General features: G+C 38.3%; 1 protein-coding gene, 1 non-coding gene and 2 pseudogenes across 2 annotated transcripts; 1 reads left to right on the top strand and 3 right to left on the bottom strand.

The window, feature by feature from the left end:
• The first annotated feature begins 14,668 nt into the window (after positions 1–14,668).
• Positions 14,669–16,731, top strand: LOC107625503 (uncharacterized). The gene is made up of 3 exons (XM_021116011.2): positions 14,669–14,856; positions 14,945–15,071; positions 16,438–16,731. The coding sequence occupies exons 1-3, from the start codon at positions 14,669–14,671 to the stop codon at positions 16,729–16,731; spliced, it is 609 nt and encodes a 202-aa protein (XP_020971670.2).
• A 3,621-nt stretch (positions 16,732–20,352) lies between these two features.
• LOC110268905 (uncharacterized) lies at positions 20,353–21,499 on the bottom strand (annotated as a pseudogene).
• Positions 21,500–30,383: 8,884 nt separating this feature from the next.
• On the bottom strand, positions 30,384–30,491 carry LOC148574892 (small nucleolar RNA R71). Its single transcript, XR_015905632.1, has one exon. It is a non-coding gene; the product is annotated as a small nucleolar RNA R71 (small nucleolar RNA).
• Positions 30,492–41,574: 11,083 nt separating this feature from the next.
• Positions 41,575–46,329, bottom strand: LOC148574891 (uncharacterized; annotated as a pseudogene).
• Between the last annotated feature and the right edge of the window lie 8,797 nt (positions 46,330–55,126).

Raw genomic sequence — 55,126 nt, 5'->3', positions numbered from 1 at the left:
TCTTCTTCTCCCATTTATTCTTTTTTTGGCTGCTTATGTTTTAATTTTTTTTGTTGATCGATGTGATGTTGTATATTTATTGTTGTCACTGCTATGATTTATAAAAATTTTTGTTATTTAAATTAAATTATTGACTTGAGCATGATTATCGGATGTCTACATAAATTAATATGAATTTGATAGTTTAATTATTGTTTGCAATGATGATGTTGTTGTTGTTACTGCGAATTTGAAGAAGAAGAAGAACAGGGTGAAGAAGAGAATTGGTGGAGATAATTGGGGATTATGTTTTTTTTTTTATAAATACAAAACAACGTCGTGTTGGAGATTAGGATTTTTTTTGTATAAATATAAAACGACGTTGTTTCGGTCCTTCTGACGGTAAGGATGGACGAAAATTATTTTAGGGATTACTATGAGTTCCGGAGTATAAGTTCGAGGTCGAATTTGAGTAATTATTAACTTCAGGAATCACTTTAAGACTCGAGTGCAAATTCATGGACCACTTTAAAACTTAACTCCAAATCTTCAAGTAAGATCAAAGAGTATTAGTCGTAAACGAAAAAATGCAAAGAACAAAGAGAATATAAAGAAGGAAGAAAATGTTGAAAAAAATTGAAAAAAAATGAAATTCACTTAGAAAAAGCAACTATATATAGTCACACATTAAGTCAAAATGTTGTTAGAAATAGTAGCTGAATTAAATTAGAGAAACTTAATTGATTAAATGACTTAGATATAATTATTATAAATTTTATTCTCTTATCAAATAATAATAATAAATGATAGCCTTGTCAATAAAAATGATGAGACATCAAGTTTGGCTTCTATACTCATAAAAAACTAATTATAAGAACAAAATTATGTTTATACCAACTAAACAAAACTGTCTTACTGTAGTTCAGAATATAATATTAACCTAAATTGGGATACCACTGTGTGACACTGACACACTTAGCTTCCACACCTGAAAGAGGCATGCATTTGCGAATTGCTAGAAAATCCACCCTCAATATTTTAAAGATCACCGCTTTAACTTTAATAAAGACTGTAAAATCTTACAACTTTTAACACATAAAGACTTCAACTAGTCCATACTGTAATTGAATTTTTTGTGATACTTAATTTTATTTAATAACAAAATAAATACTTACTTTTATTGTAGTGCCATTTGTAATATTTTTTTTTGTTTTGTCATAATTAATGTATTTGATATAAAATTATTCATATGTTTTTACTTAGCACTTTAATCTTTTAAAAGATATACGAATTTATAGTATATTGTTAAATTTCAGCACAAAGTACAAACCACCTTAGCACATATTATGATGAAAGAGCAGCAACTCAATTGTGCATATCACTGCATCCGTCTCCAACTTTTAATTTCTATTTATTTTTTTCAAAATTTAAAAAAGAAGAAGAAATATTATGGGTATTTGAAAATTTTCCACCACACATGGGTAAAGCAGAATTTGTAAAGCGACTGCATATGCCCCCACTTGACGCAGCTCCATTATTATGTTGTTGATCAAAGGAGAGGACCCCAACTAGAAAAGATTAAATTTTACCAATTTGAGGTTGATTCCTTTCATAATTATAAGATATTGTTTGGATAAATTGTGGCAATATGACTAAGACATTATTGTACATGTTCATTATTATTCGTAGTCGTGCATGTGAGATCAGAGAGCATGCAGTACACATTTGATTTTATTAATTAGTTCTTCGGTTATTAGGCTTAATTAGATTTTTTTTTTAATTAAAGGGAGCTCAACACAGCAGAATGGAGCAGATAGCAAAGCTATAGTAAGAATAAAACAAGATAACATACAACTCCTAGACACTGTGACCCAGCCATCAACACCCAAAGGGCTCAGCACCACTCCATTCTTCGTAGAACGTAAACGATCTGTTAATAATGCCCCCTACTCTTGAACTCTTATTTCGGAAGAGCCTGTCATTCCTTTCTAGCCAAATTGTCCAGATAACAGCAAAGAATCCAGTGAACCATCTCTTTCTATCTACCTTCCTTCCTATAAAACTCGTCCAACTCTCAAAATGTTCCTTCAAAGTACCCGGAAAGCTTCACCTTTGTTGAAAGGCCATTAGCCAAGCACACCACACCTGCCATGTAATCTCACAACTAAGAAACAGATGATACGCGGTTTCTACAGGCTTACCACAGAGAAGACACCTATTGTCCTGCTGGTCAATAACCCGTAATCTGCACAGTCGATCCTTTGTGTTGACCCTTCTGACTAACGCAAACCAAGAAAGGAGTTCAACCCTCGGGGGGACAAATCCTTTCCAAACAGCACTAGTGAAGCTATAGCTGGTAACCTCCTCCGGTAGGACTTCCTCCTGCATCACTCGCACAAAGGATTTTGTTGAGTAGTCACCTGTTTTATCAAATTTCCATACCACACTATCTTCCCTCCCATTTGTAAGCTTGAATGACTGTAAGATCTCATGAAGCTGGTGTACTAAGTCCAACTCCCACTGGAACAACTCTCTCCTCCACTGGAAACTCCAAATCCACACTAGTCCATCCCAAAAGCCACAGTCTGCTATCACAGATTCATGAAGAGTTGAGACCGAGAAAAACCTAGGAAACATATCTTTCAATACTCCAGCCGGTAACCATCTATCCTCCCAGAATCGGATTGTTCTGCCATTCCCTAACTCCATCGACAACCCACTGATCATCTGATCTCTTAGCCCCGACTTACTAACTTGTAGCTGGCATATATCCTTCCAAGGACCCCCTCGCGTGGGAGTAGGCTGTCCTCCCACCATTCTTGCAGGATGCATATTATTACAAGAGCACACCACTTTCTTCCATAAGGGACAGTCTTCTTTCGAGAACCTCCACCACCACTTAAACAGCAATGCAGTATTTCGAATCACCGCATCCCCAACTCCCAACCCACCTGCCTTCTTTGGAGCCATAACCACTTCCCACTTCACGAGCGGTACCCCGTATCTCCCATCCTCAGTACTCCACAGGAACCGTCGTTGCAGGAAAATCAGCTTCTCTGCCACTGTCTTTGGCATCTTATATAAACTGAGGTAGTAAATCGGCAAGCTACTAAGAACCGCCTTAATTAGGACAAGCTTACCTGCTTTGTTAAGAGTTTTTGCTTTCCACAAACTCAGTTTGTCTTCCACCTTATCAATCACCGGTTTTCATGTCTTAACCAGTCTCGGATTTGCTCCCAGGGGAATGCTCAGATATCTGACTGGTAATGAAGCCTCTTTACAACCCAGTAACCGACACATCCTCCGGACCCACATCCTCTCATAGCTGACCGGTATAAGGCTGGACTTTTCAAAATTAATGGCCAATCCCGACATGAGCTTGAAGCATCTGAGTAGCCGATGATAATTCCTGATGGTCCCCTCATCAGGCGGACAGAAAAGAATAGTATCATCTGCAACCTGTAAGTGAGACAACTCAATATTATCTCTACCAAGCAGTAACGGAGTTATACGGCCATTTCTCACCGCCTCACCAATCATTCGATGCAAAACATCCACAACTAACACGAACAGAAATGGGGACAACGGGTCACCTTGCCGTAGACCCCGTTCCATTTTGAAAGGCTTTGAAGGTGACCCATTGACAAGCAATGACATAGATGCAGTGGTGACACACTCCTTTATCCAACCTCTCCACCTCTGGCCAAACCCCATCTTCTGCAAGACAATATCCACAAAGCCCCACTTGACTCTATCATAAGCCTTTTGGAAGTCCAGCTTTATTATTGCGGCACTCTTTTTTCGTGTTTTTAGCCAGTGCACTGTTTCACAGGCGATCAAGGCCCCATCATGGATTTTCCTGCCCTTAACGAAGGCGCTCTGAGTCTCTCCTACCAACCCCGGCATTACCTTTCGCATCCTCCTAACCAACACCTTGGATATGACCTTATAGACACACCCCACCATACTAATCGGCCTGAGGTCCTTTATTTCTCTGGCTCCAGTAAACTTTGGCACCAGCGTAACCCACGTAACATTCGAGTCTCTAGGAAGTGTAGCCGAAAGGAAGAAGCCTAGCACCGCATCAGTGAACTCCCTTCCTAAGTCATCCCAGCATTTTTTTATGAAGTTCATGTTGTACCCATCACTACCTGGCGCCTTTGTTGACTCACAATTCCACACTGCCTCCTTTATTTCTTCAACAGTTGGCAACATCTCTAGCTCCAGTGCCTTTTCCTCGTTGATCTGCTTTACAAGCCCGTCCCTGAACCCAATCACTGGCGATGTCTCCTGGTGGTACAACCCCTTATAGAAGTCTCGAATAGCCGTCTTGATCCTCGCCTGGTTCCTTATTAACCTCCCATTAACCATTAAGGAATCAATCATATTCGACCTTCTTTGTGCTGAGGCTAGATTGTGGAAGTAGCGGGTATTTTTATCCATTTCCTTCACGTGCCGCGATCTGGACATTTGCTTCCAATGAAGCTCCTTCCTGATATACCATTTTCTACAGAAGCTTACCAACGCTCTCCTTCTTGCTTCAATAGTCCCATCAGCCGTGCCAGTACTTACCATGTCATCTACTTTCTTAATTTCATCTTCCAGCTGTGTAATCCTTTGGTCCATATTCCCAAAATTGGCTCTATGCCATTTGCTCAGTGGAGTCGTCAGAGCCTTTAGTTTATCAATGAACTGTCCCTCCCCCAAGTTCCTCAACTCCTCCTTCACCATTCTCAAGAACCCATCATGGGTAAACCATGAATCCAAGCTCCGAAACGGTCTTGGTCCCCCGCTAATTCGGGTAACCTCCAAGATCATTGGGCAATGGTCTGATAACCCTCTAGGTCCCCCTCTCAGTCTTGTATCAGGAAACTCTTCTAGCCACTCTAAACTAACCAGTCCCCTATCAATGCGACTACATGATTGCCCTCTGAACCAGGTGAATAAGCGATCAGTTATTGCCAAGTCCACTAACTCCATATCCTGTATCCACGATTTAAACTCTTCTGCGGACACTGTTAAAGAGGTAGCACCCTTTCTCTCTTCTACATGAGTTACCTCGTTAAAATCTCCCATATAACAGAACGGTACTTGGCATAACCCAGATAGGAAGCTCAACTCTTCCCACATAATGAGTTTTTCCGCCCTTTCATATGGCCCATAAACTAGACAGAAAGCACAGGGAAAGATAGTTTTTAGCAGCACACCTTCCAAGCATATCCAGCGAGCCCCTTTATAATAGTTGTTCATCTGAAACACCATGTCGTCCCACATTAATACCAGTCCCCCCGCAGCACCAACCGAACTAACTAACTCCCATTTAACTGCGCCATTTCCCCACAGTTGCGCTATATCAAAATTTGTCACCATCTCTGTCTTAGTCTCTATCAAGCCTAGCATATGCACATTAAACTTTCTCCGAAAGTTCTTAATCATACTTAGTTTACTAACCCCCTTCAACCCCCTAATATTCCAAGAACTAAAAATCATCGTATAGCACTTATACACACCTTTTTCCGATTCTTCGGTCGACTCCTTCGTGCTTTCTCCTTTCGCTTAGCCTGTTTTTTCTTCTGCGCAATTAACTCATTCTGTGCCTGTAGAATGGCCATGATGTCATCTTCCTCATCATACTGCACCGCTCCAGATTCTACTGCAAGCTTTCAGGCTTCTTGGTTTTCTTGCATATCAGCTGTCCATTTGTTCTCTGATGTTTCCGTCTCAGCTTCGCTCACTGCATCAGAAGGGGCCCCTTGCACACCCGCTGAAACTCTCCCCTGAACACCAGTATCTAACTCTCCCTGACAGCCACTGTCCCTGCCCTCTGCCAACTCATCTCCCAAGCTAGCCCCATCCCCTTCCAACGGAGAGTGCGACACTCCCTTGCCGCTGACCTCAAAAGAACCAGTGCCATCCCCTGCACGACCTGGATTCCCCCCAACGAGATCCACTGCCCCTCTTCCCTCCACCAGCCGCGGCATCATCAGCACCATCTCTCCCGCAAGAGCACTGCCTACCTCCCTCACCGGTGCCCCGCTCAACCCCCGTGCCCCCAGACTCGCCTCAGCAACCTCACCCGCGACGTCAACAGCCTTGCACACGCCACCCATCCCCATCATCATGTGCGGCGACCCCGGGTGAGCATCCGCCTCCACAGTCAGCGTCGTACTCACCAAGGCGAAGCCCTGATCTGCATCTCTTCTCCTCCCCGCATCACACCTGACCACGCCGCCATGGTCTCCTTCCCCAGCCTCATCGCCCAATGTAAACGGATCACCACTCCCATACCTACCCGATTGAGATCCTCCCTCCGCATTACCCACAACCCGCTTCGCAACAGGCCCAATCTGCATCCCCTTTATGGAACCAGCATGAGGAGTAGATGGGCCTCGGGAAGTCAAGTCCAACGTTGCCCCCTTTGGCTTAGAGTAAACAAGCTGGGCCTTAGAGCTATTAGAGCCCAAACAAATCTGGCTTGTGATTTCTCCCACAGCAACCACCCGGTCCGCATCAAAGTCCCACGACTGAGTCCTCTCTGACGCATCTTCTTCAATCTCAGCACTTCCTCCCCTGAGCTCAGCAACCGTATTCTTGGCCGTTACAGAATTTGAATTCAAAGAACCGTTGCTCCATTCATCCAAAATATCGGCCGTAATTACGCTTCTGCCCTCCGGATCCCCTTCCATCCTATGCGGCAAGGCTACCTCCTCAGCCGCCGGACCCGGCCACCCCCTCTTCATCGGATTTCGAGTACCGCTAATGCCCTCCATGCTCCCAGCAACCCCTGGCATCACATCAGTCACCACCACCCCCTCCAAAGAGCCATGTTCATCACTGTCAAGTTCCTCAGCAATTACCTCAAACTCCGTCGACCCTACAGTTAAATAAAACCTTTCAGACATAGATGCCACCCTCCAGGTATCGATCAGCATGCGACCAGCCCGGAGCGACAAACTTGGGGCTGTAACGTTAGCACAAGCCACAACCTCACCCCACTTGGCTACCAATCGCACGAAAAGTATCCTCGGACCAGGCATGTAGTGGAACGCCAGAACACTCAATCCACACTCTTCTCCTCACACTCCGTTCCTGATCATTCCAACGGCACATACTATGGAAAAACTGCCAGCGGCCAACCCCACAACCCTCCAACGCCTCCTCCGCACTCTTTGTACTCTCAAATATCAGCAATGCCTTATACCTCCCCAGCTCACAGATTTTAACAACGTGAGGCCAAGCCTTCCTGCTGAGTTCATTCAATAGTCTGAAGTCAATTGGTCTCACAGTACTCCCAATCACACTCCTTTGCAGCCATTCGAGATTGGTCTTGGCAACAGAGGCTTTCAGCAACATTGCCCCCATTTTCTTGGAATCCTCCTCTATGGCATGTGTTGCAATATCTAGAGCACTCGGCCGTACCCCCTGCACCATGTTTGGAGATGGCTGGATCCCAACTGTGTGCTCCCTTACCGCGTTATTGACCTCAGCCTGGCGGTGGTGTGGCCTTTCCTCCGCCACCACCTCTGCCACTTTTCGTCCCTTAGAAGCATCCCTCCTATACTTAGCCTCCCCTACATAAAGCTCTTTCCCCCTTAACAGCATGTGATTCATTTCAGCAATAGCCTTCAGCGCTCCTCCCTTCGTAGTATATCGTATGAAGACAAATAGGTAGATCTTCCCATTTCTCGTCTTTCTTGAGAGGTATATGTCGTTGATCCGTCCTGTCCAAGAGAATAACCTAAACAACTCGCGTTTCGAGATATCCACTGGTAAACTGTCCACGAAAACACACGAAAACACTGAATGAATCTCGTTCAAGCCGAACGTACTCCTCTCGATTCTAGACTCTGGGGTCTTTCGCTATGCTTGATCGCTCCCTCATGCTTTCTTGTTAATTAGATATAATAACATATATAATTTCTAGCTAGTCCTTATTGTTCAGTTATTGCAAACTACGTAGCATATATTTATATAGCTGTTGACGGGCCACAAAAGTAGGTGGGGTTCATACGAGATTATGTTGCTATATATATATTTGAGTGAAAGGTAATTTGAGACTTGAGATCAACTTTGCTGGAGAATATATAAAATTTTACTGGGACAATCATTTTTGTTTTTGGGAATTCTTTGAGGTTAAAGTTTTAAACAAATTTGTTCAATCTCTCAGGGGCCTGGAACTATTAACACAAGAAAAGATTTATATCAGCCATGTGACATTCATAATCATAGATAGATAGAGTGAGCTGGTTCTAAGAAACAAGCTATCTTAGCCTTCGACATGTTATGTCCTTTACAATTTGTCTCTTTTCTACTGGATCCCTTTATAACCATTAAGTCTTTCCAGTGATCTCTGAAGAATTATAATTGCCATTTCTTCATTATATATATTGTTCTTATATCGTTCTTTAAAACATATATTAAAAACAAGGTAGAAAATAATCAATAGTTAAGTGTTAAATCGTTACTTTAGCTTTAACAAAAAAGAAAAAGAAGTTACTGTTTCGAATTTTTTATAACTGAGCTAGCTATAGTTTCGTTTTAAGTCGTGCAATTAAATTCCATTCAATCCACACTAACTAGCTTATACCTTTTGACTCCGAACTCCAATCCCTCATTTGAAAAATGAGGAGTGCTAAGTAGTCAAAGAATAATTACAATATAAAAATATAGAAAAGTTTAGGGGCCAGCAACTTTGTTAAATTCTGACCAGCATGTAACTAGCAAAGAAAAGTGAATTATTGGATGAAATCTTACACCAATCTCACACCATTAAAACCATCTTGATGGCTATTTGATGGCTACAAATAACAAAAATTGCTAGTCCCCTAGCATTCCTCTAAAAATATTATGTAAAAATTCTCATTTTTTTGATAAATAAGTGATATACATCTCCTTATCACTTATTCTCCTTATCACTTACAATTTTGTTGCATGTTTGAAGTTATTAATGTTCTTTCCAAAATCAATTTCAGTTTCTCCCAAATCAAATGCTTAACATCTCTCAATCACATTATTATCCATTAAAATACAATAATTCTCTGCAAAAATTATAGAAGTTAAATTAAAAATTTTTAACAACTACTGTATAATTTATATTTTACATATAGACTATTAAAAAATAAAAAATAAAATATAAACAAAAATTAAAAAATAAATTTTTAAAAATAATTATGAACTCGTCATATTAAAATCAATAAATAAGCATACATACGAATATTAAATAAAAATATTAAAAAAATTAAAATCATGACCTATTAGTACACATATGAGATAATTTGAAGAATACAATAAGACGTATAGTTTAAAATTTATTAATTATAGACATCATATATATGTATGAAATTATGAAAATTATGAGTACAAAATTATGGATATTATTAATATGAAATTATGGATGTTATGTGTATGAATTTATAGATGTTATGAGTAAATTTATCAATTGAATAAATTAATTTAAGAATTTGACATTTTTTAAATTCAATTATGATAAAATTTAAAAATATCTGTGTTAATTTTATAGTTACTTAAGCAATAACTAAAAAATGATATGTGTATAAATGTAATATCTAATAAATATAAATTTAATTTTTAGATGTGTTAGTTGTATGTCATTATGGATGTTATGTATATAAACGTATGAATGTTATTTGTATGAACTTAGTTAGTACAATATAATTATAAATGCACATAAAAATACACAAAAAAAAATTAATCAGTTTATTACCATACCTCATCAAAACTAGTGGAGTTTTTCATATTCTCAAAAATTGATTGACTGACAACAACCTCGTCGAGTGAGTCCATCTGTTGTATGTTCAAATTCTTTAGCACTTTCTACCATAGGTACCGTATTAAGGTAGAATTCAAATGACATACTATTTGTAATGACAAAGATGATTTCTTGTAAAATTCCTTAACCTATTCTAATTGTTCTTGTAATGGTATTAGAGTTGTAAATTTTAAATGAAAATAATTGAATTAATGGAAACAAAATCATATTAGGATAGCTTTCAGATCTTGTATCTCTCCATTGAATGATGATAAATGACTTAACAAAAACAGAAAATTAATAATAATAATAATAATAATAATAATAATAATAATAATAATAATAATAATAATAATAATAATAATAATAATAATAATAATAATAATACAAAAAAGTATTTATGATAATAATCACAATTATTGAATTTATGTGATATTATCGTATCTCCATTAGGCGAAGGAGCAGAGCAAGAATCAATTACAATGATAAATCATAACCGTTATTAATTATTATTATTAATCTTTATTATATTTTTAAATATAAAAATTAAATTATAAAAAGAAATATTAAGTATTAATTACAAGAATGCCTAATAGTAAGGAATATGATATTATAATTAATATTATTAATAAATGAAATTGATAAGAATATGATAAGTGGAATGATAAGAGAGTGGGTTAAAAAATAAAACTGTTATTAAATAATATAAATAAAATATATTATAGAAAATTTTAGCTAATTATGGCTGAAACTTTTTTATTACTAAACTTTTTCCTTGAAAAATAAATATTTTGTGTACACATTATTAATTATCTTTTGTACTATGTTGATATATGTGAAATGTGTTATGAACTTATTCAACATGAACCACCCATCAATATTCTCAATTTTGTCATTATATCTTTTCTTTGGTTTTCTTTTTTTTTTTTACCCCACCTGACTACTTGTATTTGAGTACATCAAGGAAGCACTCACTATTTAGTGCATAATAAACTTATTAGCTCTAAATCTATATATATCTCTTTATTATTAAGTGAAATGTAAGACTCATACTATATGATCTTAAATTTTCACTACAAAAAAATCTATGATTACGGTAATCGTGATCATAGCTAGTAAAAAAGGTGACTATAGATTTATGGTTACGGTTTTGGACCTATGATCACGGTTTTTTACCGTAGCCTACACTACAAGAAAAAGCGTGTTTATCGATAGCAAAAATCGACGGCTATTTCTGCCGTCGATAATTTTCGATGGCCTGCTGTCGATATTACTAAAAAAAATAATTAAAAATAAAAATATTAAAATCAACGGCCTAGTCGTCGATATTTTTATAATGCATTAATTTATTTCCCTATTATCGTCATAGTATAGGCGAACCAGCAGTCGAAAATAAAATCGACGAATATGGCGTCTATTTTATTATTTTAAATATCGACAACTTTGCCGTCGATAAATTTGAACGGTCTAGACAAATGGGATGAATGGTCTAAATTTAATCTATATAATATACGCCATATGTGTTGTTTTTTTATAATAAAATCGACGAATGTGTCGTCTATTTTATTATTTTAAATATCGACAACCCTGCCGTCGATAAATTTGAACGATCTAGATTACTTTCTAAAATGGAATGAACGGTCTAAATTTAATCTATATAATAGACGCTATATGTGTTGTTTTTTTTATATTAAAATCGACAATTTTGTCGTCTATTTTATTATTTAAAATATCGACACCTTTGCCGTCGATAAATTTGAATAAAATCGACAAACAGGCTGTCGATTTTTATCACTAAAAACACATTTTCTCAACTCCTGCTTCCAAAGTTCAGAAACGCATGTCATCCCCAAATTCAAGCTAGGTATTTTTATCACTAAAAACGCTTTCTCTTCAACACCGCCTCCGTCCGACACCACCACCGGCGACCACCATCGCCTACCCTCTCTCTCTTCCTTCTTCTCTTTCTTCCCCATTTCTCCATTTCTTCGTTCCTGCGTGCGACACCCCTGTTCGTGGAGTCACCCTCTGTCCGCGTCTTCAAGCACCGACAAGCAACCACCAGCGGCGGCGACCTTCTGTGCCACCGCGACATCACCACCACCCCACCGCCTCTCCGTTCTTCTTCCTCCTTTCATCAATGCAGGTTCCTTTCTCCTGTTCCCTGTCTTTCTTTTCTTTATTTTCACTGCTTTTTAATTCTGTTTTTAGAAATTTTGGTTAGGCTTAGGTTTGTTAAAACTTGTGTTTCTGGACTGAAATTGTTGTTGGCTGTATCTTTCTGAAATTACTGGGTTGAATGTTGCTTAGATTAAACTGAAATTTACTGTTTTGAACTCTGCACACCACATGTTCGGAGAAATACCTGAATAGAATTTTTGTATGTAAGGCTTTATTATTATGATTATTATTAGGTTTATTTTTTCAATTTTATAACATTTTGATAGAGTAAAATAGTAAATAGTGAATTGTATCTAGCTAGGGAAGAATCTAATAACACATCGTTTAGGTAATGAGCTCGATGGGGTTCAATGGTTGGTACCACACTTTGGTAAAAGCTAAGGCACATTTTGTGTGGTCCGCTAGTTTTAGTTTGTACTTGAGACACACACACTTTTGGTGAAGAGTACTGTCAATAATGCACGATTGTTGATTATGCTTTGAATTTTGTACTTGCTTCTACTCCTATGAAGATTCACGATATTACTTAATTATTGGTTCTTTCTCATTCATGCACTTTATGCAATTCACTTTTCTACATCTATGTATTAGTTATGGAAATGAATAAAAAGCTTTAATGAAAGTCTCCTTTTCCATCTTTTGAGGGCTTCAATTGAATTTTGTTACCCTAGAAAAGATTATCTGATTATGTCAATAAAAGTAAAGAGCAGCTTTTTTGAAGAAGCATAAAGATGAATTTCCCTCATGATTCAGATAGACCATAGCTTATAATAAAAGATTAAGAAAAACGAATCTAGTATACGAATTGAAAGTGTAGGGCATGCTACCAATAATTGTCTTGATTCTTGAATATTCTGTTTTATTATTATTATTATTATCTTTTTGTTGCCACTTAAGTTTGAACTTTATGGAAATTATCGCAGCTAGCTAGTCACCACGACCCCAATCTAGTAGTGGTGTTGGAAAACTTGATAAATATGAGATAAAATTTATAAAGCTGTAGAAAGAGAAATCTGAATCTAATTTAGATGAGGAAAGGGTTGTTCTACAAGGAAAGTATTTGCATATTTTTTATTCTTTATAATATATATAATGCATGATAAAAAAATAACATTATCAATCATCCATTCTTTACTTTTTGTTGTTTGCTAAGGAAGAAGGCAAATTTTACTTCACGTGAAGAAAATGATGCATATAGAAGAGAGTACCCTTAGATCTAATACTTCTAATTTTTGTAGTGATATTCTATAGCTTTTTTTGCGTACTTGGACATTGATGGTGAAGAGGATGGCTTTGGAAATATAAAGGAAGACAAGGGTAGTTTGGGAAGTGAGCAGAAAAATATTAGATGCATCATTTGTTATTAGATTTATGGTACTCCTGTATATTATGGGAAAACAAATTCAATTAGCATGTACATTATTGAGAAGAAAAAATGCTATCATATCAAAATCTGTGTTATAAAACTTACATCACAAACACAATCATGCCTTATTGCCTTATGACTTAAATAATAACCAAGTCTATCCAAGATATCAATTCCCTTCAACAGAACAGAACTATGAGCGACTCAGTCGTGAAACTTGTATTAGCAATGGCTAAAGCATATTGTATCCGTGTTAATGACCTATGCATTTTGTTCTGTTTTCCTTTTGAAATCTGGCACAAATCTATTAGCTCTTTGGATTCCATCCTCATTTTTATTAATAACAGTCTCAAGACAAAAATATAAAAATATTAAAATAATTATTTTTCTATTGTTTCAATACCTTATAGTTTATATAGTATTTTAACGTGACTTCCATTTCTTCTCAAACATTTAGAGTTATATCTATAGATTGCAATGATTCCCTATTCCTAACTATATATTTTGATTTTCTAACAACAACATATACATTTGAAGCAGCTTTCTTAAAAGATTCCCTCTCTCTCTGGTGCTGCAAAGTTAGGGTTTCCTATGACCAGGTACACTATCCTTTTCATTTCTTCAATTATTGCTTGCTGTAATTTCAGCTCAGGTATTAGCAATTGCCAACTTCTGCTTATTCTTCATGTGTTGATTGCTTGCTTGATTTCTTGTTAGCTAGTTTTAAGTTTGTTGGAATTTGAAATTCGGTTACTGATTAAGCATTTTGTTACTAGCTGATTCTGTTTTCTGGTTTAGCTTCTTGGAGCTTAGTTAGTTTTCTGCTTCTTTGTGAAGTATGAAGAATCATCAATATTGAAAGAATATTCAGTTTTCTGCTACCGAACTCAAGATTCTGATATACTCGTTTGCAATATTTGATATTTCTATGCAGCATTTCACAGTGGGAATTGTAGTGGTGTGGGTCAATAGAATCTTTTGATCAAAGAAACAATAGTGGAGTATTTGGTTCTTCAGCATATACACTATTTCAAAGTATTGGTAGAGTTTAAGACTCCCAAAAAAGCTATTCAAGGTTTAACCTTCTACTTTTTTATTTATTTATTATCACTGTTAAACTATTGAGTTTTATCTTTATCTTTATCTTTATCTTTATGTTCTCTGTTAAATTATTATGCATGCTTATCTATACTTACTTATGTATGCTTGTTTGTGTAAACCATTCATAGTGAAAGTATAAATTATATTGATGATAAGATTTATTTGTTTTGGTTTCTCGTTGAATAAAAAAAATTAAAAAGTGAATATTATCCCTTTGATATGTAGGAAATTAAATTCATTAATAATGAAAAATCAGAACCGAAATTGGATGTATGATAGAACGTATGATCAGAAGCGGGGTCTTAAACCCAGCTATTGTAGCTCCCAGTCGACCAGGATCTTGTGGGGAAAGACAAACCACATCTAATAGTACCCAAGATGCTCAGGGTCAAGGAACATCCACTGCCATTGGTCACTCCAGCACAAGTACTCCAAAGCTTAGATATGATGGTGCCAAATGGTTTGTTATTTGCTTTAAATTTTATGAATAGCATGTCTCATTTTTACTAAGTAATATGTCATTATCATTTTTTTGGTTTTTGATGTAGTTGGCACCCACCTAAGCTTGGATTGAAGCGTATTTCTCAGGTTTTTAAGGAAAACTACAACAAGCCTTGGCTGAGTTTTGATGAGGCAGATGATGATATTTGGAAAATATGGTGGACTGAGTGGAGGGTAAATTTTATCTACCTTGTTTTACGTATTTTTTGTTGTAATGTTATTAACTTATTACTGTGTTAATGACTTAATTAATTCAATTGTTCTTATTATATTTTTTGTGTATTTTGGTTTCCTGAATTTAAGTTGTTCCTCTTATTAGCATTCTAATCTGTATCTGCTGTGAGATAATTGATTTCAAAGGTGTATTTTTCTGGACATCCCTGCAACTGCAAGTGTTGGTTGTTTTTGCTTCTACTTTTAAGTCTTTGCGTGAAGTAATAATGAATGAGTTAATGAAACTAACATAAGTGGAAAGGGGTGTATAGTGATATTAATGTCTCCGATGGAGGCAACCACCAGATCCTACATGTCCTGATTGAGATCACGGTGGTGGGGCCTCAATCACTAAATCTCCCAAGCAACGTTAAGGAACACCAATTTTTTAATAAACTCTCTTCTGCTTCATTTGATTATTAAAGCCTAATATTGTTGAAGTTTACCCCTGCTGCCATCCATGTGCAAACCTTTGATTTGAATTTAAATCTGCACAAACATCAAACATGACACCCATTGGATTCTTGACAATAGTACTATTAAACTTGTGACTAGCCCAATCATGTGTAGTTGTGTACAAATTTATGCATATCTATTATTATGCTTCTCTGTTTCACTTTTTTTTAATTATTTTCTGTGTGGTATGAGAGAGAGAGAGAGAGAGAGAGAGAGAGAGAGAGAGAGAGAGAGGGTGTGTTTGAGTGTGGTGTTAGTGTTGAGAGAGCGTAGATGTCTGTCTGCTTGCTTGCTTTTCCCTAATTTATGACTAAAAGTGACTTATGAGAGAGAGCAAGTGTATGTGTATATGTGCATTGTAAATTGAAATTAGTTGCAGGATAAAGCTTAAATTATCTTTAGATTTAGCTTAAATTATGATTACAAAGTAAACCAAAAGTACTATAGATTAGTCGTATTCTTGTCCTTTAAATTGATGGCTTATATATAATTGTACCATAGACCTAAAGTTGTGGCTTTTGAGCTCTGAAGGATCATGTCCACAATCTAAATTAATAGCTTTCTTTAATTTAATTATTACCTTAATTTTTTTAACATTGTCTTAGATGAAACTAGGCACTCAACTCGAACTAGAAAAAAGATCAGCATATTTAGATGATTTTCACTACATGATTGTATTATCTAAACCTCATTATTGTTTTTCGTTTTATCCTAATATTTTACATAATTTTGCTATTAGAGAGAATTCTGATATCTTTAGATTATTATTACTTGTTAAACTCAGCATTACTTGTTATTTATTTGTCAGCAAAATAAATTTGTATCTGTTCAGAGGCTAAATTTTATTCCAATGATTTTTTTTTTAAAATAGAAATGCTTTGACATTATTGATATGGAAGAGGATGATATCTATCAAGCTTGGAGGTTTAGGGCTGCCAAGCGCTTGCGAGGTATGCTCCATGCCATTCACAAAAAAGGTGCCCGTCCATATTGGATCCCACCAGAAGTTCTTGGTGAATTGATAAGACGTTGGAACACTGAGGCCTATAGACAATTACAGGTGAGAAATACAGCTGCCAGAAAATCGACTCGAGGTACTTCTCTTCACACTGCAGGAGGCACCACCTTTCCAGAAGCGAAGTTACGCTTGGTAAGTTGCTTATAGAATTTGTAATTTATATTTATATTATACAGAATTTGAATATAAATTGATAAAATAAATAATATGTATTTTCATGCACTATACATAGAAAGGACACATTAGATAGCCTGCTTTATAATTCCTACTAATTATTAGATATTAGATTTAGAAAAAAAAAAAAATAAGTGTTTCCATTGTGTCGTTTACCTGGTAATTGGTATGTGAAAATATACAACTATACAAGGAAGTGTTAATGATATTAGTGTTCACTTCAATGTGGATGATGAAAATATGATACTTTCAAATGATTGATGAAAATATGATACTTCCAAATCCCTGGTGGTGTTCAAACAAGGTTGTCCCTGATCTAGGCCTCGGTCAATTCTCGCAGCTTCCTAATAGCCAAGTTCCCGGCGAGTTCGATGCACTGGAACCAGGTAGGAGGCATCATGTGAATCTAGAGTAGTCCGGGGCCTATGATTCACTTCCTTGGTCACTTAATGCACTTAATGCACTTCATGGGAACCTGTGCTACTTGATTGCTGTTGCTATTTTTAATTCAGTTGTGAAACTTTCAGCCGCTAAATCAATCATCTAAGAGTAGACATTGTTACTGTCTTTCTACATAGGTATGGCATTACTACCACATATAGAAGTAAAGAATTTGTTCTTTAGTTCAGTTTTTGTTTAGGTACCAATTGTTTATTCAAGCTATTCCCTTGCATTTTGATTGTTTTTTCTTCCCTTCCCTTTAGTTATCAAAACTTAATACATCTCCTGAAGTTGCATTGATTTTCATGAGGTTTATCATTAGTAGTAAGGTTCTGCACGAATTTCCTTGCTTATTTTATATCCAAATTCTCTGCATATGTAGATATGATTGAATTGGTTATTTGGTTATGCTTTGGTAAGCCTTAATCAATAGAGAGTGAAATCCGTTCTTAATAATGATCTTGATCTAGTTTCTTCTTGAATTGATGCAAACTGCTGAGTTTTATTTTCTGCTTAATCAATTGCTTAGTACAATACATCCCATATTACATGATAATTTGGTTACATTATATAAAATCATTCGCTTGGAAGACAATCACGTATGGATGAGTTTTTTGAGCACACTCATACTCGCAAAGAGGATAGGACTCAATGGGTTGATGAACACTCCCGAAAGACAAAGGTAACTTACCTTTATTAATTGTAACTATTTTGTTATCTAATTGTTATACATTATTAATACTTATAGTAGTTTATCAATCATTTCTTCTCATTGTAGGATATATTTCAAGAGCGTATGTTTCAGGCTGAGCAAGAGCGGCAGGCTGCTATAGAGGCTGGTGTAATTGATCCACCGCCTGTCTCTGAGGAAAGCATATGGATTGAGACAGTGGGTGGAAAATAAAGAGGTAGGGTATATGGCATGGGTGAGGTAAGGGACTCTTCCATGGTGCGGCCTCGAGTTGATGGGCCAACCACGACCACCAGCGCTGATGTTTTGGATCTTAGAGAACGAATCATAATACTCAATAGGGAAGTTGAACAACATGCCGCTAAATATAGAGAGCTTGAAGACCGCTACCAAAGGGAGAAAAGAGAGTGGCAACAGACTTTTGAATCCTTGCGTGAGGATCTCAACACCAGTAACTCACAGATGGATCAATTTAGTCATCAGTTGAGCAGTTTGACTGAGTATGTGAGAGCCATGGGTCCTAGTAGTTCTGGATCACGTGTTCTCCCACCTCCTCCTTTTATTTTCCCAAGCTCTCAGAAAAGCACAGCCCCAGCCCCAGGTAGAAAACTCCCACCTATTCTGCAGCGACCAGGACAACCACAGAGTTCTCAAAGGGAGGATGATTCTGACGATTTTGATGACTCAGATGATTATTTAGACGAGTATGAGTAGGTTATTTAATTACTTTACTTTGAATATTTTATATTATTAGTAGATTGAAATTTAAACGAATATAACTCTAAGTTTAGTTATTTATCTTGTCTTGAGTCTTTATGTTAGAGGGTTATTTATTATTTTGATAAGTTTGTAAACTCATTATCTAATATTTAGTATAAATTTTATTTTTATATTTAAAAGTTTATTTGTCTTGTTATCTAATATTCTGTTTAAATTTTATTTTTATATTTAAAAGTTTATTTGTATTAACGGTTTACTATTTTTCAAATAGAAAAAAAAATAAAACATATAACTATTAAAATCGATGGCAAAGTTGTCGCTTTTAAAAGTTAAAATAGACAAATCTAAATAATTAAATCGACGGCAAAGATGTCGATTTTATTCAAGCACATATCGACGGCCTTGACGTCAATTTTATTAAACATATTATAGACAAAAGTGTTGTTGATTTTATTGAGTTAAATATCGACACAAAGGCTGTCGATTTTATTGAATCAATTATCGACAAAGAGGACGTCGATTTTAAATAATAATATCGACGGCAATGTTGTCGATTTTATTAAGAATGTAAAATTCTCACACCCATATTACAGACGGAACTGACGTCGATTTTATTAAATTATTATCGACGGCCATGAAAGCCGTCGATTTTATTAGCATTTTGAAAAATCGACAGGCTTTATAGCGACCAACTGCGCCGTCTATTTTGCCGTCGAATTTCAATATTATCGACGGCTAAGCCGTCGATTTGGCCGTCGATTTTAACGATGTTTCTTGTAGTGCTATTCTTTCGTGGCCATAGGTCTATGGTCACGGTTTTTTTATCTATAGTCACAGTTTCTATGGTCACGGTTTCAATTTTCAAAATCCGACTCTTTAGGCCACGTTTTTTCACCGTGACCATAGGTTAATCTATGGTCACGTGTGAAAACCGTGATCATAGCCTTATCTATGGTCACGGTTTTCACTGTGACCAAAGCCTCTATGGTCACCCCTCCTTAAAACCGTGACCATAGCCTTATCTATAGTCATGATTTTAGGTCACCCTTCCTTAAAACCGTGGCCATAGCCCTATCTACCATAGCCTATATGGTCACCCCACTTAAAATCGTGACCATAGCCCTATCTATGGTCACGGTTTGACCATAGCCTCTATGGTCACCCCTCTTTAAAATCGTGACCATAGCCTTATCTATGGTCACGGATTTTTCCGTGGCCATAGCCTTATCTATGGTCACGGTTTTTCACCGTGGCCATAGCCTCTACGGTCACCCCTCCTTAAAACCGTGATCATAGGTACTCTATGGTCACGATTTTTGCCGTGGCCATAGCCTCTATGGTCACCCCTCCTTAAAACTGTGACCATAGCCTTTTCTATGGTTACGGTTTTTACCGTGACCATAGCCTTATCTATGGTCACAGTTTTTTAAAATGGTGACTATAGCCTGTTGTTATTTATGAGATTTAATTTTTTTAAATTATAATCACATCCCAAAATGATGATAACCACAAAATAAATCTAAAAATAAGAAATTCAAGAAATCTAAATCATAAAAGTTTCATTATAAGATAGATATGTTTAATTTTTAGTCTAAACAACACAAATCAAAATAGAGTGTAATTTTTCTAATTACATGTAATACCTCAAAAAGTACACAACACATCAAAATATTACATTTACATAACTAAGGTCATTGTAAGACCCATCCCATGTGATATTTGTATGGAACATATTTTCTTCATCACATCATGTCTTCCTGCACGCAAAAGAAATAAACATGTTAGAATAGAACAAAAATGCTTTTGATGATGCAGTACATATGTAGCAAAAGAAGGAAAATATTCATCCACAACAACACTCAAAAATTATTCACAACTATTATTTTAATATGTTGAATTTTCTTATGAGTAAAACTCCTTTTTCTTTATTCGAATTCATTTTTCATTTCCCTTCCAAGTTCGAATTATGTGCTAATTAGTGATCACTAAATACTATTAATTTAATAATTAGTTGGCACATAAAAGGTGGGATTCATTTTTAAATAATGTTAAAAATCACCAGCAAATAAACCTTGGCAAAGATTCATATATAGACAGTTGTTATAATAACCGATAATTAAGTTCTTAAAAAAATACCAAGTGACAAGCAATTGAGACATCATGAGTAAAAAGCAAAGATACAACAAATATGAACTTTGTTTTTCTTAAAATATTCTTTCATTAACATAGAATAGAGAGCAACATACAACTGATTTCCATGCATAAATATAAATGATTCACAATCCTAAAACCTTAACTTTAACTCAAATTCATGATATATCATTTACCAAAAGCATATTATTAATTTAACTACTAATTTTGAACAGTACTTACTTCCATATCCTTTGATACATGGTTCGATCCAAGTGAAGGAGGAATGTTTCGCCGCGCATCATTTAGTGCACTACTCGCGTCAGGTGGAGATTGTTGGGCAGATTTTATCATTATTTGCACTTGTTCTGCACTCATACCAGGATTGACTTGTTGCAACAACGTTTTAATTAAGTTTGTTAAACCATCCAACTTGAAAGTTAAGTTATTTTGATTTTTCTCCATAGTTGAAACCACTTCATTATGTTGTTGTTGCATTTGTCGGATTTCCTTATCCTTTTTAAGAGAGGATTTTGTGACTGATCGACCATAGAAACGAACTCTACCATGTCTCTCCTTTTCGAAAACTGTTTGAACTGCTTCATCATCATTGTATTTTGCTTGTTTCAAATTTTGAAGGTGTTCCTATTACACACAAATAAAATCAAAATAAATGCATGCAGCCAAATGCTTCAGAATCATCTTTTATGTTCCCGAATCAGTCTCTCCTTTTTTGCTCGTACGAGTTACAAGAAACATCTCAGATTGTGATGGATCTTCATTGTCCTCCTTCTTTGCACACTACAAGAAACCACCAAAACGTGACTAAGTAAACACACATAACATGAAAGATGCAAAAATACTTAAAATAAAAAGCACAAAAAAATACCAATTCAGCGCGTACTAATTCAAAACTAATTGGACCCATTCGATGATTCCATTTTTGCTTGGATCTGTTTTCACAATTTTTGTTAGAAATAACCTACATTTGTTGCAATATAAAATTACATAGAGTTAGTTAAATACACCATACCATCATTAAAGCCAAGAGAGTTGTGAAAATAACTTACTTTGATGGTATCAAGCCTCCAAAATTGAACTAATTTTCGAAAATGTAGTTCAGGTACAGTCATTGGACAATTTTTCATCATCTTTCTAAATGAGTTGTACGGTGTATAGTGATATTTTTTTATGCATTTCTTAAATTGCTTCCATGCCTCTCCAATAGTATGTATCACCCAAGGCTCAGTATCACTAGGAATGTTATATTTAGACTATGAATAAATAATGAATTATGTTATTTTACCATACATGCTAAGCCTATTTGTAAACAATTTAAAAAGGAGAATGATCGACTCACCTTTGCATAATCCAACATTGGAGTTTTAATTTCACAGGACACAGCTTGCCAATTAGTATATAATAACGTGACCAAATTAGAGTTTCTTGCAAGTGTACCCAAGAACCGACTAAACAATTGAACCTGTGTCTTTGTTGGGCCTATGGGTTTGCCGTTGTACCATGTTAACTCTATTTGTGTCTCCATAGCATGAATATGCTTGAGTTGGGTGGGACCACGAACTTTTTTCTTTTTGGTACCTATTTCCAATGTCATTACTAGAAAATATTAACAAGAATACTAATCTAATGAATAAAAGAGTAATCTACTAAATACAAGAGTTAGGTTGGTGTCTTTCACTATTTGCTATTGAAAAAAGGGATAAAAGTATTACCGAGTTGACTGTCACTACTATCACTAACGGTTGGATTGTGATCATCATAATCATATTCATATTCTTCATCATTTTCATCTAATGATATCCCATATTTTTTGAAGAATTCATCTAAAGTCATAGCTGGGATAAGAGACCCAATCTTACGTTCTTCTTCGTTGGCATATTCTTCATTCGATTCCTTCATTGGCATCTTATTGGTCGGCTTCTTGCTTTGACCATCAGCGTCATTGGTATTTATCTTGACTTTATCACCCTCCACCTTTGATTTCTTCATTGGTACCTTCTTCCTAAACGGCTTCTTCCCACCTTGATCCTCATGTTCATTGGCTTTCATCTTGACTTGATTTTCTTCGTTGAAATTCTTTGTTGGATGTAAGAATCAGAGTTTTCATGAATAAAATAATTTAAATGCCTAAATTAGGTTCCAAAAAGTTAGAATGAGAATTTGGGGATTTAAATATGATTTTTGGACTTAGTAGGTCTTTCCGAGTCAGAAAATGTGTTTTCTGCGAAAAATCGTGAAAAACTGCGAACCGACAGTTGAACCGGTCGAACCGGTTTAAGTCTGCCCAGTACTATACGAGAAAAAGTGAAAACAGTCGAAAACCTTAGAAAAATATTAGAAATGGAAAACCGAACATTAGTGTTAAAGGTTTGGCCCAAAGTTGGGTCGAACGGGCTAAAAACGCTAACGGGTTGGACCGGGCCCAAGTTGGGTCCAAGCCTAACATATAAAAGCAAGTTATGAGACCATTTGGCCTCATTTTTCAGAAAAGAAAGAGAGAGGGACGGTGAGAAGAGAGAAGAGAGGTGAGGGTGGGTGACACACTGATACTATTCACATCCACCTTCCGAGAGCCATAACTTTTGATCTGGAGCTCCGATTGACGAGCCGTTTGCGGCCACGCAAAGCTCTCGATGAGCTCTTCCTTTCTATCTAAGCTTTGCTGGTAAGATCTCTTATTTCACGCCCCAGTTTCCTTCCCTAATTTTCTGCGCGTTTTTGGGTTGGGGTTTTGAGCAAGTTTTGTGGTTTTACTTGTTTAGGTGATCTCTATTAGTGGGTAATTATTGAAAATTGCCCCACTCCTATTTGGACAAGGTAAAGTGCTCATAAAACCTTGTAGTGTTATATGTTGTGGTTTTCTAGGTTTTGATTTTGGTGATATATGTGTTGTTAGTTTGAGCTTTGGTATTTGTTGGAGTTGGTTGAGGCTTTGGATCAAGTTTAGTGGCTTCATTTTGGTGTTCGGTGTGTTTGGGAATCGGCCAAAGTATGGTTTTGATTTTTTTATGTAATATGTAATGTTTCTGGACACTTAGGCTAGTTGACCCTAAGATAGGATTGAATGATATTGGTGTATGAATAATTATATGTGAATTGATGCAATTGTTGGTTATATTGGATTATTGTGGTTGATGATGATTAGTGGAGATTATTGGTATTAATGAGTATTGATGATTGGTGTTGTTGATGAGGGTTGTTGATATGGTTGTTGAGTTGTTAAATGTTGAGGTATGATGATTTATGATGAATTGATGAGTTTTGGTTATGTTGATGAAAGTGTTGCATGGTAATTAATGATTTGGAATGATTGATAAATGGTTATATTGATGTTGGTAGTTTGATATGGGAGATTGGTATTGAAATTGATGATAGAATAATGATTGGTGAATGTATTGGTGGGGAAAATTGTTTGTAATGTTATATGTTTGAGAATTGAGATTGAGAATTATGAAGTGTAATGGAAAAATAGGTGTGAATGATGAATGGTGACCCAAAAGGGTAGATTGTATTGTAATTGGAGTTTGGAATGGTTTGAATTGGTTTTGGATTGAGTGTTGGTTAAAAATGAGGTTTTGAGGTTTTTGGGTAAAAATGGATTTTTGGTGAACTTTGACGGATCATAACTTGAGCCTCAAAGCTTGAAATTGCATGAAACTTATTTTAAATTAAAGATAGATTTGAGATCTTTAAATTGATATAAAGTTTGTAAAATTTGGATTTTTGTAGAAGAAGTTATGATCATTCAAAGTTTGGTGTCAAAATCTGAAATTTTGCAAAGTTGCAGAATTTTGGGATTTCTGGTATGTGCGTACGCACAGCCTTATGCGCACGCACAACCCTACAAAATTTTAATCCTGTGCGCATGCACAGATCTGTGCGTACGCACAGGCAGGGATAGACGTGCTGTTTGCAGCGTTAGCACAGCTTGTGTGCGCACACACCAATGAGGAATTACAACCTGTGCGTACGCACAGCCCTGTGCGCACGCACACGTTGGGAAGGTCAGTCTGTTAGGGGCACTAGCACAACTTGTGCGAGTGAACAGACTTGTGAATTTTTGTACCTGTGTGTACGCACACTTTTAAAAATCTTCCTGGGCATGCACACGCACACCCCTGTGCGTACGCACACGCCCTGTTTCTCAAATTTAAAACTTATTTTCAACTATTTCACCTTCTCAGCAAGCTTGTAAGCCTCTGTGATACCATTTTAAGACTCTTGGGCTCAATTTTGGATATTGGAACATGGAAAATGGAGGTTTAGGTTTCTGGTGTAGTGAGGATGGGTTGGTTGAGAGAGAAGGAAGAGTGGTGAATACGGTGAGTGCTGACAACGAATTTGAGAAACTGATGAACTAAGGAGTTCGGAATGGAACTTATGAATTGATGATGGTTGTGATGAGTATGAGTGGAAGTGTGCTATGAGCAGTGGCCTCTAAGATTGAATACGTGATTGTGATATGTATTGTTATCCATCGTGGGGGCTGTGGCAGTCTCCCACCTACGTTCGGATGTGAGAGTTGAAGCTGGGCTTCTCACTCATATTTCTCGCAACCAGAGGAAGGTGGTAGGGTACACTCCCTCGGAATGTTTCCCTCTGAAAGGAGAAGGTGGTAGGGCACTTATCCCTTGGTATTATCCCTCCTGAAAATGCGATTTCTCTCTGATTGCAAGGTGGTAGGGCACTAACCCACGGAATCATGCGGCAACCAGAGGAAGGTGGTAGGGCACGCTCCCTCGGAATATTTTCCTCTAAAAGGAGAAGGTGGTAGGGCACTCATCCCTCAGAATTATTCCTCCTTATGCGCAATAGAGAGACTAATCCGGGAGTTGTCGATCGGATTTTCTGTCGGGTTCGGCATTATAACTGACATGTGATATCACAGCCAATAGGATAGACATTCATCATATGCATCTTCTATATGCTTGCTTGCTTTGTTTACTTAAGCTTGCCTAATTGTATAACGTGCCTACTTGCTTCTTGAATTACTTGCTGTAAATAAATACTATCTGTGTTTTACTTGCTTGCCTTTATCTCGTATTTGTCTGGTACTGAGGAGGTTAGGTAGGTGGTGGCGATGGGATCGCACGGAGGTTAGGTTGGCGAAGGCTGTGGGATACAGTGGTGTGATTAATATTAGTTAGAATCCTTTAAGTTTAGAAAACCATGTTTATTGTTTAAGGTTTATGTTAATTATATTTGTTCTAAGCTTGAATATCGGTTTGAAGTGAAGTTCTAGGATTGCCTTTGGCATCCCAGAGCCTTACATCTTACATTATTGGGCACTGTTACCATACTGAGAACCTCTGGTTCTCATACCATATTTCTGTTGTATTTTTCAGATGCAGGTCGCAACCTACCTCGGTGAGTTGCTTGGATGGTGACAGAAGCGGAGGATCCGGATACCTTTTGGAGTCTTTTTGATTTATTTTGTTTAAACATATCTCACTTTTGTATTTTGTTTTTCCTAGAGGCTTTTATTTGAGAGAACAAAACTTGTATAAGCCCTTTCGAACTACAGTCTTCTGGTTGTCTGTATATATGGCTAGCCGGCTTAAACTCCGCGAGCTGTGGCTAGATTCTTATGATACTATGCTATGATATTTTGCTATACTATATTTATTTCTTGTGCTTTAAGTTAGTAGCTTCGCTAGTATATTTTGCACTTTTCAAATCCTGTTTTTGAGCTATATCCTTCATCAGGCTTCTAGAATATATTATTTCCTTCTATATATAAATATGTATAAGCCTTAGGGTAATTGGGGTGTTACAACATCTTGATTTGATCCTCACCGTCTCTGATGTTTGTTATCTTCTTGTTTGCCATTTTGCTTTGACCTTCATCATCAACTCTTGTCATCTCCTTTTTCGGCATCTTGCCCTTTTTCCTTATCTCATGTTTACTACTATTAGCCCCACATGCAGCTAAAACATGTTCCCTTTTGATTTGAAATTTTTTTATCAATGAATAAGCACTTGTGAATTGATTTTTTCCTGAATTTTTTACTGGACTCCTCATCTTCAAGGGACTTCTTTGTGACTCTATTTGTGATAGGGTCCTTAACCTTTTTTTTAAGAATTTTCTTCATTGTTCATCCTGTATAAAAAAAAGAAGTCAAATAAAGCATCAACATAATTCATTTGCATGAAGAGATAAAAATAAAGCATCAACACTAACATTTGCCAAAATCAAAAGAAAGAAGAAAACTTTATCAGCTTCCCAATTTATCATTGATCCGATTCCTAGTTATCATTTTTTTAATAAAGAAATGGTCATATGCAATAATCATAATCATATATATATATATAAAATTAAGCACCACGCTTTTTTTGGGTAGAGGGCTAAGGTAATGTATTAGAAAATGTTAAAAAATAAAGCATCATGGACAATTTGTGTACTACCTTGATGAGCGGATAATTTATACGCTTTTTGGCATTGTTTTTACATAGTTTTTAGTATGATTTAGTTAGTTTTTAGTATATTTTTATTAGTTTTTAATTAAAATTCACATTTCTGGACTTTACTATGAGTTTGTATGTTTTTCTGTGATTTCAGGTATTTTCTGGCTGAAATTGAGGGATCTGAGCAAAAATCAGATTCAGAGGTTAAAGAAGGACTGCAGATGCTGTTGGATTCTGACCTTCCTGCACTCAAAGTGGATTTTTTGGAGCTACAGAACTCCAAATAGTGCGCTCTCAATTGCGTTCGAAAGTAGACATTCCGGGCTTTCCAGCAATATATAATAGTCCATACTTTGCCTGATTTTAGACGACACAAACTGGCATTGAACGCCAGAAACAGGTTGCAAAGTGGAGTTAAACGCCAGAAACAGGTTACAAACTGGCGTTCAACTCCAAGAGAAGCCTCTACACATGTAAAGCTCAATGCTCAGCCCAAGCACACACCAAGTGGGCCCCGGAAGTGGATTTCTGCATCATTTACTCATTTCTATAAACCATAGTAACTAGTTTAGCATAAATAGGACTTTTTACTATTGTATTTACGTCTTTTGGATATCTTTGGATTATATTTTGATCCTTTGATCACGTTTGGGGGCTGGCCATTCGGCCATGCCTGGACCTTATCACTTATGTATTTTCAACGGTAGAGTTTCTACACACCATAGATTAAGGTGTGGAGCTCTGCTGTTCCTCATGAATTAATGCAAAGTACTACTATTTTTCTATTCAATACAAACTTATTCCGCTTCTAAGATATTCATTCGCACTTCAATGTGAATGCGATGATCGTGACAATCATCATCATTCCCAACTTATGAATGCGTGCCTGATAACCACTTCCGTTCTACCTTAGATTGAATGGGTATCTCTTGGATATCTAATACAGGGGACCGAGTCCGAGATATTAGAATCTTCGTGGTATAAGTTAGAACCCATGGATGGCCTGAGATCTGGAAAGTCTAAACCTTGTCTGTGGTATTCTGAGTAGGATATGAGAAGGGATGACTGTGACGAGCTTCAAACTCGCGAGTGCTGGGCATAGTGACAGACGCAAAAGGATCAATGGATCCTATTCCAGTATGATCGAGAACCGACAGATGATTAGCCATGCAGTGACAGCGCATTGGACCATTTTCACAGAGAGGATGGGATGTAGCCATTGACAACGGTGATGCCCTACATACAGCTTGCCATGGAAAGGAGTAGGAATGATTGGATGAAGACAGCAGGAAAGCAGAGGTTCAGGAGGAACGAAAGCATCTCTATACGCTTATCTAAAATTCTCACCAATGAATTACATAAGTATCTCTATTCCAGTTTATATTTTATTTATGTTTTTATTATTAATTCACCATAACCATTTGAATCCGCCTGACTGAGATTTACAAGGTGACCATAGCTTGCTTCAGGCCGACAATCTCCGTGGGATCGACCCTTACTTACGTAAGGTTTATTACTTGGACGACCCAGTGCACTTGCTGGTTAGTTATGCGAAGTTGTGATAAAGAGTTGAGATTACAATTGTGCGTACCAAGTTTTTGGCACCATTGATGATCACAGTTTCGTGCACCAAGTTTTTGGCGCCGTTGCCAGGGATTGTTCGAGTTTGGACAACTGACGGTACATCTTGTTGCTCAGATTAGGTAATTTTATTTTAATTTTAAGCTTTTTATTTCTAATTTTCGAAAAATACAAAAAAATATTTCTTTAATTTGGAAAATATCTTTCCCGTATTCTATCATAAAATTTCGAAAATTTGGGTTGACTTTTTCAAAAATTTTTCAAAATTAGTTATTTCTTATGAGTCAAATCAAATTTTCATTTTAAAAACTCTATCTTTTTCAAATCTTTTTAAAAAAAATCAAATCTTTTTCAATTTTTCTTTCATATTTTCGAAAATTTCAAATTAATTTTCAAAATCTTTTTCTTATTTTTATTCCATATTTTCGAATTCAATGCTAACAATTAATGTGATTGATTCAAAAATATTAAGTTTGTTACTTGCCTAATAAGAAAGGTTCAGTCTTTAAATTTTAAAATCAAATCTTTTTGTTTCTTGTTAGTCAAGTAATCAACTTTAATTTTCAAAATCAAATCTTTTTAAAATTCTTTTTCAAATCTTTTTCAAATCAAATTTCAATCACATCTTCTTCAAAATTTAATTTCAAAATCTTTTCTAACTTTTTATCTTTTCAAATTTGATTTTCAAATCTTTTTCAATTAACCACTTTACTTTTTATTTGATTCTTATCTTTTTCAAAACTACCTAACTAACTCCCTCTCTAATTTTCGATCCCTTCCCTCTTTCTCAAATTTCCTTTTTAATTAACTAATTGTTTGATTTCAATTTAATTTGATTTCAAATTTAATTTTCAAATTTTAACTTTAATTTTAAAATATTTTTATTTTATTTTATTTAAATTTTCGAATTCTTCTCTTCCTCACCTCCTTCTATTTATTTATTCATCTACTAACACTTTTCCTCCACCCAAAAATTCGAACCCCATCCCCCTCTCTGTGTTCGAATTTTTCCTCTTCTCCTTCTTACATTCTTCTCTTCTTATACTTGCATAAGGAATCTCTATACTGTGACATAGAGGATTCCATATTCTCTTTTGTGTTCTCCTCTTTTTCATATGAGCAGGAACAAGGATAAGAACTTTCTTGTTGAAGCTGATCCTGAACCTGAAAGAACTCTGAAGAGGAAGCTAAAGCTCAACTCTCTGGAGAAAATCTGACAGAAATTTTCGAAAAGGAAGGAGACATGGCCGAAAATAATAACAATGCAAGGAAGATGCTTGGTGACTTTACTGCACCAAATTCCAATTTACATGGAAGAAGCATCTCAATCCCTGCCATTGGAGCAAACAATTTTGAGCTTAAACCTCAATTAGTTTCTCTGATGCAACAGAACTGCAAGTTTCATGGACTTCCATCCGAAGATCCTTTTCAGTTCTTAACTGAATTCTTGCAGATCTGTGATACTGTTAAGACCAATGGGGTTGATCCCAAGGTCTACAGGATTATGCTTTTCCTGTTTGCTATAAAAGACAGAGCTAGAGTATGGTTGGACTCTCAACCTAAAGATAGCCTGAACTCTTGGGATAAGCTGGTCACGGCTTTCTTAGCCAAGTTCTTTCCTCCTCAAAAGCTTAGCAAGCTTAGAGTGGATGTTCAAACCTTCAAACAAAAGGAAGGTGAGTCCCTCTATGAAGCTTGGGAGAGATACAAGGAACTGACCAAAAAGTGTCTTTCTGACATGCTTTCAGAATGGACCATCCTAGATATATTCTATGATGGTTTGTCTGAGCTATCAAAGATGTCATTGGACCACTCTGCAGGTGGATCCATTCACCTTAAGAAAACGCCTGTAGAAGCTCAAGAACTCATTGACATGGTTGCAAATAACCAGTTCATGTACACTTCTGAAAGGAATCCTGTGAGTAATGGGACGCCTATGAGGAAGGGAGTTCTTGAAATTGATACTCTGAATGCCATATTGGCTCAGAACAAAATATTGACTCAACAAGTCAATATGATCTCTCAGAGTCTGAATAGATTGAAGGAATCATCCAACAGTACTATAGAGGCATCTTTTGAAGAAGAAGCTTATGATCATGAGAACCCTGCAATAGCAGAGGTGAATTACATGGGTGAACCCTATAGAAACACCTATAATCCCTCATGGAGGAATCATCCAAATTTCTCATGGAAGGATCAACAAAAGCCTCAACAAGGCTTTAATAATGGTGGAAGAAACAGGTTTAGCAATAGCAAGCCTTTTCCATCATCCACTCAGCAACAGACAGAGAATTCTGAGCAGAATCCATCTAGCTTAGCAAATATAGTCTCTGATCTATCTAAGGCCACTTTAAGTTTCATGAATGAAACAAGGTCCTCCATTAGAAATTTGGAGGCACAAGTGGGCCAGCTGAGTAAAAGAGTCACTGAAACTCCTCATAGTACTCTCCCAAGCAATACAGAAGAGAATCCAAAAAGAGAGTGCAAGGCCATTGATTTAACCATCATGGCCGAACCTACAAGGGAGGGAGAGGACGTGAATCCCAGTGAGGAAAACCTCCTGGGACGTCCAGTGATCAACAAGGAGTTTTCCTTTGAGGAACCAAAAGAATCTGAGGCTCATCTAGAGACCATAGAGATTCCATTAAACCTCCTTATGCCATTCATGAGCTCTGATGAGTATTATTCTTCTGAAGAGAATGAAGATGTCACTGAAGAGCAAGTTGCCAAGTACCTTGGTGCAATCATGAAGTTGAATACCAAGTTATTTGGTAATGAGACTTGGGAAGATGAACCTCCCTTGCTCATCAATGAACTGAGTGATCTGGATCAACTGACATTGCCTCAGAAGAAATAGGATCCTAAAAAGTTCTTAATACCTTGTACCATAGGCACCATGACCTTTGAGAAGGCTCTATGTGACCTCGGGTCAGGGATAAACTTCATGCCACTGTCTGTAATGGAGAAACTAGGAATCTTTGAGGTGCAAGCTGCCAAAATCTTATTAGAGATGGCAGACAACTCAAGAAAACAGGCTTTTGGACAAGTAGAGGACGCGCTAGTAAAGGTTAAAGGCCTTTACATCCCTGCTGATTTCATAATCCTAGACACTGGGAAGGATGAGGATAAATCCATCATCCTTGGAAGACCCTTTCTAGCCACAGCAAGAGTTGTGATTGATGTGGACAGAGGAGAATTTATCCTTCAACTGAATGAGGACAACCTTGTGTTTCAAACTCAAGGATCTCCTTCTGTAACCTTGGAGAGAAAGCAGGAAAAGCTTCTCTTACTGCAGAGTCAACCAAAGCCCACAAAGTCAAACTCTAAGTTTGGTGTTGGGAAGCCACAACCAAACTCTAAGTTTGGTGTTGAACCCCTACATTCAAACTCTAAGTTTGGTGTTGGAGGTTCCAACCTTGATCTGATTATCTGTGAGGCTCCATGAGAGCTCACTGTCAAGCTATTGACATTAAAGAAACACTTGTTGGGAGACAACCCAATGTTATCTAATTATATTTATTTATTTTCTATTGTTATTTCGTGTTTTATTAGGTTGATGATCATGTGGAGTCACAAAAACTACTGAAAAATCAAAAAAAAAATGAAAAACAGCAGAAAAAAAAATAGCACACCTTGGAGGAGAGCAGTCTGGCGTTTAAACGCCAGAAACAAGCATCTGTCTGGCGTTTAACGCCAGAAACAGGTACCAAGCTGGCGTTTAACGCCAGAAACCAGCATCTACCTGGCGTTAAACGCCAGAAACAAGCTGCATTTGGGCATTTAACGCCAGAAATAGGCAGCAGTCTGGCGTTAAGCAGGAGTGCATAGCAAGGGCGTTTCACACGCCTAATTGGGGCAGGGATGTTAAGTCCTTAACCCCACTTGATCTGTGGACCCCACAGGATCCCCACTTTTTCTTCTCTCCTCTTCACACCTTTTCATAACTCTCTTCCCCAAATACCCTTCACCAATCAACTCAATCACTCTTCTCCATCACCTCTTCACCACTCACATCCATCCTCTCTTCCCCAAAAACCCCACCTACCTTCAAAATTCAAACTATTTTCCCTCCCAAACCCAACCCTAATGGCCGAATCTTAACCCTCCCCCAACTTCTATATAAACCCCTCATTCTTTCTTCATTTTCACACAACACAAACCTCTCTTCTCTCCCTTGGCCGAAACAACCTCTCTCTCCCTCTCCTCCGTTTCTCTTCTTCTCCTTCTTCTTTCTTTCTTCTTTTGCTCGGGGACGAGCAAATATTTTAAGCTTGGTGTGGTAAAAAGCATAGCTTTTTATTTTTCCATAACCATTAATGGCACCTAAGGCCAGAGAAACCTCTAGAAAGAGGAAAGGGAAAGCAATTGCTTCCACCTCTGAGTCATGGGAGATGGAGAGATTCATCTCAAAGGTCCATCAAGACCACTTCTATGAAGTTGTGGCCAAGAAGAAAGTGATCCTTGAGGTTCCTTTCAAGCTCAAAAAGAATGATTATCCAGAGATCCGACTTGAGATCCAAAGAAGAGGTTGGGAAGTTCTCACCAACCCCATTCAACAAGTCGGGATCCTAATGGTTCAAGAGTTCTATGCAAACGCATGGATCACTAGGAACCATGATCAAAGTGTGAACCCAAATCCAAAGCATTGACTTACTATGGTTTGGGGAAAATACTTAGATTTCAGTCCGGAGAATGTAAGGCTGGCGTTCAACTTGCCAATGATGGAAGAGAACGCACGCCCCTACACAAGAAGGGTCAACTTTGATCAAAGGTTGGACCAAGTCCTCATAGACATATGCGAGGAAGGAGCTCAATGGAAAATTGACTCAAGAGGCAAGCCGGTTCAACTTAGAAGGCATGACCTCAAACTAGTGGCTAGGGGATGGTTAGAGTTCATTCAATGCTCAATCATTCTTACTAGTAACCGGTCTGAAGTTACTATAGACCAGGCCATCATGATCCATAGTATCATGATTAGAGAGGAGGTGGAAGTTCATGAGATTATACCTCAATAACTCTACAAGGTGGCTGACAAGTCCTCCACTTGGGCAAGGTTAGCCTTTCCTCACCTCATATGCCACCTCTGCAATTCGGCTGGAATTGACATAGAGGGAGACATCCTCATTGAAGAGGATAAGCCCATCACTAAGAAAAGGATGGAGCAAACAAGAGATCATGGACCTCAACATGAGCATGAGGAGATTCCTCACCATGAAATCCCTGAGATGCCTCAAGGGATGCACTTTCCCCCACAGAATTATTGGGAGCAAATCAACACCTCCCTAGGAGAATTAAGTTTCAACATGGGACAACTAAGGGTGGAGCACCAAGAGCACTCCATCATCCTCCATGAAATTAGAGAAGATCAAAGAGCTAAAAGGGAGGAGCAAGAAAGACAAGGAAGAGACATAGAGGAGCTCAAGAGCACCATTGGTTCTTCAAGAAGAGGAAGACGCCACCCTCACTAAGGTGGACTCATTCCTTAATCTCCTTGTTTATTTATTTTCCTATTTTTTGATTTTTGAGCTTTATGTTTATTTATATTTGTGTCTTATTACATGATCATTAGTGTCTAAGTGTCTATGCCTTAAAGTTATGAATATGAATCCATCACCTCTCTTGAATGAAAAATGTTTTAATTACAAAAGAACAAGAAGTACATGTTTTCGAATTCATCCTTGAAACTAGTTTAATTATTTTGATGTGGTGGCAACACTTTTTGTTTTCTAAATGAATGCTTGAACAGTGCATATGTCTTTTGAAGTTGTTGTTTATGAATGTTAAATATATTGGCTCTTGAAAGAATGATGAAAAAAGAGAAATGTTATTTGATAATCTGAAAAATCATAAAAATGATTCTTGAAGCAAGAAAAAGCAGTGAATACAAAAGCTTGCAGAAAAAAAAAGAAGAAAAAAAAATGGCAAAAAAAAAAGAAAAAGAAAAAGCAAGCAGAAAAAGCCAAAAGCTCTTTAAACCGAAAGGCAAGAGCAAAAAGCCAATAGCCCTTAAAACCAAAAGGCAAGGGTAATAAAAAGGATCCAAGGCTTTGAGCATCAGTGGATAGGAGGGCCTAAAGGAATAAAATCCTGGCCTAAGCGGCTAAACCAAGCTGTCCCTAACCATGTGATTGTGGCGTGAAGGTGTCAAGTGAAAACTTGAGATTGAGCGGTTAAAGTCAAGGTCCAAAGCAAAAATAGAGTGTGTTTAAGAACCCTGGACACCTCTAATTGGGGACTTTAGCAAAGCTGAGTCACAATCTGAAAAGGTTCACCCAGTTATGTGTCTGTGGCATTTATGTATCCGGTGGTAATACTGGAAAACAAAGTGCTTAGGGCCACGGCCAAGATTCATTAAGTAACTGTGTTCAAGAATCAACATACTGAACTAGGAGAATTAATAACACTATCTAAATTCTAAGTTCCTATAGATGCCAATCATTCTGAACCTCAATGGATAAAGTGAGATGCCAAAACTATTCAAGAGGCAAAAAGCTACAAGTCCCGCTCATCTGATTGGAGCTAAGTTTCATTGATATTTTGGAATTTATAGTATATTCTCTTCTTTTTATCCTATTTGATTTTTAGTTGCTTGGGGACAAGCAACAATTTAAGTTTGGTGTTGTGATGAGCGGATAATTTATACGCTTTTTGGCATTGTTTTTACATAGTTTTTAGTATGATTTAGTTAATTTTTAGTATATTTTTAATAGTTTTTAATTAAAATTCACATTTCTAGACTTTACTATGATTTTGTGTGTTTTTCTGTGATTTCAGGTATTTTCTAGCTGAAATTGAGGGACCTGAGCAAAAATCAGATTCAGAGGTTAAAGAAGGACTGCAGATGCTATTGGATTTTGACCTCCCTGAACTCAAAGTAGATTTTCTGGAGCTACAGAACTCCAAATGGCGCGCTCTCAATTGCGTTGGAAAGTAGACATCCAGGGATTTCCAGCAATATATAATAGTCCATACTTTGCCCAAGTTTAGATGATGTAAATTGGCGTTGAACGCCAGTTCCATGCTGCATTCTGGAGTTAAACGCCAGAAACAGGTTGCAAAGTGGAGTTAAACGCCAGAAACAGGTTACAAACTGGCGTTCAACTCCAAGAGAAGCCTCTACACGTGTAAAGCTCAATGCTAAGCCCAAGCACACACCAAGTGGACCCCGGAAGTAGATTTCTGCATCATTTACTCATTTCTGTAAACCCTAGTAACTAGTTTAGCATAAATAGGACTTTTTACTATTATATTTACATCTTTTGGATATCTTTGGATTATCTTTTGATCCTTTGATCACGTTTGGGGGCTGGCCATTCGGTCATTCCTGGACCTTATCACTTATGTATTTTCAACGGTAGAGTTTCTACACACCATAGATTAAGGTGTGGAGCTCTGCTGTTCCTCATGAATTAATGCAAAGTACTACTGTTTTTCTATTCAATACAAACTTATTCCGCTTCTAAGATATTCATTCGCACTTCAATGTGAATGTGATGATCGTGACAATCATCATCATTCCCAACTTATGAACGCGTGCCTGACAACCACTTCCGTTCTACCTTAGATTGAATGTGTATCTCTTGGATATCTAATACAGGGGACCGAGTCCGAGATATTAGAATCTTCGTGGTATAAGTTAGAACCCATGGATGGCCATTCCTAAGATCCAAAAAGTCTAAACCTTGTCTGTGGTATTCCGAGTAGGATTTGGGAAGGGATGGTTGTGACGAGCTTCAAACTCGCGAGTGCTGGGCGTAGTGACGCAAAAGGATCAATGGATCCTATTCCAGTATGATCGAGAATCAACAGATGATTAGCCATGCAGTGACAGCGCATTGGACCATTTTCACAGAGAGGATGGGATGTAGCCATTGACAACGGTGATGCCTTACATACAGCTTGCCATGGAAAGGAGTAGGAATGATTGGATGAAGACAGCAGGAAAGCAGAGGTTCAGGAGGAACGAAAGCATCTCTATACGCTTATCTGAAATTCTCACCAATGAATTACATAAGTATCTCTATCCCAATTTATATTTTATTTATGTTTCTATTATCAATTTACCATAACTATTTGAATCCGCCTGGCTGAGATTTACAAGGTGACTATAGCTTGCTTCAGGCCGACAATCTCCGTGGGATCGACCCTTACTCATGTAAGGTTTATTACTTGGATGACCCAGTGCACTTGCTGGTTAGTTGTGAGAAGTTGTGATAAAGAGTTGAGATTACAATTGTGCGTACCAAGTTTTTGGCGCCATTGATGATCACAATTTCGTGCACCATACCTCAATTTCAGCATCACTGTCAAAATCATTAGACACTATTTCTTTATCTTTAGGTTTGATCTTGTTTGGTGTCACATCAACAATAGTAGGTCGCACACCCTGTCTAACCACGTTTACCTCACCAATATCACTTAAGGGTATTGGACTATTCGCCGATTCATGTGGCTCTCTTATGTTAGGGTCAAACTATAATTGGACACCAATGTTAAACAAGTCTCTTGGAACCGTTTTCATCACATAATGCTTTTGGGGAATATATGGATCTTTCACATAAAAGCACTAGTGTGCTTGGCTTGCCAACACAAATGATTTGTCTTGGTAACATCTTTTGTTGAAATGAACGTATGTCAAACCATAATCATCTTCCTTAGCTATAAACCACTCATACTTAAATAACACAACTTTAAATTGGCTATAATAGTCTAACTCGATAATATCCATGATTCTACCATAATATCTTATATTGGCCTTGATTGATTTTTTGTCCTTAACACTCGCAAAGCTTGTAGTTTCAGCCACTACAGTGACACCACTATTTTGCATTTTTTGCATCACTTCTTGCCGCTTAGTATGAAACCTGTACCCGTTGACAACATAAGCAGAAAATGATTTTGCAACTTTATTTGGACCCTTAGATAGATGTCGTATCCAACCGGGAACATCATCCTTCATGGCACGTCCTGTAAACCACTCGATAAAGTCTTCATTCTGATCTTTAACGATGTTCCACTTCTGCTTCCGCTTGTCTTACTTTTGTTGCTCACAGTGTTCTCTACAAGGAATGTATATTATTACGTAATACTACCAAAATTATTCTAAGGAATAGAACTAATGAGAAGTGCAAATTTACCTCATGTAAGGCTCCACGTTAACGCAATTGTTCAATACATATGCATTAGCTTGAAGGAGTGATTTCTCGTCCAAAATAATTAGTTGCCCTTTTTTTCCACCCAATGGACTTCCCTTGTTTGTGAACAAATTTGAATCAGGATCTTTGGTTGAAGTGCCTTTATCATTATTCCGAGATACTCTGTTGAATCTTGTTTTCACTTCCTCATGCAAATATCTTGAACAAAAAGTTAAACACTCTTCAGCCAAATAACCCTCCGCAATTGATCCTTCTGGACGACTTCTATTACGTACATACCCTTTTAGTGAGCACATGTATCTCTCAATCGGATACATCCATCGAAACTGGACGGGACCACCTAACCTTAATTCATTAGCTAAATGAATAGGCAAATGAACCATTATATCAAAAAAGGTAGGCAGAAAAATCCTATCCAACTGGCGCAAAGTCTCTACAATCTCTGATTCCAAACCATTAATCTCTTCTAAAGAGATTTCCTTTTGACATAGCCGACGAAAAAAGAACACAAGTGAACTAGAGGAATAGCAACATGATCTGGAAGAATGCTCTTGATTGGTATTTGCAACAGGTAATGTAACATGTAGTGAGCATCATGAGTCTTGTAACCGTAAAGCTTTCTCTCTTCTTATTGTACACAACGAGAAATGTTTGAAGCACTTCCATCAGGCAATTTTGTTTTCTTCAAAATACCACAAAAAATGGATTTCTCCCCTTTGGTCATGGAGAAGCATGCTCTAGCAAGTTTAGTTCTTTTGCCATCCTTAGTATTTATTGGGTGAAGATTCTTTCAAACGCCCATATCCTTAAGATCATAACGAGTTTTTGCATGATCCTTTGTCTTTCCAGGAATATCCAACAAGGTACCAATTATACTGTTAACTATGTTTTTTTATATGCATCACAACAAGGTTGTGCCTGATCATACAGTGCTGCTAATATGGTAACTCAAAAAAGATTGATATTTTTTCTGTTGTCCTTTACTTTTGCTTTGCGTCTTCCCAGAGGTATTATCTACTGACTTTAGCATATCTAGAACCTCTTCACCTGTTAACATTCGTGGTGGACCCCTGAATTCTATTTTTCCATTAAAAGATCTCTTGTTAGACCTCCATGCATGATCAACTGGCAAAAATCTCCTATGGTCCATAAACTGTCTTTTGGCTATGTTTCAAGTAACAAAAAGAAGTATCATGGTTACAACAAGGGCAAGCTAACTTTCCTTTCGTACTCCAAGTGGACAACATCGCATACGCTGGAAAATCATTGATTGTCCAAAGAAGTGCAGCATGCATTTGAAAAGTTTCATTCTTAAAAGAATCATATGTATCTATCCCTGACATCCATAGCTCCTTTAGCTCTTCGATCAATAATTGCAAAAAAATATCAATATTATTTCCTGGTGAACAAGGTCCATGTATGATTAAAGAGAGCATGCAATATTCTGACTTCATGGACATCCAAGGGGGAAAGTTGTACACCATTAAGACAACTGACCATGTGCTATGTGACACGTTCATAGTTCGAAAAGGATTAAAACCGTCACTTGCCAAACCAAGCCTCAAGTTGCGCAATTCTTTTGAAAAGTTCGGGTACCGACTGTCCAAGTTCTTCCATGCTTGGCCATCAGCAGGGTGCCTTATGCAACCGTCTTTCAAACGCTGCTCATCATGCCACCTCAACGCCTCTGCTGTGTTTGGGCACATAAAAAGCCTTTTAAGCCTTGGTATTAAAGGAAAGTATCTTAAGGTTTTCGCAGTAACCTTATGAACTTTATTCAGAAGCGCAAAGTCCTCTTTGTTGCCATCCGTAGTAGGAGTCTGATTATATTGAGACTCTCCACAGATTCGGCAAATTGAGTCATTTATGTACTCATTCTGATACAGCATGCAGTCATTAGGACATGCATCAATCTTTTCATAGTCAAGACCCATGTCTTTAACCATATTCTTAGCTTTATTAAAAGAAGTGGGAATGTTCAAACCAGGTATAGCTTCTTTCAATAACTCCAAGAGGGAGGTAAAAGATGTGTTACTCCACCCATGTAGACACTTCAAGTGGTAAAGATGAATGATGAACGATAATCTCGAAAATCCAGTTGTACAATTCGGATATAATTCTAGACCTGCTTTACCTACTAGTTTATAAAATCTCTTCGCATCTTCATTCAACCCACTGTTCCCCTCTTCAAGATTTGCCATATTTCCGAATGCATCACGCAGCAACCCGTCAATATCATCAAGGCCGCCTCGATCATCCATGTCAGTATCTACAACTGTTGGGATTACTGATTCCCCATGATTAGTCCATCGTTTATAACCTTCGACAAACCCATAGCAAATAAGATGCTCATATACGTCATCTCGTTCACGCCAATAAGTGTTTCCACACTTTGCACACAGACATTGGATTTCTTTTTCTAACCGATTTTCTAATTACGAAGGCAAACTCTAAAAAACTATTTACACCGTCTATGTACTCATTCTCAAATCTTGGTGAATCCATCCAATCTTTTGACAAAACATGATTAAACCTAATAATGCAAATATATGAAGTTACTAAACATGGTCTAATAGGTCAATTATAGTGACAATCTAGCTACCATATACACACTTACTACCTAAATAAATAGAAGATCAAATTATTTTATATAACAAGTATGATATAAACTTACTGCTTAGTTCCTTCATTTTGAGATACCATTTGAAGTTGTTATACACTGTGCCACGAAACTAGTCAACTCCTTTTGTCTTTACCAGTCCAAAAACATTATCCTGTGTACAAAACAAAACAAAAAATTCAGGAGAAGGTAAATCTATATGAAGAACTAAATTATTAAACCTCCCTTCCCTGCCTCTAAATTTTATTTGAAAAGAGAAAAATTATATTTTTTTTAACTTTTTTTTACATTGGAAAGAGTATGTTATGAACAGATCAGCTGATCAGATAATGAAAAGATAGAGCATAGAAAAGTGTTAGTAGTGTCCTACGTATATGTCAAGAAGAAAATCAAATGGTTAGCCAGCTACTGCAGTTCTGCATGGGGATTCCATAGAATACACACACAGACTACTGCAAATCAGTCCTCTAATGTATTTAGCAAATCAGTAAAAGGAAATGTAAATTTGCAAAGGAAAGTAATAAATCAGCAAATAAGCACAACATATTTAGCAAATCAAATCAAGTTGGGGAAGCAGATAAACCCAGGATATAGCAAAGTTAATACACTAACATGTAAGACAGAATGGTACAAACAAACATGGTATGTATATAAGAGGTTAAATTTCTAATGTGTCATATGTATAAGATAAAGAACAAAAATAGAGTGATAAATTTATGTGACCAATGACAACTTTAAATATTATCCTTCCACTTTTATCATTATATGTTTCTGTGGTTGACAACAACATTTGGAATACCAATGTAGAAATGAAAAACTATTATGCTAAAAGTTTGTTCTTCTACAATACACCCGCACACTTAGCTCTAGTGCAAAAAATTAAACAAATAAGTGTCAAATAGAAATGTAAGATGGATCCTTTACAAACTTCATAACAGCAACTATAGAAGTGCTTCTTCTGCTTCTCAAGGACCATGCAAAATACCCCTTTATTGTTGATTCATTCTTGCCAGAAAAAAAGTATACAACAACAACAACAAAGCCTTGTCCCACTAAGTTGGGTCGGCTGCGTGAATCAAATGACGCCGTTGTGCTCTGTCATGTATCATGTCTACAGAGATACCGTTTATATGTAGATCTTATTTGACCACCTCATGGATGGTCTTCTTAGGTCTTCCTCTGCCTTTCGCCCCTTATCCATCTTCCATCTCATCCACCTTCCTAACTGGATGTTCTATCGGTCTTCTTCTCACATGTCCAAACCACCTGAGACGCGATTCAACCATCTTTTCCACAATGGGTGCTACTCCAACTCTCTCCCTTATATCTTCATTCCTTATTTTATCCAATCGCGTATGACCACTCATCCATCTCAGCATCTTCATCTCTGCCACACTCAGCTTATGTTCATGCTCCCCTTTAGCCGTCCAACACTCCATACCATAAAGCATAGCCGTCTTATAGCGGTGCGATAGAATTTACCTTTAAGTTTTAAAGGCACTTTTTTTGTCGCATATAAAACCAGATGCACTCCGCCATTTTGACCAACCTGCTTGGATCATATGATTTACATCCTGTTCAATCTCTCCATTATCCTGTATGATGCACCCAAGATACTTAAAACTTTTAACTTTTTGTAGGATGTTTTCTCCAATCTTCACCTCTATATTAGGGTTTTCCCTTCTCAGATTGAACTTACATTCCATATATTCTATCTTGCTACGGCTTATGCGTAGACCATACACTTCTAGAGATTCTCTCCATAACTCTAACTTCTTATTTAGGTCTTCCCTTGACTCTCCCATAAGGACGATGTCATGGGAAAAAAGCATGCACCATGGCACAGGCTCTTGGATGTGCTCTGTGAGTACTCCCAAGACTAATGTGAAAAGGTGTAGATTTAAGGATGATCTCTGGTGTAATCCTATACTAACAGGAAATTCCTTTGTCACACCACCTTGAGTCTTCACACTAGTTGTGGCCCCATCATACATGTCTTTAATTGCACGAATATATGCGATCCTTACTCTCCTCTTTTCTAAAACCTTCCACAAGACCTTCCTTGGTACTCTATCATACGCTTTCTCCAAATTAATAAACACCATATGTAGATCCCTTTTATTACCACGATACCTCTCCATCATCCTTCTTAATAGGTATATCGCTTCAGTGGTAGATCTTCCTGGCATAAATCCAAATTGATTCTCTGTTACTTGTGTCTCTTTTTTCAATCTCTGTTCTATCACCCTTTCCCATAACTTCATGGTATGACTCATAAGCTTGATTCCTCTATAGTTTTCACAACTTTGTATATCCCCCTTATTCTTGTAGATAGGTACCAAGGTGCTCTTTCTCCACTCACCAGGCATCTTCTTTGACCTTAAAATCTCATTAAAAAGCTTGGTTAACCAGTTGATGTATTTTTCTCCAAGACCCTTCCAAACCTCAATCGGGATATTATCAGGTCCTACTGCGTTGCCATTTTTCATCTGCTTTAGAGCCTCTTTTACCTCGAAGTCTCGAAACCTTTGATAGTAGTCAAAGTTTTGATCTTCTTTCCTTGTGCATAACCGACCAAGGCTCGGAAGAGTCTTCAGTCCCTTATTAAATAACTCGTAGAAGTAGCTCCTCCACCTTTCATTAATCTTCTCCTCTTGAGCCAACACCTCTCCATCCTTATCCTTCATGTACTTAACCTGATTCAAATCTCTCGTTCTTCTTTCACGGCTCTTTACGATTCTATATATGCCTTTTTCTCCTTCTTTTGTGCCCAAATACTGGTAGAGACCCTCATATGCTCTTGTTCTTGCTTCACTTACAGCCACTTTTGTCTTTTTCTTAGCCGCCTTATATTTTTCCCAGTTATCTACGTTGCGGCATAAAGACCACTCTTTAAAGCACTCCCTTTTTATCTTTATCTTTTCTTGTACACTCGCATTCCACCACCAGGACTCCTTGTCTCTTGGTCCTATTCCTTTAGATTCACCAAAGCTCTGCCATCTCCCTCCACATCTCTTCTGCGCTTCCATTCCCATCCTACTTTGCCTCTTCTCCTACCTGTCTTAGGAAGGTTTTTTGCTCCTCACCTTTCATCCGCCACCACCTCATCCTTGGGTTCTTCGTATGATGTCTTTTCCTCAACTTTTTCTCAATGCGAAAATCCATGACGAGCACCCTATGTTGTGTTGTCAAACTCTCTCCTGGGATAATTTTACAATTAATACAAAATTTACGGTCGACTCTCCTCAACAAGAAGAAGTCGATTTGAGAGTTTGTCATGCCACTCTTATAGGTTATAAGATGTTCGTCTCTTTTTTTAAAACATGTATTTGCAATGAGAAGATCAAAGGTTGAGGAAAAGTCCAAAATAGTTTTACCCTCGGCATTGATCACCCCGAAACCATGGCCTCCGTGAATACTCCCATATCCAGTCACTTCTCTCCCAACATGGCCATTTGAATATCCTCCTAAGAAAATCTTATCTTCCAAAGGTATGTCTTGAACCAAACTCTCTAGATCCTCCCAAAACCTTATCTTGTGTTGTTCGTCCGACCCACTTGCGGTGTATAGGCGCTAATCACATGGAAAACACCTCCCTCCACCACAAGTTTGATAGAGATGATCTGATCTCCCACCCTCTTGACATCCACTACGTCCTTCTTCCACTGTTTATCCACAATTATTCCAACCCCATTCCTATTCTTCACCTTTCCTGTATACCAAAGTTTGAAACCAAAAGTATCCAACTCCCTAGCCTTCGCACTAACCCATTTTGTTTCTTGTAGGCACATAATGTTAATCTTCCTCCTTGTCATGGTGTCCACCACCTCCATGGACTTTCTTGTTAGAGTGCCTATGTTCCATGTCCCAAATCTCAACCTTTTGTCGCTCTGACATTTACCTTTTACTATGTGAACTGGCTTATTTACCCTCGTCCGTTCACAAAAACGCGAGAACCCTTGCTCATTTAACACTATATCCGGGTACCGATGCAGCGGCTCTTGCTCATTTGACACCGTACTTGAGCCATACAGCGCGTTGCTTCCGGGCAACAACCTAGCTTTAGCACAGTAATGTCTTTGATTCATGTCATGGGGATTCGACTATATTTTTATGTTGGTTGTCGAAGACCTAACACAACACTCCTCCTTTATTCAGGCTTGGGACTGGCTATGTACCGCAAGTGTAACATAGGCGGAGTTAGAAAAAAAATCTCAAAAGTACTAGTACGACAGTTTATTATAGTTTATGAGAACTCATGAAATGCAGCAAATAAAAATTCTAATGAAGATACTAAGTGTTACGAGGGTTACCTGAAACTGAAGGTCAATCTCGGATGAGATCTTCGGGTGTGATCGGAGCTGTTGGGTCCGACTTGTTGGATCTTGAGATGTTGCTGATCCTTGGTCACCGGTGGGTGGTGGTACCTGCAAGAGACTCCGATGCTTAAGTTAGCACGGGCTTTAGGCAGGTTTTATGTAGAATCAGAGTGTGAGTTATACCTGGGTGCTCCAGTATATTTATAGTAGTGGGGAGTGACCTTCCTTGAGATAAGTTTGTTATCTTATCTTATCTTTTTGTGGGTGAGGTCACTTATCTTTCAGCCGCCTTCAGGTAGGCTGTGGTCCTCTGCTTTGGGCCTCTATGGTGATTTGGCCAAGCTTTTTAGGAAGACGTCGGTGACAAGCCAACCTTATAAGAGGTCGGTCATTTTGGTCTTCGTCCAACCCAGATTGCATAGCTCGACCCAGGGTATGAACAGTGCCCCTGCTTGAGCTTCGATCTTCTCTTGAGGTCGTGTTTTTGAACTTCGATCCTTTCGAGAAAGTCGTGCTCGAGCATTGACTTGGTTAGCCCTGAGTAGCTCCTCCTCGTGTGGGTCAGGTATTGCCTTTTAATGCAAAGCGTTTTTAGCTTTTAATTGCGGCGTGCCTTTGGGGTGCGTTTCAACTTTCTTTGGGAACGCGTGATTGTATTAAAGCCCATTGATTTGGTTTTCAATCTTTTACTGTTTCGTTTCCCTCTTTGCTTTGAGAAAAAAAGGATTTGAACTTAGTTTTTTCTTTTTCTTTCGTTTGCTTCGTTTCCGTTCTTCTGAGAAGAACACCCTTTAGGTCAGGCAGAGCGCCCTTTTTTCTATGTCTACGACTACTTTTTTACCCAGTTAGGTATTATCCTTCCTTTCACTGATTTTGAGACCGACCTCTTGTGGACCTGTAATGTGGCTCCGTCACAGCTTCATCCGAACTCTTGGGCCTTCATGAAGATTTTTTAGTTATTGTGCCAAGAGCTGGGTGTCCGACCTACAATATCCCTTTTTCTTTACCTCTTTATGTTGACAAAACCTGGGGTGGCCAAGAAGAAAGCTTCTTGGATTTCCTTCCAAGCTACCTAGGGGAAGAAAGTGTTTTCGATGTTTGACGACTCTTTTTGAGACTTTAAAAACTACTATTTTAAAGTTCGAGCTGTTGAGAATGCTCGCCCTTTCTTTTTAGATGAGAATGACGAACCTACTTTTCCCTTATGGTGGCAAAAAGAAACTGTAGCCCCTAAGTACCTTTGGGAAAGTTTAGATGAGGTAGAACAGGCCTTTGTGGGTGTTCTAGAGGAGCATTGGGGAGAACCTCCTCATTTGGATACAAAGAGATTTTTAGGAGATCCTTCCCTCCTTCGTGCTGAGCTAGGTAGTATCCGACCACTTTCTTTACAGATAGTTTTCTTCTATGGTTTGTGTATTTATCCTTTTCCGACTGTGTTAATTGTTTTCCTGACTTCTTTTCAGAGATGGTTAAATCTCCAGACTCCATGAAGTCTTTTCGGAAGGCCAAGAAGGCGGTGACGGCCTAGAATCTAACAAATAAGACATTGGGGGAGGGGTTTTCGGCAGAGCTGCCTCTAAAAAAGCCGGCAGCTGAGTCTCAGGGTCCGAGAAAGATTATCCCGACCCCGAGAGTTCGGACAATTCCATCTGACCCGTCTCAGATGACCTTTGGTGCTGCCTCCTCTCCTACCTCTGCTGGTCCTCTTCCCAAAAAGCAAAAGACCGTTGGAACTTATAATTTAGACGACCAAGAGTTTGATGGTGTGGCCTTTGTCACTGAGTTGATTGCTCCTCATGGTAAAGTCCCTCTGGACAATGTTTCGATCCTTCACCACCTTGACTTCATAGCGAGCAATAGTATTCGGATGGCCAATCTTAGTGCGGCCTTATCCCGAGTTGTCCGGGAGTCTCCAGTTCGTGCTACGAGAGCCTTTATGGAGGATGCTAAGTTAGAGTATGATAGGATTAAGGATTTGAAGGATGAACTGGATGCTAGGATGGCCAAGTTGGAGATTGATGTAGAAAAGGAGAAAGAGCGTGCTACAGTGGCAGAGGCAGCTACTAACCTAGCCAAGGAAACTGCTAAAAAGTATAAGGAGAGCTATACTAGGACTTATAGCGAGCTACTGGAAACTAGAGAGAGACTCCAATCTGCCCGGGATGATTATGCCGAACTCCAGGGCCATATGGTGAGCAGTATGACCGAGATGTATGAAAATCTAAAGGCCCAGGTTCGGGTTCTTGCTCCCGAGCTCGACCTGTCTTTATTTAGTATAGACAATGTGGTGGAGGATGGCAAAATCATGCCTGCCCCAGATGATGAAGATGAAGGTCCTCCCCTGGTGCTATCGGCCGAGGCTTCTGCAGCTTTAGCCTCTTCAACTCCTTTTGCCGAGGTGGTCCCTCCTGAGCCCGAGCCTGACGTGGAGATTTTGAACGAGTCAGATGGAGTTGTCAATACCACCCCGATCTCGATCATGCCTCCTCCTCCTCCTAAAGATGTTGTTACTGGGGAAAACTTAGATCCCCTATAATTCACTAGTTATGTTTTTATTTTGCTTAGGTACTGGTATAGTCCGATGATGAGTCCATATTTTCCGATGTATTTTGTCTCGATTTGAATGGATTCTAGTACATGAACTCACACTTAAGCACCAAAATAGCATACTTCTGCGTTTGATCCCTGATTTGATTGTAAATGTGAAAACATGCGTTTCAATGCTTAGATTAGTGATTTTTAATTCCACTTTTTTGTCATTCGATGCCGTGATATGGTTTGTGAGTGATTTCAGGCCTTAGAGGCAAGAATGGATGGCTAAAAGTGGAAGAAAGCATGTACAAGGGAGAAAACATGAAGAAAACAAGGAAAAGCACACACAGCGAAGTATGCATGCGCACAGTCCTGCGTGCGTACGCACAGTCCTGCGTGCGTGCACTCAAGCGAGAATTTCCATGTGTGCGTACGCACAGGTCAACATTCAGCCAAGTGTACGGACGCACGTGTCTGTGCGTCTGCACAGGTCCCAACACGTGATTTCATTAATGATGCAGGTGCTTCTCAAATTCTGAGGCCTTTTGGGCCATTTTGGAAGGCTTGGATGCTGATTTTGAAGTGCTATATGAGGGGAGAATCAACACATATCAAAGGGGGGGCACACATTAGGCTTTAGCACATCTTAGTTTTAATTTTTACAAGTTTTTCATAGTATTAGGAGTAGGAGTAGTGTAGAATAGAGAGCTCTCCTAGGGTTTATCAATTTCCATTGTAGTATTTTATAGAAAGCTTTAATTTTGGATTTTTGCTTCTTCAATTGTAAGTACTCTTCAATTACATTGTCTTTATTCTCATTTCCTTTGGTTCAAGTTACGTTGTTTATAATTGCAATTTTGTGTTACTTGAAGTTTGGATCAATGAATTTTATGTTTCATACTTCCTTTATGTTTGATTGCTTGTTTATGATTGGTTTTGTTGATAGTTAGTTATAGTTTTCCATTTTCCTTTACAATTTTCCATGTTTTACTTTTATGCACACAAGATGTTTGTGAAAATCTTAGAATTTGAGTAGATTTTCACACCTTGGCTTGTGGTTTGAGTTCCTAGGATACTAGAGTCATAATGTCTGACATTTAGTGGTAATTCTTGGGTAGTTAGTTGACTCTTGTTTCCATTGACGCTAGCCTTTTATCAACTGATTTGGTAAGTTGGTTAGGACTTATGGATTAAGGTCAATTATGCTTGCTTGACTTAATCCTCGATGGTTGGGGTTAACTAGGCGAGATTGACTCATCCTAATTATCATAGTTGTGGTTATGGCGATGATAGGATTCCTTGGATTCTCATTCCCAAGTCAAGGTTCTTTCTTGCATTTTCACTAGTTTTGATCTTATCTTCTCTTTAATTGCATTAATTACAATTTTGCTCATTACTTAGTTCTTTTATTTTTTGAGTTCTTTTAATCTTTCGTTCTTTAATTCAAAAACCCTTTTTTTCCTCTTAACAACCGAAAGAGAAACATTTCATTTGCATTCCTAGAAGAACGACCCGAGGTTGAATTACTCTCGGTTTAAATTAGAAATATTAAACTTTGATGTTTGGGATTTAATTTGCCGGTTTGGTCTATACTTGCAACGTAAGTTATCTTGAGTGGAAAAATCCAAACCGGTGCAAAATGCTACTCATCATCCGACTTGTGGACTTTGTTGAACTTATTGGCTTTTGTAAGTTTCTGTGGCTAATGTTCCGAGGGTTACCTGAAACTGGAGATCGATCTCGGATGAGATCCTTGGTACTGGTCGGGGATGACGTGTCCGGCCGGAGCTGTTGTGTCCGACTTGTTGGACTTGCTGCACTGCTGATCCTTAGCCACCGGAGGGTGGGGGGTACCTGCAAGAGACTCCGATGCTTAAGTTAGCACGGGTATAAAGCAGGTTTTATGTAGAATCAAAGTATGAGTTATACCTGGGTGCTCCAGTGTATTTATAGTAGTGTGGGCTGACCTTTCTGATAAGATAAGTTAGTTATCTTATCTTATCTTATCCTATTTTGGATGAAGTCAGCTTAGCTTCAAGGTAACCGCCTTTATCTCTATAGGCTGGGATTGCCTTTGAATTTGGGTCGTGTTCCTCTATTTGGGCCCTTTATTGGGCTTTCCTGTCGATTTGGCCGAGCTCTTTTAGAAGAGGTCGGTCGCTGTGTCGCCGATCATCCTGGGTCGGATAGCTCGACTCAGGGTATGAACAGTGCCCCTGCTTGAGCTCGGTCTTCTTTTGAGGTTGAGTTCTTTGACTTCGGTCTAGTGAGGCCGAACTCAAGCATTTTGTCGATTCTTTGAAACAACTTTTGAATGTAGAACGTTTCCTCTAAAAATGCGCACTTTTATATCGGCGCTTTGGGAACGTGCAAGGGTTTAATGCTTTCATTAATTGTGTCATTAATTGCCCCATTTCCCTTTGGCTCTTTCATTTTGATTTTGAAAACCCCAAAAACGGTTTCTCTCCTTCGCCCTTTTCGTAACTTCTTTCTCTGCTCTCTTCGCTCTCTGTTTTTCATTTTGTTCTTCTGCTTCCTTGCGTTGCGGCGTTGCTTGGTGATTTTCTTGGGCAGCTTTTATTTCTGCGCTTCCGTCTTTCTCCTCGAAGTTTTTCATCGTCTCCAGGTTAGTCTCGTTTCATATATTCTCCTTGTTTTGCTTTGATTTTGACCCTTTCTTTAGAGAAAGTTTGGATCTTTTGTTTTGTTATGCCCTATTGTTGTGCGTTCTGGGAGTTTCTTCATTTTCTGCATGGTCCTTTTTTGCCTTTGCTTAATGCTTTTAGGGTTTTGCATGTTCTTTGTTGTTTCCGTTCTAATGCCGTTTATCCAGAAAAAACCCGTATCTATTTCTTGCTTTATTTTGACGGTTGCTTTGCCTGATTCTGAAAAAGTTCGCACCTTTGATGGTTTCTTCTTGGCGTACTTGATTTTGGGAATGCTTTTGCTGATAGATTGTGATGACTTTTTCTTTTGACACTACTTGCTGTTTAAAGTTTTTTTCTTTTTTGAAAAATGCTGGGGTGGGAGCTGTAGATTTTCCTGGAAACCTTGCTTTGTTACTGCCTCCAAAGGATGCCCCAAGATTTTGGTTTGAGTCTTGGGGTTTTCCTTTTCTGTGTGTTCGCCTGTATCATATTGAGTTGTTTTCTCCCTTGTCCGAGATGTTTTTAGTAATCCCATCTTCTTTTCTTACTTGTAGGATTAGTTGGCCTCATGTCTTCTCGCAATAACATTGTAGAGATGTCTTCCAGAGTTCCCGAGGGGATGTCCGATTGGCTGGACTCCCTTGTTTTGTTGTGTGTTTCTATTGTGGATGCTGAATTTTGCACAGAGCTGAGGAAGCGCCATAGGATTTGTGGTAACAGTGCCCGCGAGGGTGATTATGAGCTTGTTGCTCCTAATTCCGATGAGAGAGTTTGTTTTCCAACTTCTGTCGAGGGGGAGCGTCCATCCTTCTATGCTTATGAATACTTCTTCAGCCAGTTAAACGTTACTTTCCCTTTTACTGCTTTTGAAACTGACTTGTTGTGGTCCTGTAACATTGCTCCGTCCCAGCTTCATCCGAACTCCTGGGGTTTTATCAAAATATTTCAACTTCTTTGTCAGGAGTTGGACATGACACCTTCTGAAACTCTTTTCCTTTATCTTTTTGTCTCGGCCAAACCCGGAGGTTCCTCCAAAAAGAAAGCTTCCTGGGTTTCTTTCAGATCGGCCCAGGGGCATAAAGTTTTTACCATGTATGATGAGTCGTTTAAAGATTTTAAGAACTATTTCTTCCGAGTCCGTGCCGTTGAGGGGGTTCGCCCCTTTTTTCTTGATGAAAATGATGAGCCTGCTTTTCCTCTGGAGTGGCAAAAGAATGTAAGAGTGCCACGTTACACATGGAAAATGCTTAGTGAGGTTGAGCGGGCCTTTGTAGTTGTTCTTGAAGATTTGTGGGGGAGGCCACCCCATCTGGACACGAAGAGATTTTTGAGTGATCCATCTTTGGTTCGGGCTGCTTTGGGTACTGTCTAATTTGTTTTTATACTTGCTCCCGAGTTTTGTTTCTCCTGTGTTGTAACTTGTCTTTGATTTTTGCGTTTTTCAGAGATGTCGAAGAATAATGATTCTATGAGAGCCTATAAGAAGGCGAAGAAGGTGACCGCTGCTTTAAACATCTCGGCCAAGGCGGCCGGAGAGGGATCTTCTCAGCCTCCAGTTAAACCTCCTATATCGAGTTCTCCCGGGCCGAGGAAAGCAATTCCTACTCCCCGGGTCCGTCTGGTCGATCCTCCACAATCTTCTGTTGCAGCTTCCGGTGCCCCTCCTAGTAAAAAGCAAAGAACAACTGAGCCTTTCAACCTTGATGCTCCTGACTTTGATGCGGTTGAGTTTGTAGATCAACAAATCGGCCCTTATGGTGTTCTTCCTATGGACGACGTATCGCTTCTTCATCATTTTGATTATATCACCCGGAGTGGTATCAAGTTGGCACACATGGGGGCGGCCCTATATCAAACTGCTCAAAGTCTTCCTCTCCATGCTACTAAAGCTTTTATGGAGGAGGCCAAACAGGAGTTTGATCGGATGAAGGACTTGAAGGAGGAGCTTGAAGTAAGGGTGGCCAAGTTGGAGAAAGAATTGGAGAATGAAAAGGCTAGTTCTACTTCTCTGGCTGGTTCTCTGAGACTGGTCGAGGACACGGCTATGTGGCATAAGGATAGTTATTTGATGTCTTACCGGGAGCTGTTGCGTCTGAGAGAAGAATTGGAGAATGCCCGGGCTAATTATTCCGAACTCCAAGGTCATCTTGTTGGTAGTGTAACTGCTGCCTATGAGAACTTGAGGGAACAAGTTTGGGTTATTGCTCTCGAGGCCGACCTGACCCTCTTTAGCTTGGAGAACGTTGTCAGGGATGGCAAGGTTGTCCCTGATGACGAGGATGAGGATGATGTCGATCCTCCCCCTGTAGCCTCTACCAAGGTGTCGACTTCTGCTGTCCCTGCCGAGGTTGGTCCTCCCGCTTCTGACCCCGACTGCCAGATCTTGAACCGGGATGACGGTACTATAGATGCCGTTCCTCTCCAGACTCGGCCTCCGTCTCCTCGGCCTGATGCTGCTAAGAAATCTTCTGAACCTTAGTTTTAACTTTATTCTGGATATGTAGTTGGCCCGGCTTGTGGGCTTTTTTAAACTCTTTATGTTTTGTTAATTGCTGACACTTTCCCGTTGCTTGCCTAGCAACTTTTGTTTTTTATGAAAAACAAATGGTAGCATGCTTTAGCTTTTTTGAGATAGGTTTTGGTGGCCTCCGAGGCTTTTATAACCTTGTGGATGATATCGTGCTTTTTGTGCTTGACTTGGTATCTCTTTTTGGATTGCTTTGTACTTTGTATCTTGAATCCTTTGTGGTTGTGACTAGGTAGGTCTAACTTGATTTTTGGTTCGTTCTTGCTCCGGCTTGTATTTCTGATGATTTGTAACTGATTTCTTCAAGTTAGTCCTCCGAGTTGTTTTCGCAGTCCTTTTCTAAGTTATCTTTGTAATCCCTTTCCTAGATCTTTATCGGATATCTTCCCGGGATTACTTTCATAACTTTTTTAGTAGTAGGAGTCAGACTTCATTATATCGGTCTCCTTTAAGTTATTTTTGTAATCCTCTTTCTTGGATCTTTGTTCGATCTCTTTCAGGGATTGCTTTGATAACTTTCCAGTTGTAGGAGTCCGACTTGGTTATATCGGTCTCCTTTAAGTTATTTGTAGTCCTCTTTCTTGGATCTTTGTCAGATCTCTTTCAGGGACTATTTTGATAACTTTTGAGTAGTAGGAGTCCGACTTGGTTATATCGGTCTCCTTTAAGTTATTTATAGTCCTCTTTCTTGGATCTTTGTCAGATCTCTTTCAGGGACTATTTTGATAACTTTTGAGTAGTAGGAGTCTGACTTGGTTATATCGGTCTCCTTTAAGTTATTTGTAGTCCTCTTTCTTGGATCTTTGTCAGATCTCTTTCAGGGACTACTTTGATAACTTTTGAGTAGTAGGAGTCCGACTTGGTTATATCGGTCTCCTTTAAGTTATTTGTAGTCCTCTTTCTTGGATCTTTGTCAGATCTCTTTCAGGGACTACTTTGATAACTTTTGAGTAGTAGGAGTCCGACTTGGTTATATCGGTCTCCTTTAAGTTATTTGTAGTCCTCTTTCTTGGATCTTTGTCAGATCTCTTTCAGGGACTACTTTGATAACTTTTGAGTAGTAGGAGTCCGACTTGGTTATATCGGTCTCCTTTAAGTTATTTGTAGTCCTCTTTCTTGGATCTTTGTCAGATCTCTTTCAGGGACTACTTTGATAACTTTTGAGTAGTAGGAGTCCGACTTGGTTATATCGGTCTCCTTTAAGTTATTTGTAGTCCTCTTTCTTGGATCTTTGTCAGATCTCTTTCAGGGACTACTTTGATAACTTCTCATTTTGGGCTGACTTTGTCATGTCGAGCCCTTCTAAGTTAAAGTAATCCTCTTTAATAGGGTTGGCCAGACTTCTTTCCAGGGTTTACTTATAACTTGGGTTGACTTGGTCCGACTTCTCAACGTCGGCCAGTCTTTAAGTTATTATTTTAGCAATCCGTAAGACCTCGTCAGGTTCTTTTTTGGATCACTTTCGATAACTTTTTACATTATTCTGTGTTCATCTTTGCCGATTTGTAGAAAGTGGTTGTCATCTCTAGATCGTCCTTTGGGTGAATCGCGTTTTCATCTTTATCGGACGGTTGTCTTTATCGTGATCGTGTAGTGAAATTGTTTTTCACTTTCTGCCGATCTGTTGCTTTATAATCGGACGATGAATGCTTCAGATTAATGTGTCTTGAAATCTTTGTAGAATATCTAAAATATATTTTATTTAAAGGAAAAGTGCAAATATATACATATGGGATTGTCTGAGTCTCAACTTGGTGCCTCATTAAAAAACCTTTTCAGGAAAAAGAGTGCATCCAATGATGAGATCTTTTGTCTTTTCTAACTGTAGTACCTTCTGAGGTTGCAGGCGTGCCATGACCTGGGAAGCTCTCGTCCATCGAGTTCAGACAGCCTGTAGTAGCCCTTTCCAAGTACTTCTACAATTCGGTAGGGTCCTTTCCAATTTGCTGCCAGCTTTCCATCTCCTGGTCGAGTTGTTCCGATATCATTTCGGATTAGGATGAGATCATTTTCTGTGAAATTTCTCGGCACTACCCTTTGATTATATCTGGAAGCCATTCGGCGTTTTAGAGCTTCTTTCCTGATCCGAGCTCTTTCTTGGATTTCGGGTAACAAGTCGAGCTCTTCTCTCTGAAGTTGGAAGTTTGCTTCCTCATTGTAGTGAACTACTCTGGGCGAGCCTTCCTCAATCTCTATTGGAATCATCGCCTCTGTTCCGTATGCTAATCGGAAGGGGGATTCCTTTGTGGTGGAATGTGGCGTTGTTCGATATGCCCACAGGACCTATGGGAGCTCTTCTGCCCAGGCTCCCTTTGCATCTTGTAATCTCCGTTTTAATCCAGCCAAAATGACTTTGTTAGCAGCTTCGGCCTGCCCATTGGCTTGTGGATGTTCGACGGAGGTGTACTGGTGCTTTATATTCAAGTCGGCTACTAGTTTTCTGAAGCCTGCATCTGTGAATTGGGTGCCATTGTCTGTGGTTATTGAATATGGAACCCCGAACCTTGTGACAATGTTTCGATATAAGAATTTCTGGCTTCTTTGAGCGGTGGCATTGGCTAGGGGCTCTGCCTCGATC

The sequence above is a fragment of the Arachis ipaensis genome, chromosome B2 (assembly GCF_059453495.1).
Source record: "Arachis ipaensis isolate K30076 ecotype BB chromosome B2, ASM5945349v1, whole genome shotgun sequence".
Taxonomy (NCBI): Eukaryota; Viridiplantae; Streptophyta; class Magnoliopsida; order Fabales; family Fabaceae; genus Arachis; species Arachis ipaensis.
The sequence above is the reverse complement of the archived record's forward strand: the minus strand, read 5'-3'. Positions and strand labels throughout refer to the sequence as shown.

Coding starts and splice junctions, on each gene's coding strand:
- LOC107625503 (XM_021116011.2), top strand. CDS start 14,669: ATGATAGAACGTATGATCAGAAGCGGGGTCTTAAACCCAGCTATTGTA. Junction 14,857..14,944: donor AGATATGATGGTGCCAAATG/GTTTGTTATTTG, acceptor TTTTTGATGTAG/TTGGCACCCACCTAAGCTTG. Junction 15,072..16,437: donor TATGGTGGACTGAGTGGAGG/GTAAATTTTATC, acceptor TTTTTAAAATAG/AAATGCTTTGACATTATTGA.